This window comes from Rattus norvegicus, chromosome 6 (assembly GCF_021556685.1).
Source record: "Rattus norvegicus strain SHRSP/BbbUtx chromosome 6, alternate assembly SHRSP_T2T, whole genome shotgun sequence".
Taxonomy (NCBI): Eukaryota; Metazoa; Chordata; class Mammalia; order Rodentia; family Muridae; genus Rattus; species Rattus norvegicus.
Genome location: NC_141539.1, coordinates 18,946,802 through 19,018,890, shown reverse-complemented (window position 1 = coordinate 19,018,890; position 72,089 = coordinate 18,946,802).

The following is a 72,089-nucleotide window of genomic DNA, read 5'->3' as shown; positions in this document are numbered from 1 at the left end:
AGGTAAGGTTTCTCAGTTGAAGCCACAGATTGTTGGTTCAGCTAATCTATCAAGTCAGTTTTTCCTTGGGACCTCCTCTCTCTGTCTTCTCAGTGCTGAGAGGACAGATGGGATACTATGCCTGCCCAGCACATGTTTGTTCTGGGGTTTGAACTCTGTTCCTCATGACTGGATTGCAAGTCCAGTTACTCACTGGACCATCCTCTTGGGCCATCCCTCTTCTTATAATGAATTCATTCCAAGGAGAGTGACTAAACTCTTATGGTAATACATGAGTCAATCTGAGGTTTGGCCTTCAAGGCTTTATGATGCTTCAGACATTTTCCCTTGGTTGTTCTTTTGCCTCAGTTGAAGATCTGGATTTTAACCCATGTAAACATTATCATAGACATTATCATTGACCATGAGACATTATCATAGTACCTAAACGCAGTCAAGTTTTGTTGTCAAGAATTGGCATATCCATGTGCTCTATTCTTATGTGCTGTTAGCTGCTGCTTCTGCAGTTACCTTAATAACATCTGTCTCCTTTTTCATATCAAGAAAGATTATAGACTAATTCAGCATTTGATCAGTTTCAGTGACACATACCACCTTCTGAGAGTGTTTAATGAATTGTTTTCTGTTTTGCTTTGCTAACCATGCACTCTCTACTTGGAGATTGTTTTGTTTATCCTATGGAAAAGAATATATTCAAGTAATTATTCAGGAGACGAGATTCCCTGGTTCAATTGTTGATTAGTGTTCTGGCTTTTAGTACTCAGAACAAATGAGCTCATTTATATTCTCCACGTAAGTACTAAGAATTTTTGTAGGAAAACTCTGTTCTCCACTCAAACTCAGAAAAGGCAGCGATAATTTTCAATGGTTGCAGTTTTACTGATTCTGATTTTCAACACACACCTCACAGAGATTAAAACAATTTCATGGTAACTTCAACAGGCTTCCTCCTAGTTCTCAGGTTGGCTGATGTCTTCAGATATTTAAGTTTTCCTCTGTGAATTTCAGTTTTTCCTCCAGTTACTGTCTCTGGGTGTTTCTTTTAAGTTTATTAAATTTTACCTATACTGAAAAGCACAATTTTTCTTCAGCATTCCTGCCTGTATTCTACCAAGATATTATACAGAAGATAACATTTGAAAGAAATTTTCCTTAGGCTATTTAAAGTTAATATTCATAGTAGAGAAAAATTATACTTATTCATTACCCTTGAGTATTTTAATGCCCAAATTAATTATAAAATTGAGTATTCTTTGAATACCACACAATTATATTGATAATTGTATTAGTTTGTTTTCTTTAAATCATGTGTGTGCTTGTGCACACATGTATGTGTGTATGCATGCATGCATGTGTGCATGTGTGCATATGTGGGTGTGTGTGTGTGCAGGTGTGTGTGTATGTATTCATGCAGATACATTTGTGCTGTGGGGGGGGTTCAGAGAACAGCTAGCAAGGTCAGTTCACTCCTGTGAGATGCATGCTTGAACTTAACTTCATCCAGCCAGCATATTGCAGCCTCTATGCACTAAAGCAATCTCGCCTGCCCTCAGCATAATTATGTCTCTTCATCAACACACCTTATACATTTTCAATTCTATTAACATTAGAGCATTCTTATTTTTAGCTGTTAGCAAATTATTACTTAATATGAATACCATTTAAATTTCTCCTTGGTTAGTCACCAGCTTTAATTTTAGTGGTAACTCAGTTTTTTAATAACATTCTCCTATTATCAAAATAAATATATAAATACATAATTTATTATTTTAATCAATATACTATCTGTAATATATTCATAGTATAAAATGATGAGTCTCATTCATATTTCTGTATCATATACCTTGATTTATAAACTTTATTGTCATTTCTCTACATACTCTCTCTGGCCTACTTATTTCCAAATAATTACTACTTGGCCTTCATGTTCTGTTTTCTTTCACAGTCCAGATTCTGATTTTTAGAAAACATGCAATACTATATTTTAGACCTGGCATCCATATTCCCACAAGCGGTGTGATGATGTTATTGTTCTTAATGGCTTAAGAAATAGTATATGGCTTATCGCTTATCTGAGTGTGTGCGTGTGTGCGTGCGTGTGTGCGTGCGTGCGTGTGTGTGTGTGTGTGTGTGTGTGTGTGTGTGTGTGTGTGTGTGAGATGTCTGTTTGGGCAGAGATAGAATAGACATGGATGAACAGGCATTTCTATGTTGCAATGAGTAGACATCTATCAAATATATATGCAAAAGTGGTAAAACTAGACTATAGGGCTGTTCTATTTTCTGATCTTGAGGAAATTTCATATTAATTTCCAGTGTTGTATTAACATGCATCCCCAGCATCATTGCATCTATGTTCTATTGTAATTTAATCCTAACTGGCATCCGTTCTTTGATCACAGTCATGCTGACTAAATAGCATTTAAATATCAGATTATTTTTCTTCATGTTTCTCAAATCTCTAGGAATTTTTAACTTTATTTTAATAATCATTGGTCATTTGTTATTAAGAGTTGTTTGTTAGGTGCACTTACCCAATATATATTTTAGTATTCATTTTTGAATCTTTATATTTTTGGATGCTAATCCTTTCTGTACTGGATATCTATAATATTTTCCTGCTATCCTGCAGGAATTTCCTTACTTTGAGATCCCATCCTCACATGACAATGAGAGCTCTTTTCATTGCTCCTTAGTTACTTCTGTCTTTATTATTTTTGGCCGTGTCCTATTTTTCAGAGTTTGCCTTCTGATTCACTGGCATTCTTTTTATTATCATCAATTAAAATGTTGATGCTCTATATTTATCTTGTTTCTGATAGAAATATGTGACTTGCCTTCTGATTATTTTAAAATGTTTGTAATTTTTGATTGCTCCTTATAATTCCTCAAAAAATTATCATAAAGGCCCTTTCACTTTATCTTGAATTTGTTTTCTAAATGCCTGTTTGCTAGCATCTTTTCAGGTTTTATGATTTATCATCTGAATTCTATTTGTTTATTTTGTTCATAGATGTTATCATTTCTTTTCAGTATTTCCTTTGTGTTAAGAGATGATCATTTGGTAACATAGCTAAATACTTGACCCAGTGAAATGTAGCCTTGAGCCCAAATTTAGGCCTTTGTATTTCATCTTTATTATGTTCCCCCAAAATCTATTTACAGTGACCCACAAATAAGAATAAGGAACCCTGTCTCCAGTTGGTCCTGATTGGTAAAAAGAAATGCTGACAGCCAATGGCTGAATAAGGTGGTGCTTTTAGGATTCCTGGGCAAGGAACTGAGGAGGAAGAAGGAGGAAGGAGATGCACTATGTGCAGCCACAGGTGGTACAACGACTGAATCTAGGGCAACAAAGATAAAAATAGAGATTTTAGTAAGTAGTAACTTGGTAATATTGGAGGAAGGTATATTAGCCATTTAGAGGTTAAAAAATGACCCAGATATTGAACTGTTTAGGACATATATAAGTATAATGTGAGTGTTCACTTAAGAACCCAGATCATTGGGGCAGGTAATGAGGAACATGTCACCACCGCCAAGATCAAATTGAGTAGATTAATTAGATACTAATACAGATGGTACCCAATGTAGAGCAAGATCTCACTCTTAAAAAAGAATAGGAGATTCTCAAATGAAATACACATGCCATGCCTTTAAGATTAGAAGGCGGGCAGAATCAGTTTTGTAGCAAACTGTGTAGTTTTTGCCTAAGCCATGTGGATTTGGGAGAGCTAAATTGGTGGGCATAATTCTGGATTTCATGATGCAAGCTGGGATATGGATGTGTCCCCCAAGCCCACTCAAACAAAGCTGGCTAGCAGGCTCAGGCTCCAGCTTGAGCCTTTCTCAAAGGCATCTATGATGCCACAGAGAGCTTGAACTCAGAGGTCCTGGGAACCACTACTGTACAAGGAGACAAGCTGCTCAGAAGGCAGAGAGTGAGGCTACATGTCTCCTACAATCTAATAAAAAGAATAGAAATAATGGAAACTCAAGAACATGAATTCTTGAACATGGTCTCTTTGAACATGGATTCAATGGATATTTGGGGATTGCTTAGCCTGAAATATGACATATTGGTAGCTGAGAATAGGCTTAAACAGTAGGAATTTTATTAAAGTTAAATAGGAAAGTATATTATTTCAATTGATATACAGAGAAAAGTGATATTATTAAATATATCCATAGAGATAGTGATCTCCATAAAAGGGAAGGATGAATGAAACTTACTTGTTTTTAAGTATACATGGATTAATAAATTTAGTACTTTGATCTCAAATGTAGGAACATAGTCAGGGAATAGGGAGAGTACCCTTTCTCAATGGATAATAGAAATTTAGGCCTTTGATCTCATGTAAGAAAGAGCTCTGTTTCAAACACATAAAAATAAATTTAGGCCCTTGACTTCAAAAAAGAGTTGGGACAAGAGATGGAGAAGGAGCCCTTTCTGGACTGATAATAATTGTTTAAGGTTGTTTTAATTGCTTTGAATTATTTTGATTATTAAAATGCAGGTGGCTATAAGTTTGGTGGTTGTGCTATTACAAATTCTCTGTGAGAGAGATCAAATAGAGCAGGCCTAAAGAAAAGGAATGCTAATTTGAATCAATCTTTACTTTTGATGATTTTGGGTTGCTGAAAAAAAGACATGATATTTTAGGAGAGAGACTCTATATGTTAACAAGAAAGTATAAAAGGCTTTAGACCCATTCCAAAGTGATATAGATCAGATATGATAGGGGATGAGTCCATGAAGATATTGGCTACAGACAAGAAAGAAAAATATCAAGAAGACCAAATAGGACAGGTAACATGATATGCTGGTCCCTTTTCCTTGGAAAAGCCCTGAAACTGGCTTAGACATAACAAAGTCCCTAGCCAAAACTTCAACTAAAATTAGTCAATAAATCTCATTGGTTACAGATTCATTCAGATTTATCATTCCACCCTTCACATATCACATAGATTTATTACAAATGGTTATTGATAAAATTAACTCATAAAAAATGGCAGTTGGCTTTCACCTGCTCAAACAAGGAGCAAAAATTCATCCTTAATTGATCTGTACACTGTTCACAATACTCAATCCTTATAAAACTAAAATTTTGGTTATAATAGTTATATATGACAAAATATAACACCAAGATAGAGCTCTGACAAGATTCATCCTCACAGACACAAAAAAAATTTACTGTCCTAGCTCCCTGCCTGATTTTGCCTCACCTGATGCTATTTCCAGAGACATGCTTCCAAAACAGCTTTAAGAATAACAGCTGAGTCCTGATGAACTTGGTTTATCCAGCCTTTCAGACAGATTCAGTCAAAACTTCAGTCAAGGCCTGAACTTTCTTAGCATACAGAGACTGGATAACAAATGCTAAAACTAGCTTTCTTAAGTCTAACCAATTTTTCCAATTTCCCTACCCCTTCCCAGCCCTTAAAATATTCATTGTCCCTATTTAACAAGAAGTTATGGAGAGTCATCATCCTGATTCTTTGAGTTTGGGTATCTGACTATGGTTATTTTATAAATTATATATAGGTTCTCATTTTAAGGGATAACTTGGAAAGTGCCATAATTTTATACAACGAGGAAACTAAATAGAGAGCTCAGAGTTGGGGGTTTCTGTCTTTGCTTTCTCCTCTATCCTTTCTTTCTTAGGTAAAGGGAAGGGGATTGAAAAAAGCAGCATAGAGTAATATTAAAAATAGTTAGGTCTATGAAATAGATTAATAAATTAACTCTTATACAAAACATTTTATAGCTATAATATTACATTGGTAGAAATCTCTAAATTTTGATGCAGAATTAAACTTTTATGTTCTTATATTGGTACAGAATTTATATATTGAGACAGGTTTAATGTCATTTGGTATGAATTTTTTATATTGATACAAACTTAAAATTAATTTTCTTACTCTTAGATAATGTGCCTATACAACTCACTCAAGAGTTGGCTTAGACCCATTCCTTATAATAACTGTTATTATAAACACTTTAGGATGGTTAATTAATGCAATTAATTAAAGGTCAGTTTATAAACTCCTGGTGATATTAGATTCTGATTTAATTATAATAAAATATTCTCAATATTATTCAAACAGTAAATAGCTAAGAGTAGTCATGGTTTAACAGTTCAGATATACTAAATATAGACAAGTTTTCAAAAACATCAGAAATATAACATTCACAAAATACAACATTTAAAATAATTTCATTATTAATAGATCTTCTAATTAGATTTGTCTGCTCTTGACAGTACCCCCTTCCCACTTCAAATAAGATATTAACCATCCATAAAGATTTGCTCCAATTGTGATACAGTAGCTACTGGGCAAGAATCACTCTAATTCGTCTACATATAACACATACTGTCCTGTTAAAGACATACAATATGTGCTACTCAACAGCTTAGCTCTGCCAAGCTGGATAAGCTACTCCTTCATAATCTCTGCTTCACTTAAGGTCTTGTCAGATGGTTCTGGGCCAGAAGACTCCAATGTTATTAGAAATATAGGAGACTGTCCAAACAAACAGCTATGTCTAAGAACTGTTTAAGTTTTAGATGCTATGTTTCTGTGCTTCATACTTATACAAGTACCATTTAATTAATTTCCATATCTGTTCAGGCTTAAAAACCAGTTATAGTCTCGTAATCAAACTTAAGTTATTCAACGTTAAGAACGATGATCTAGACTTGAAAAGATGGCTTTCAGACTGTAATACAAGTTAAAATCAAACATCATTCAGGTATAAAATTGTATACTCTTTAAGTTAGGATAGATGATAGAGTAATATATCTAAATTAACAAAACTGATAGACTGGACATTAATAGTATATATCATACCTTATAGTTCTTATAACTGTTATAACTATGTTCAATGTATATTTGAGAGAAAAGGCCTTTTTAATGGACAAAAGGGAAAAATGTAGCTGCCTGTATTCTCATGCTAATTATGTTCTCCAAAAATATGTTTGAAGTGTCCCACACATAAGACTAAGGGACCCTGTCCCTAGTTGGTTCTTACTGGTAAACAGATAAGCCAACAGCAAATGGCTGGGCTGGGTAGACAGTACTTTTAGGATACCTGGGCAAGGGACAGAGGAGGAAGAAGGAAATCTGCCATGTAGCGAATAGGAATAGAAAGAAACCATGCCTGAGATGGTGCAGGACAGAGAACAGAAAGGAGCCATGAAAGATGTCCCCAAGAGGATCCCCTGACCAGGTCTAGGACAACAAAAATCAAATATAGATTTTAGTAGGTGATAACTTGGTAATATCAGAAGGAGGTAGATTAGTGACGTAGAGGCTTTGAGCTATTTAAGGTCCAACAAGCAGTGGAAAGAGTCAGATGCAGGTACTTACACCCAGCCAAAGGACAGAAGAAAGGGACCCCTAGGGTTGAATTAGGGAAAAGCCGGAAGAAGCTGAGGAGGAGGGTGACCCTACAGAAAGACCAGCAGTCTCAACCAACCTGCACCCCAGGAATCTTTCAGACACTGAGCTACCAACCAGTCAGCATACACTTGCTGGTCTGAGGCCCCAACACATACACAGCAGAGGACTGCCTGGTCAGGCCTCAGTGAGAGAAGAAGCACCTAGCCTTTGAGATACTTGAATCTCCAGGGAGTGGGGAGGTTTGGTAGGGGTGGAGTTGGAGGCATGGGGACATCCTCTTGGAGACAGGGGAAGAAGAATGGGATGAGGAAGAGTGAGAGGGTAGACCAGGAGGGGAACAATAACTAGACTGTAAAAAACAATTAAAAATAATTAAAAAACCATTAAATAAAAAAAAGGCATAAAAATATAAAGTCTGTGTCTATGTGTCTTTCATTTGAGAACCCAGAATGCTGGGGTGAGCAATGAGGACTGGGCTGCCACTGTCAAGATCAAATTGAGTAGATTAATTAGACACTACTACATAACCCCTTCTTTCCTTAAATGTCTTACGTTATGTTATTTTATTGTAAGAAAAGGAAAATTAACAGTGATGCTTTGTCCATTCTTTCTTGAACCTGTATTTTGTCCTCCTTTTTATTATTTCCTTAGGATCACAGCATTTTCTATATTTATATGTCAAATTAACAATTGCAAACCTTAGCAAAGATTATACTCTTCTGCTTTATCAAGTTTCACAGCAACATTGTCTTTTGTTGTTGTTGTTGCTGTTGTTGTTGTTGTTCTGTGCATCACTGTTCTTAAGTGAAGACTATGTGCTGCGGTCAAACTGTGCAGGACCCAGAAAATTATTCTGTGCAACCTCTTGCTCCTTGATTTGGAAAACATGCTTTAATTTTTCTAATGCCAACCTTACGAAATACAAATCACATGTATTCAAGAGTTGTGCTGAAAAGTCCTGTGCAGTGTTCCACGTGGCAGTTTGTGAAACACTAGATGATCAACAATTTCTAATTAGTCCTTTGACCTTGAAATACAAGTTAATCTGGGGAGCACTGACAGTGTGCTATGGTACTGTTTTCCAGAGATATGAATCATCGGCTTCTGTCAGTATTGAAACAAACACATAGGTAACCCAGCACTCACAGGCCTCCACCCTACTTTTTTGAATATGTGCTTAAAATCCCTTGTTTGATGCATGACTGGATCTTTGAGACTCAAATTTCTATTTCATCTCCACCTCTCCTTTTATGAATTTAGAAAGATAATTGCAATAATTCTTCCCTAAAAATAAGAAAATACTTGGCCTTTATACTGTCATTTGGTGTCCCAAGATAAAATACTACCTAGAGACGTCCCTCCTACTAAGTTTATGTGTGTGTCTGTATGAGAGAGAGAGAGAGAGAGAGAGAGAGAGAGAGAGAGAGAGAGAGCAAGAGAATAGTTAATATGAAAAACAAAAACATTTTAGTTTGTGAGGGATGACATAAAAAAACCATATACTTTAATTCCTGATAAATTTATTTTTCATTTTGATTAGGATTAAAGTAAACTATTGAAAAAGCAATGCTAGTATAACTGTATGCTGACAGGCTCAGTGAGGAGATAGCTTTCCACACTACGAGCTGCTCTCTGACCTCACTTCTCAGCAAGACATGACGCAAAGGTTAAAAACTTGATAACAACATCTTCATAGATTGCACTCATATTTGTTTTACAAATTAATCTCAGAATTAGAGATTAATACCTACTGCCATCTCTCAAAGGCTGAACATAAAACTGAATTGGTTTCAGAGAATCCTGACTTCATAAAACATGACAAGGTATCCTAGCTCTCAGCAAATTCCACAGCAAAACTCATAAGGGGGTTGGAGTGATGAGGAAAGAGCAATTATGGCAAAATTGTTTGAGGAGGTAACTGGAAAGCCTGGATAAAATGTTGGCTGTGCCTTTATTTGAAAATGCCAAACTGTGCTAACAATGTCTGGAAAATAAGATTAACATCTTTCTTGAGAGAGAAAGAGAGAGAGAGAGAGAGAGAGAGAGGCTAATTAAACACTGATCTAGAAGTACCATGCTGAGCATTTTAAGTGATGTGTTCTGAAAAGATTCTTCAACACAATACCCTCCAATAAGTATAATGCTCTAATAACTGTTGTGGAAATGTTTTTAAGTGCACATGTATTTTTTGCTCTGGAAAAAAAGATCCATCTGCATCTTCAGTGGGATTTCATGGTAACTCCTTTAAGGTTATTTATTAAAATGATTAGCTTAAGTATAGTGTTCTTTAAGGTAAATCAGAGAAAGGATATTATGCTAAGGAATAACAGAAGATAATAACAAGCAACAAAGGAAGAATACAAGGAGAAACAAGGGTTAGAGAAAGACACTGGTTAAACAGAAGCCATTCAGGGAATGGGTGGTGTATCCTCTCCATTTGGCTGGAGCTAAAGTGCTTTCTCGTTATGCGATCCCTAGATAATCATTCTCAAAGATGTGAGAATGCTTCCTGTCATTGTTTGACCTTTACAGTCTCTTAATGAAGAACTTACCACAGTGCTCCTTAGCCTCAGTCCTTTCGGTGTGACTGTGTTCTGCCTGGAGGAGACTGATCTGTGTGAGGAGAGATAATGCAGGAAGTTAGCAGACCTGTTTGTTTTCCATTCCTGGTGAGTCAATGACCTTTCTGGTTCTCTATTTGATCATACTGAAAGTTCAGGGGCAATATTAGCTCTGAGCACTGGTCTTAAGAACTGCATTGCCTCCCAGCACTCCTCCCTGTGCAAAGGTGAATGCTGTGTCCACGCTGTTTGTTTAGTTTTGCTTTGCTGTCTTTCTTCACTCATTATCATCCAGTCATTTCTTACTATCATCCCATGGCAAAATGCAAATAATCAATGTACAACACGAGAAGCCCTTCATAAAGTTTATTAAATCTCAACAAGAAACATAATATTCTGCTAACACCTCTACTATATCAGCGTGAAAATGCATGGTTTCACTTGAAATAATTTTCCTAGAACTTCTTCTTCCACTATCAGTTACTAGCCTATGACATTGTCCAAACTGCTTAGGGAAAAATATGCAAATATTTTGTTCGTACATAAATTAGAGAGACTAATATGATTCAAGCTAAACTATGTTCTCTTCTCTAGTGTGGGGGAGGGGCTGTGCTGGAGGTGTGGCTTGGTCATCCAAAGCACTGTCTGCTCTTCCAGACGTCAATTTCCAGCAACCACATGGTGGGTCACAGCCACCTATACTGGGATTTGATGCCTTTTTCTGGCCTGCAGGTGTACATGTAGACAGCACACAAATATACTTAATTGAAAAATAAAAGAAAACACCACCAATTTGGAAAAAAATGTTTTAATAACCCAATGAGTAAAAGCACAAAGAACTGAAAGAGAAATCCGAACAATATCCTGTACAAAGTTCTAAAAATAAAGATGTCTATTTTAAGTTACTTTATGCCTGCTACAGTAATCTCAGTAAAACATTTTGCTGTTTGCTCTTTTGTAAGTAAACTCGGTGGCTTTAATGTTCAGATAGGAAAAAAAATAGAAATAATGGAATCAAACTGTGAAAATGAAAGTTAGAGAAAGGATTGCACCCATCAGTTATTAAGTCAATTATGACTTGAAATGCTAAGATATCATGAATTCAAATGGCTTTTATTACATTCTGTCTAGCAACCGACTTCTCCATTGATACCCTTGTCCGAGCTGCTGTCATCCTGGACTGATGTCTATATGTGACTTTTATCTCCTTAGCTTCCACCCTTGCTTTGCTTGACCCAATCATAAAACAAACTGAAACAATTGCATATGCATGATGGCTTGTGCCTTTCTTTGGTCCAATCATTCAGTGGATTCACATTTATCAAACATGAGAAGCCAACGTGCTTTAATTTCCATATTTTCTGGATTCTTATCAACTCATTAACAAGTTGGACAGATCTTAATCCACTCAGTTAAGCTCCAGCTTTACTGAATTCTTTGTTATTCCTCCCAAATGCCAGATACTGAGACAAGAAAGATTACTCAGTGGTTAAGAGCACTGGCTGCTCTTCCAGGGAATCTGAGTTCAATTCCCAGCACCCATACAGCATTTTATAACTCTCTGTAATTCTAATCCCAGATATGATCTTCTCTTCTCTTCTGGACTCCACAGGCATATATGATACATGGGCATACATGCAGGAATGCTAGATTTAGAGAATTTTGGTCTGGTTTGCCTTTTACCTGAAACCCATCTCCCTGGAAAGTTTAGTCACCTTCTTCCTCTGCAAGTTTTCCCAAAACATCACTCTGACAATAAGACTCTCTGAAGCTCTCATTACTCTCTCACACCACTATATTTTGTGCTTCTTCACAATAATTACCATGAGAATAATAATGAAGGTCACTATCAAAATTTAATGTCAACTTGTGCGTGTATCTGAATACCAGTATATGTAGGTAGTCAGTATATATTTGATCAATTAATAAATGTATTTCTATTTGCAATATTACAGATTCTAATAATTAGAGTATTTTCAATTAACAAATCAGAAAACATATAAGTAGCTATCATAATCTGGCAAAGGAAGCTTTCATAAGCTATTTATGGGAGTATAAAATGGCACAAACTGCAGGGTTGAGAGAAAATGGTATTATCTGCTAAAATAAATGGCATCTGTTTTTTGGTTTAACAAGTCCCTTATGATTTGCATATATATTAAATGACCTATCTTCAAATTATTCACTTTTTGTTATTGTTAAAATAGGGATAGGGAAAATCGATTAATATTAACAAAGAACTTATTGAATCAGTTATGGGACATTAACTCAATAGGAAGCTATTCAGTGAACAAGACAATGAGTACCCTTCTGTGAGAGGTTTAGAAAGCTTTACTAAGAATTGTGATCTATTTATGGAGACAATAGCAAAGTAACGTGTGCATTCATCCATCAACTGTGTAATAAAGAGAAATCAAGCAACTATGCACTCATATTTCCTTAGCTAGTCATAAAGAACCTCTAGAAGGATGCAGATGAAATAAATTAGTTTTTGTAGGGTAGAGGTAGTAGGAGAAGGAAAGAAGGAAACACAACTGAGAAAGACAGAGCTTTTCACATACTTAAAAATTTTTGACCCATGAAAAGGTGACCTGTTTAAACATTGAATAAACGGAATTAAAAAATCTGTCATGTACTTAATAAAAGTGTCCACAGGAAAGGTAAAACTGTAGTGACTGTTATTTTCAATAACATTGTGAGGAGGAAGTTACACAACTGAGCATGTTTTCTACAGAACTCAGAAACTTGTTGACTTTTGAAAATAGATTACAGCAAATCAGTATGTAAATGGATGAAGTAAGCCATATGGAAAACCACCCACTGAAGTAATTATTTCATAGAAATGGGTGGTCCTCAATGAATGATGAGGGTGTAGGCTCCATCAAAATCTGGCTATATTAGCATGTTGAAACTGTGAGTAAGACAATGCTATTAATAAGTTAAAAGGAAAAGCAATCCACTGAAGGTGATAATTAAAAAACATGTGCAAGAGTCAGGAAGAGAAGCTTCAAACTCATTCATCAATATTTTATATATGTATATATGTATCTATATTATTTTTATTAGCATATAGCTAAAATTCATTAGCATAAATCCAGGTCCATATGGTTCTATTGAACACGCAGGCAAATACCATAAACTTGCAAACCTCAAGATTAGATTAAATTTTACTGTACCATTAAAATATTTGGATTATTCTTTGTCTTTCACTTCAAAAATATATGTAGATATTTATTCAGAGTGCAACAGAGTAGGAAGAAATAGGAAAGTTAGTTAATTCCTAGTATATCTCAAGGGTTTTTTTTTTAAATTTTTTATTAGATATATTTCTTTACTTACACTTCAAACGTTATTGCCCTTCCAGGTTTCCTGTCCAAAAGCCCCCATTTCCTCCCCTCCCCCTCCGCCATACGGGTATTCCCCCTATATATCCACCTTATTGCCCCCCCCATATTCCGCTGCACTTGGGGTCCAACCTTGGCAGGACCAAGGGCTTCCCCTTCCACTGCTGCCCCAACAAGGCAATTCTCTGCTACATATGCAGTTGGAGCCCTGGGTCAGGCCATGTGTAGTCTTTCAGTAGTGGTTTAGTCCCTGGAAGCTCTGGTTGGTTGGTATTGTTGTTTTTATGGGGTGCAAGCTCCTTCACCTCTTTTAATACTTCTGATAATTCCCCATTCTCAGTTCGGTGGTTTGCTGCTAGCATTGACCTCTGTATTGGACATGCTCTGGATGTGTCTCTCAGGACAGATCTATATCCAGTTCCTTTCAGCATGCAGTTTTTAGCTTCATCAAACTTACCTAGTTTTGGTGGCTATATATATATATATATATATATATATATATATATATATATATATATATATATATATGGGCCACATGTGGGTCAGGCTCTGAGTGGCCATTCCTTGAGTCGTTGCTCTAAACTTTGCTTCCATATCCCCTCCTATGGATATTTTTCCCCTTTAAAGAAGGAATGGGAGCATCTGCATTTTGGTCATCCTTCTTCTTGAGCTTCCTGTGGTCTGTGGATTGCACCTTCGGTAATTCGAGCTTTTTGGCTAATATCCACTTACCAATGAGTGCATACAGAGTGTTTTTCTGTGATTGTGTAACCTCACTCAGGATGGTATTTTCTAGTTCATTCCATTTGCCTATGAATTTCATGAAGTCATTGTTTTTGATAGCTGAGTAGTACTCCATTGTGTAGATATACCACATTTTTTGAATCCATTCCTGTGCTGAAGGGCATCCGGGTTCTTTCCAGCTTCTGGGTATTATAAATAAAGCTTCTATGAACATAGAGGAGCATGTGTCTTTGTTGTATGTTGGAGCATCCTTTGGGTATTCTCAACATCCTTGGTCATCAGGGAAATGCAAATCAAAACAACCCTGAGATTCCACCTCACACCAGTCAGAATGGCTAAGATAAAAACCCAGGTGACTGCAGATGCTGGCGACGATGTGGAGAAAGAGGAATACTCCTCCATTGTTGGTGGGATTGCAAACTGGAAATAGGTTGGGAGGTTCCTCAGAAAATTGGACATTTTACTACCTGAGGATCCAGCTATCTCAAGGTTTTTAATGTTACTAGGATGGGATGAAATGGTATTAAATGGAGTCAAAATTAAGTTATTTGATTATGTAGGTCCTGTAGGTATTGAAGACATAATCATCAATAACATTATAGAACAAATTCTGTTCTGCTGCATTATTACAACGAAGCCATAAGATACAGTGTTAACAAAGCACCCAATAGCTGCACCAGTACAGAAGCTGAAGCAGTTAAATCTCCTGGTCAGTATCTATCTAAAGGAGAGTCAGTAAGATTCTGCATGCATTTTACACTAAGAACCACTTAAGAAAAAAGATACTTCGGTAGGAAAAAAACAGCACCTTGTACAGCATCACAGATTTTAGCTCATGGTGGTTATAGTGACCTTAAGTTACTTCTAGGTACAGAATAAAGTTAAAGAAAATCTACAAGAAGAAAACTCAAGAAGAAAACTTCAATCCCCAATTTATACAGATGATTTTGTTTGGAGGTTTCCACCTTTTTCCCCTTAAATATTTTATTTTGAATATTGCTGATAGTGGAAGGTTTTATTTGTCTCATTTGCTGAATTTTTTTAATAAATTGAGTGTTTATTCAATAATAGGGTAAGGAATAGAATAAATCACTATCTTGATTCATGCTCTGCCTTTCACATCTACTTATAAGGATTTGAGACTCTTCCCTTTATCTAATCACCCATTACCTAGGCTATGCCTTTTTCCCCTGCCTCTAACCCACTTGGTATAACTTGACCTCACAGACAAAATTAGAAACGCTTTGCAGGACTATTTGGATGGTCTTTATAAAATTAAAAGAAAGTGGTTATTAAAAGCTACTCAAATGAGAAATGCTTGAAACAACACCAATTAGTTGTTTGAATGTTCTGCCCTGAAAATGCATGCATACAAGTGACCTATACATACTGAGCAGGACTTATTAATATACTTAGGTATGTACATACATACACATACAATGAATATAACAGCAATTAACAACTGAAAGAGAGCAAGGAGGGGTATATGACACAATTTGGTGGAAGAACAGAGAAGGGAAATGTCATTGTACTTATTTTTATTAATTAACTTTTTTCATCCCATTCACAGCTTCCTTCCTCTCTCTCCTCTCCTCCCATTCTCCCTCTCTTGCTTCAGCTCCACCCTCCCTTTCTCCTCAGAGAAGTGTAGGCATCCTTTGGATATCAATCTGCCTAGGCATATCAAGTTGCAGAGGGTGTAGGCACATGTTCTCCTATTGAGCTCTGACAAGACTCAGTAGGGGAAAAGAGTCTAAATGGAGTTGATGGTGTAACAGACAGCCTCTGATCCAATTGTCCCACATGAAGATCAAGCTGAACATTAGTTACATATGTGTAGGGGGCCTGGATATATCCCATTGCATGTTCTTTGGTTGGTGGTTCAGTCTCTATGAGTCCCTATGGGCTTAGGTTAGTTGATTCTGAATATTTTCTTATGGTGTCCTTGACCCCTTTGCCTCTTTCTATCCTGCCCCCACTCAACCACAAGACTTCCTGAGCTCTGCCTAATGTTTGGCTGTGGGTCTCTATATGTTTTCCCAGCTGCTGGGAAAAGCCACTCAGAAGACAGTTATACTAGGTTCCTATCTGCACATATAAGAGACTATCATCAACAATATTAGGGGTGGGCTCTCTCATGGCATGGATATTTTCAAAAATTAAAGAACTATTAAAATTGTGACTGTCACTGTGCCAAGCCCCTTACTGACATTTCTATGATAAGTCATTGTGTTTTTATTTAGTGACAAATTCTACCCCTTCAGTTTCTGCACCAATATTACTAATGGGTGCCTTGTTAGCATTCTATCCCATAGCTACTAGTGGAGGAAGAGAGAATATGCTGTTATACTTGCTTACCTTATTTATATTTTAAATGGCTGTGGGACCTGTGTCATCAAATAACCCAATAATCTTAGTGACCTCCTGTGACAGGTTGCTCACCATTTTCTCATATGTAGAGAGAAAAATTATATGCAACCACTAGGTTGCTTGGTATTATATAGTTAGTGAGAGCCAATGTCACATTGAGAACTCCAATTTTTAGAATACAAGGCATCTATTGTCTCCAGGACATATGCCAGAATGATGCTTTTCCTTCCTGTGCTAACTCTCCATGCACAGCCCCATTCCTGTTCTTATGATGTGAGCATTCTGCATGATCCAGGATTCTCAATTAGTAAGCATTGACTAGAGATCATTCCTTGCTTGGTGTCTCACTTTACAGCATCAGATCCAGGCTTACTCTTCTGACCCATTAGCTTGCATTCTCCTGGAAAAAAATTGTGCCAGCACTGGTATATAGCAATGTTATGAATGGGTGCTCTTGGTGGCAGAATAGCAGATCAAGCAGAACTTTAAGTGTGATGCGGTTTTCAACAAAGGTTTTGCCTCTTTCACAATCCACTCTAGATCTTAAATGGATTTTCAGAATTGTTTTAAATTCAAACCAGTGAATGAGTAATTATGTTCATGCGCATTCACAGTCATCGGAAAAGAGGAACTGAGATGAACTGCAAGATGACAATGTACTAATTGAGGTACCTTCCTGAACTCATTTCTTGGCCAGAACTCAGCTGCCAGTTGTAGTTCACCATTGTATTTGGTGGCTGTGGAGAAGTGGCTTTGTGGTACAGAGAAGCCACTGATGATGGTGCAAGAGAACCTAACTATATTTGATCAATAATCATACATCTTCACTGTATGATTATTTCTGGGATCTGTCTCGAATTGGTTGGTTTCTATGTCAGGGTCCATAGTCATCAACATTATATCTCAAATGAGACATATTCTATGAGTTGGTGTTATAGTTCTGGAAGGAAATCTATAAGGCAGCTGCATAGAATGTCCACATTCTTTGGACTGTTCACAGTAATTCTTCCAGTCACTGAATTATTTAACATAATGAATTAGGTATTCGGCAATTTATTAGAACTCCCTAATAATGCCATAAAACTATCATCATTGAACTCTATTATGTCTTATTAAAGATTGGACATATTTCCCAAGTGCCATGGATCGACATTTCACTTTTAACTATGTGACTTGTACCTTGGCCTTTTCTTTCTGACACAAAGGGGCTTACTTAAGCCACAGAAAGAAAACAGTTAGACATGTTGGTGTCAGGCATGTATAATTTGAAAGTTTTGCATCCAAAACTCACTGCTCTCTGTGATATTTTAAAAATTAATATATTCTTAAAACAGACTGAAAAAATGACAAAATTCTACAATACTTATTAGATAAAACCTTCACAATGTAGGCAATGTTCTTATACTGATTCAGATGAGTAGAATCCATTTCATGGGTTAGGGTTTAACCATAAATGTCTCTCTCTTCCCTTTATCATAATTACATTTAGTTTCCTTCTGGATTTGTCTTAATTGTAAAATCTGACTTGCCCCTCTCAAATGTACAAGTTGGCAGAATATTTCGGACACGACTCCTGACATTTCAGAGAGTGTTTTTAGTAAGTTTGGCTTTATCATCACTGATGGGAGAGGTGCAGAGAGGGTGTGGTTGAGAATGGGGAAGAAGGGTGATTCATGTTGTGTACTGTAAATAGCTGTGCAGAATGTGACCATAAGGCATAGTGCAAATGTTGATGCATTGTTTTAAACATATTTTTGGCTTTAATAATTAGGTCTTTGGAGTAGAAAATTGCCAGGGAGGAAAGCCAGATTGCAGGGGCTGAAGGACAAAGCCGGTGAGGAGAAGATGGTAGCAGCTGGCAGAGTTTGCTCATGGGTGAACATGCTCTTCTCTGGTCAAAAATAAAGAATTAAGGCAAAGAGAACCCTCAGCAAGAAAGAAATCATGCTTGGGATTGAAAAAACCTAGCCAAATAAGGGATACTGAAGTCATGGATCTTGAAGGAAAAACTACAACTATGAATTTACTAAACCAGCTTCTAAATATTTGTCCTTATATCTACAGTTAAATGCAGTCCTCACCTGTTATCAAAAAATATCTCTTTGCAAGTGACTGTCTAATACAAGCACAACACAACTCCTTTACCTAAGACTCAGGAAGGAGTAAGAGCTATCTAATATATTCACAACACAATGCCTTTACCTAAGACTCAGGAAGGAGTAAGGACAACTACTCATTGCAGAATTAAGGGAAGAGCCAGAGAAACAGGGAGTTGGCTCTGAGACTATGGCTCCTAGAAATTTCAGTAGTCATACTCATGTATTCTCACCAGCATAGACGGATAAACATAACCTGAACAAAGATAACCCCAGTGGACATGCTCACATGGACGTGGGGAAGCTCACAAGGATTGAACTCTAGTCCAAGAGCTATAAACAAGTAAGGAGACCAAAGAGTAGAAGACTGCAATGGAGAGAAGTCCATCAATCACTTACCCAACGCCAAATGGTCAGACTTGAAGACATACATACAGGTAACATTATGGAGACAGAGCAGAGCAGATTTGTTTGTTTGCTTGCTTATCATTTAGGGTGTGTGTGTGTGTGTGTGTGTGTGTGTGTGTGTGTGTGTGTGTTTGCGTGTGTGTGTGTGTGTGTGCGCACACGCACACACAAATAAAAGATGCCATGCATTTTTAAGAGAGTAAGGGTTGGGGACATACCTGAGATGGTTGGTAGGAAGGAAAGAGAATGGAATATATAATCTCAATTTTTTCTTAAATGTATTTTTAAAATGCCATTTAAGTTTTTGGTACTAAAGAGGAAATTATATCACTTGGGAACTCATTCTGTCTCTTTAAAGTTAGCTCTTTGTTTTTAATATCCTCCTTCCCAAAGACTTTCTGTAGCCATTGGGAACAGAAGGGACAGTGTGAGTTTCCTTCTATGTTATTACAAATCTTTCTTTCATCAGGTTTCAGGGCTTTCTACCTATATCCTGTCAGGATATAAAGCGAGCCGTGGAGTGCTGTTCCTGCCCTTGGATGATAATTTTGAGCAGCCTCTATAGCCCTACTCCTCTCCTTCATGAATCATTTTCAGAGTTTACAAATCTTCAAAAATTATCAAACCTCCATATATATGAATATACTCACTAGACTCTTTTATTTAAGCAACTGACTTATTTAGATTATATATATATATATATATATATATATATATATTTCAGAATTATATCTTTTCTCTCCCCCCACATTTTTTTCTTCCAAAGAGCAGGCCATGTGTTTCATGGCTTTTAGAGAAAAAAATCAATTTCTACACTGAGTTAAAAAGCCAATTTTATGTAGCAATAAATAACCATATGTATTTAGGCCTATTCTGAGAATTGGTAATTTCTTTCAGCTATTAATTTCATAACGATGTAATTATTGAATTATTTATTTTATAAGAGGTGGTGCTCTATTTTAATTTGATAGGACATCATCTTCCTTTTAACAAGGCTTCCCAGAATTTCTGTGGTATTGTTCTAGGAATAACAGCAAAGGATGCTGAAAATGATCTCTTTATACTCTATTTTATTTATTCATTTATTTATTTATATCCCCAAAATTGCCACTCTCCTGGTCTCCCCTCTCAGAGGCAGAGTTTCTCCCATCTCCTCTCCATTTTGCCTCTGAGAGGGCAGCCCTACACCCACCCGACCCCAGCTCTGTTATACTTTATCCTGGTACATCAACCTCTGCAGAATTAGGCACATCCTCTCACACTAAGGCCAGACATGGCAGCCCTTTGCTACATGTATTCTGGGGGTTCTAGGACCAGCCTGTGTATGCTCTCTGGTTGAAGGCTCAGTGTCTAGGAGTTCATAAGGGTTTAGATTAACTGACACTGTTGGTCTTCCTGTGGTGTTGCCATCTCCTTTAGGACCTTCAATCCCTTCTCCTACTCTTCCACAGGGTCCCTGATCTCCATCGAATGTGTGTCCGTGTTTATCTGCATCTGTCTCAGTCAGCTGGTAGGTCGAGCCTTTCAGAGGCTTGCTATGCTAGGCTCTTATTTGCAAGCACAACACAGCATTATTAATAGCATGAGGATTGGTGCCTCTCCCTTTTCCCTTCTATTAGTTTCAGTGTATATTGGTTTATGTGGAGGTACTTGATCCACTTGGATTTGATATTTCCAAAAGGAGATTAGAATGGATTGATTTACATTCTTCTATATGTTGACCCCTAGTTGAACCAGTGCATTTTGTTGAAAACGCTGTCTTTTTTCCTACTGGATGGTTTTAGCTCCTTTGTCAAAGATCTAATGACCATAGGTATATGGGTTCATATCTGGGTCTTCAATTCTATTACATTGATCTACATGTCTGTCTCTGTACCAATACCATACAGTTTTTTTTATCACTATTGCTTTGCAATATAGCTGGGGATTAGGGACGGTGATGCCCCCAGAATTTATTTTATTGTTGAGAATTATTTTCAACATCCTGGGTTTTTGTTATTCCAAATGAACCTGCAAATTGTTCTTTCTACCTCTATGAAGAATGAAGAATGGTTTTGCATTGGATGACCAGTTTTACTATTGCAATCCTGCCAATCCCTGAGCATGGGAAATATTTCCATCTTACAAGATCTTCTTCAGTTTCTTTCTCCAGAGACTTTAAGAAGTGTATGATGTGGCTCATTTTGATTTGGATTTCTCTGATGAGCAAGGATGCTGAACATTTCTTTATGTGCTTCTTAGTCATTCAAGATTCTTTTGTTGAGAATTCTCTTTAGTTCTGCGCCTCATTTTCAAGCTGGGTTATTTTATAATCTAACTTCTTGAATTCTTTATGTGTTTTGGGTATTAGCCTTCTGTTGGACACAGTGTTAGTGGTGATTAACATAAAAATGGCCATTGTACCAAAAGAAATTAACAGATTCAATGCCATTGCCATCAAAATTCCAAGACAAACCTTAACAGATCTTGAGAAAACATTTCTCAACTATATGGAAAAAAGAAACAAACCAGGAGAGCTAAAGGGTCTTGAGCAGTAAAAGAAATTCTGGAGGTGTCACCATCCCTGACTTAGTGCTGTGCTACAGAACAATAATAATAAAACTTGCATGATATTCATATAGAAACAGCCACACTGAGCAATGGAATCAAATTGAAGTCTTAGAAATAAACCCACACACCTACTGACACTTGATTTTTGACAAAAAAACAATACCGTACAGTGGAACACGGAGAGCATCTTCACTCAGTGGTGCTGGTCCACGTGGATCTCTGCATGTAAAAAAAGCAAATAGATCCATATTTATATGTGTCCATATTTACACAAAATTTAAGTCCAAATGCAACAAAAACTTCAACATAAAACTAGACACATTGAATTAAAAAAAAAGTACATGTTAAACAGCCTGAATACATTGGCACAGGAGAAAATTTACTGAACAGAGCATCAATGGCTCAAACACTAAGGTCAAGATTTAATAAACTGGACCTCAGGAAACTGAAAATCTTCTGTAAGGCAAAGGACACAGTCAATAGGACAAAATGGCAGCAAACAGACTGGGAATACTCTTCATTAATCCTACATTCAACAGAGGACTAATAGCCTAATTATTTATTTACACCCTGCTCATTGACCCCTCCAAATCACCCCTTGCCACAAACCTTCCCCCATAAACCCTCTTCTCTGATCATGTGGGACCCCTCCCCCAGATATCATCCCTCCATGGCACAGCAATTCACTCTGGATCTAGGTATATCCTCTCTCACTGAGGCCAGACAACGTAGCCCAGCTACCACAACATATCCCACATATAGGCAACACCTTTTGGGATAGCCTCTATTCCAGTTTTTTGGGAAACATGTGAAGATCAAACTGCACATCTGCTACTTATGTGCAAAGAGGCCTAAGTCTGGCCTGTGTACATTCTTTGCTTGGTGGTTCAATCTCTGAAAGCCCCAAGGGTCCAGGTTAGTTGACTCTGTTGATCTTTATGTGGAGTTCCTATCCCTTTCATTGCTTTCAATCTTTCCCCATTCTTTCCTAAGAGTCCCCAAAGTCCATCCAGCTTTGCTGTGGGTGTCCAGATGTGTTTGAGTCAGCTGCTGAATGGATCTTCTCAGAGGTCCTCCATGCTAGGCTCCTGTCTACAAGCAAAACAGAGTATCATTAACAGTGTCAGACATTGGTTCTTGCCCATGGGAAGGGCCTCAAGTTGGCCCAGTTATTGATTGGTCATTAACTCAGTCTTTGCTCCATCCCCTGTGCCTACATTTCTTGTAGATAGGACAAATTTTGGGTTAAATGTTTTGTGGGTACATTGGTGTTGCTTTGGCTCCACTAGAGTTCCTTCCTGGACACTGGAGGTAGCTACTTCAAGTTCTATCTCCCCAATGTTATGAGTCATATCTAAGGCCATCCCTATTGATTGTTGGGCACCTCCTTTATCCTATGTCTCTGTCATGTACTGGATGTACCTCCCAATTTCCTCATCACTGTCACTTGCAGATTTCCATCCATTTTTATGCTCATCTGACCATCCCTTCTTTCAATACCCAGACCTGATACTGAACCCCATTTTCCCTTCACCATCTCCTCTCCCACCCACTTTCCTCCTTCCATCTACTCTTAGGACTATCTTATTCTCCTGTCTAAGTGAAGGAAGAATATTTAAGCATCCTTTCTTGTATGTTTCTTCTTGTTTAGGCTCTTAGGGCCTCAGGATTGTAGCATGGGTATCCTGTATTTTATGGCTAATATCCACTTATAAGTGAGTGAGTAAATACTAGGCATGAACTTTTGGGACTGGGTTAACTCACTCACAATATTTTCAAGTTCCATCCACACTTGCCTAAAAAATTCATGATGTCTTTGTTTCTAATAGCTGGATAGTATCCCATTGTGTATATACCACATTTTCTTTATCCATTCTTCAGTTGAGGGACATCTAGATTGTTTCCAATTTCAGGCTATCACAAATGAAGCTTCTATGAACATTGTTGAGCAAGTGTCCTTGTGGAATGATCAAGCATCCTTGAGGTATATGCCCAGGAGTGCTGTAACTGGGTCTTGAGGTAGAACTATTCTAAGTTTTCTGAGAAAGAACCAAATTGATTTGCAAAGTGCTTGTACAAGCTTTACCTCCAACAATGAAGGAGAAGTGTTGTTCCACTTGTTCCATATCCTTGTCAACATGTGTTATCCCTTGAGTTTTTGATCTTCCATATTCCAAGGGACTAAGATGGTACCTCAGAATTGTTTTGATTTGCATTTCCCTGATGGTTAACAACTTTGAACATTTTTAATGTTTTTCTCAGCCACTTGAGTGTCCCCTGTTGAGAATTCTCTGTTTAGCTCTGCATCTCATTTTTCAATTGGGTTATTTGGGTTGTTTGTGTCTAACTTCTTGGTAGGCTTAAATATTTCAAAACCTACTTTTAATAAGGGTCCTTAAATGCTTTAACTCCCTTCTTTTCTAGGCTACCGCCCACTCAAGGTAATGGAAAGGAAAAGTTAATAGAGTAAAGGAGGATGCAGACATGTTTATAAACATGTCGTTGGGGGAAATCCAATTTTGTTGTCAGGACATCAGCAATTCAGTTCATAGGATTCAGTAGAGCAGCAGCGGCTCAATCTACTCACAAATACCATTTACAAATGTTTATTGCTGAATAACAGGTTGATTCAGAAGTAATATTGAGGCTCTGATAATTGACTGAACCAACTGAAGCAGTGAGAAGTGTCTGGAACACCAACAGACATTTTTGGGTGTTTTACTCTCTATGAAATCATGACCAATGATGACCAGAAAAGAATGTTAAGGCATATCATTATCACCCATTATTGTCTACTGTCTTTTGGGTTATATTTATTTTTTCCAAATATCCTGTGTTCTCTCAGGCATCTGCTCTAGCAAAGCATCACATGCTCTTTGTCCAGGCTGTTTCCAGAGAAAATCCATGATCTGTTCTTAGCAAAACCTTCTCCCATGTGTCTCCTTCAGCAAACATCTTCTCATAAAGCAGATTCCACAAAACCATCACATGATAGAAGAGTCTCCGAAGAAATAAGACATTTCCACTTCACTTCTACAGTTCTTTATAAAATTTGGATATTAGCTCTCTGTCTGATGTAGGGTTGGTGAAGATCCTTTCCCAATATGTAGACTGCCATTCTGTTCTATTAAGAGTGTCCTTTGCCTTATAGAATATTTTCAGTTTCACAAGATCCTATTTAATCAATTACTGATCTTAGAGCCTGAGCTATTGGTATTCTGTTCAGAGTTGTCTCTTCCCAATGCATTCCAGGCTATTTCTCACTTCCTCTTCTATGAGATTTAATGTATATGGTTTTATGTTGATGTCCTTGATCTACTTTGGCTTGAGTTTTGTGCAGAATAATAAATATAAATCTATTTTCATTCTTCTTCATGTAGATAGACATCCAGTTAGACCAGCACCGTTTGTTGAATATGCTTTCTTTTCTCCATTGAATGGATATGGCTTCTTTATCAAAACAAAATTGTCCATGTGGGTTTTTATCTGGGTCTTCAAATAGATTCTGTTGATCAATGTGTCTATCTCTGTAACAATACCATGCATTTTAAATTATTTTCTATTGGATATTTTATTTAATTACATTTCAAATGTTATCCCCTTTCCTGGTTCCCTCTCTGGAAAGCCCCTATCCCATCCTCACTCATCCTGCTTCTATGAGGGTGCTCCCCACCCCCTGACCCACTCCTGCCTCCTCACCCTGGCATTCCTCTATCATTGTTTTTCTGCAGTGCATCATGAGGTCAGGGCTGGTGATTTTTCTAGAAGTTCCTTTATTATTAAGGATTGTTTTAGCCAGCCTAATTTTGTTTTGTTTTGTTTTTCTATATGAAGTTCAGAATTGCTCTTTCAAAGACTATACAAAATTGTATTAGAATTTTGATGGGGATTGACTCTGTAGATTTTTTAGGTAAGATTGCCATTTTCACTGTTAAACCTACATATCCCATAAGCATGGGAAATCTTTCTATCTTCTGATATCTTCTTCAGTTTTTTCATCAGAAACTCTTGTTATACAAATCTTTTACTTGCTTTGGTGGAGTTATACAAATATATTTTATATTATTTGCCATTATTACAAATGGTGTTATTTTCCTATTTTTCCTGGCTGTATATAGTTTTTATAGAGATGGTTTCTTAGAGTTAATTTTGTATCCAGCCAATTTGTTCAAAGTGGTCTTTTTTCAGCTGTAAAAGTCCTCTGATCGAAATTTTGGTGTCACTTATTTATGGTATCATATCATCTTCAAAACCAATATTTTGACTTCTTCCTTTACAATTTTGTATCCCTTGATTGCCTTTAGTCGTCTTATTCTTCTGGCTAGAACTTTGAGTACTATATTGAATAGATGGAGAAAGTAGTCAGCTTTGTCTTGTCCCTGATTTTATTGGACTTGCTTTAAATTTCTCTCTATTTAGTTTGATGTTGGGTATTGCCTTGGTGTATATTGCTTTGATTATGTTTAGTTATGTGCTTGCATCCCTGATTGCTCTAATGCTTTTAACATGATGGGTTGTTGGATTTGTCAAAGGCTATTTTGGCATCTAATGAGATGATCATGTGATTTTTTTTTCTTTCAATATGTTTATATGGTGTATTATATTGATGAATTTTTATATATTGAACCAACACTGCATTTCTGTGATGAAGCTAATTTGATGATGGTGGATGGTAATTTTGATGTGTTCCTGGATTACTTTGCGTGGGGGGGGGAGATTTTATTGACTATCTTTGCATCAATGTTTGTAACGGAATGTTTACTAGTCTGAAGTTCTCTTTCTTGAGTCTTTTGTGGTTTTGGTATCAAGGTGAATCAGGCTTCATAGGATGAGTTTGGCAGTGTTTCTTCTGTTTTCATTTTGTAGAATAGTTTAAGAGAACCAGTAGTAGTAGCTCTTCTTTGAAAGTCTGGTATAATTCTGCTTTAAAATCTCCTAGGCCTTTTAAATTTTTAAATAATATTTATTTATTTATTTATTTATTTATTTATTTATTTATTTGAGTTGGGAGTCTTCTGATGATTGCTTGTATTTCTATAGGAGTTATAGAGGTGTTTAAATAATTATCTGATCTTGATTTACCTTGGTAACTGGTATCTGTCTGAAAAAGTGTTTATTTTCTTAAGATTGTCTTTTGTATTGGGTCATTTTATTTACATTTCAAATGTTATCCCTTTTCCTTGTTTCTTGTCCATAAACCCCCTCCCCAACCCCTTTTCCCCACCTGTGAGGGTGTTTCCATACCCACTCATCCACCTACCTCTTCCTGCCTCCCTGCCCTGACATTCCCCTACACTGGGGGATCCAGCCTTGACAGGACCAAGGGCTCCCCTCCCATTGGTGTCCAACAAAGCCATCCTCTGCTACATATGCAGCTGGAGTCATTAGTCTGTCCATGTGTACTCTTTGGATGGTGGTTTATTCCCTGGGAGCCCTGGTTGGCTGATATTGTTTTTATGGGGTTGCAAACCCCTTCAGCTCCTTCAATCCTTTCTCTAACTCCTCCAAGGAGGACCCCATTCTCAGTTCAATGGTTGGATGTGAGCGTCTGTCTCTATATTTGTCATGCTCTGGGGAAAGCCTCTTAGGAGATAGCTATATTAGGCTCCTGTCATCATTCACTTTTTGGCATAAGCAATATTGTCTGGGTTTGGTAGCTGTATGTTATATGGGCTGGGTCCCCAGGTGGGGCAGTCTCTGGATGGCCTTTCCTTGAGTCTCTGCTCCAAACTTTGTCTGCACCTCCTCTTATGAATATTTTTGTTCTCCCTTCTAAGAAGGACTGAAGAGTCCGCATTTCGGTTGTCCTTTTGCTTGAGCTTCATGTGGTCTGTATATTGTATCTTGGCTAATTCAAGTCGAATTTTGTGGAGCAAGTAAGAATGAACAATTATTTGAATATTCTTTGTGTCTATGGTTATATCTCTGTAGATTGCTGTCTATATGCAAGTGAAATATAAGCTTAGAGTCTGTGATTGGGCAATGGAAAAGGAAAGTGGGGCTAAGAGTTTCAGAGAGAGAGAGAGAGACAGAGAGAGAGAGAGAGAGAGAGAGAGAGAGAGAGAGAGAGAGAGAGAGAGAGAGAGAGAGGGAACAAGAGACAGTGAGAAGACAAGGACAGAGAAAGATGGAGGAATAGGACGATCCGGATCTGCATGGCTTGAAATAGCCACAGATAGCTATGAATATCGTAGATGAACAATATAAAATAATATAGAATAATTTGTCCATTCTAGGTGGGCAGCTTGTATCAATATCATTTGGCTCTGAGTTCATTGTATGGGAGTTTTGTGGGTTGAGAATTTACTGTTATAAATCTGACTGATAATTTACAAGTCAGTGGAGTTTTGATTATTCTATTATGGGTTCTTGTGATTTGGGACTGCTAGCCACAGAGGGCAGAAGTTTCAGAAGATAGGAATGGTTTTTAGACAAGTGAATCCAGAGAAGGGCAGACCCATGGGGATAGCCATAGGGGTGGGGAGACCTCCACGGCCTGAGAGTAGTGGGCAATAGCAGCCATTGATTTTTAATTATTACACGCAACATGTCTCCCTTTCATTTCTGATTTATTTATTTATTTGGATACTTTCTCTCTGTTTTTTGTTTGTTTGTTTTGTTGTTAGTTTGGCTAAGGGTATGTCTATATTGTTGATTTTCTTAAAGAACCAGCTCTTGGTTTCATTGATTCTTTGTATTGTTTTCCTTATTTCTAACTGATTGATTTCAGCCTTGATTTTTTTTAATTATGCCTTGCCTTCTACTCCTCTTTGTTGTGCTTTCTTTTATGTTGTGTGATTTTGTTATTGTTGCTGTTATTTGTCTCTTTGTTTTTCTTTCAGGTGTACATTGAAATTACTGGTACAAAATATTTCTCCTTTCTTTTGGAGTTATTTAGTGCTATGAACTTTACTCATAGCACTGCTTTCATTGAAACATGCAATTTTGTGTATGTTGTGCCTTCGTTTTCATTGAATTCTAGAAAGTCTTTAATTTCCTTCTTTCTTTCTGCCTGGAGATCATTGAGTATAGAATTGTTCAATTTCCATGAACGTGTAGACTTTCCTGTGTTTCTGTTTTTGAATTTCAGCATTAATCTATGGTGCTCTGATAATATACAGAGTATTATTTCAATGTTCTCATATCTGTTGAAGCTTGCTTTGTGACTGTTTGGTCAATTTTGGAAGAATATCCATGAAGTGCTGAGAAGAAGTTATTCTCTTTTGTGTTTGGGTAAAATATTCTATAGATATCTGTTAAGTCTATTTAATTCATAATGTATGCAAGTTTCACTATTTCTCTTTATACTTTTTGTCTGGATGACCTGTCAATTGGTGAGAGTTGGCTGTTGAAATCTCCTACTACATGATTAAAGCTTTCACCATGTTTCTTTTACAAATGTAGGTGCCCTTGTGTTGGGAGCAGAATAGAGATATCATCTTTATAGATTTTTCCTTTGATAAGTATAAAGTATCCTTTTCTGATTCTTTTGATTAATGTGGGTTGAAAGTGTTTTTATTAGACATTAGAATGGCTACTGAAGTTTGCTTCTTAGATCTGTTTGCCTGTAAAAAAAATTCAAGCCCGTTACTCTGAAGTAATATCTATCCCTATTGTTGAGGTGTATTTCTTGGGTGCATCAGAATGATGGATGATGCTTAGCCTATGTTTTATAGAGGAATTGAGTCCACTGATGTTGAGAGATAGCAATGACCATTGATAGTTACCATTCATGTTACTTTGATGGTGGTGGCAGTCGTGGTAATGGTGGTGGTGGTGGTGGTGATCCTGGTGGTGGTGGTGATGGTGGTGTGTGTGTGTGTGTGTGTGTGTGTACATGTGTGTATGTTTGTGTTTCCCTCAATTTTGCTGTTAGATAATTACTTTTTTCTGTGTTTCTTGGATGTTATTCTTCTTGGGTTGGAGTTTCCTATTTTTGTAGGACTCAGTTTGTGGATAGATAATGTTTGAATTTGGATGTGTCTGATTGAGAGTGTTGCTGGGTATAGTAGCCTCAGTTGGCATCTGTCATTTTTTAGAGGTTGGAAGAGATCTATTTAGAATCTTTTAGCTTTCAGAGTCTCTGTTGAGAAGTCAGTAAAATTCTGATATGTACCTCTTTTCATGTTATCTAGCCTTTTTCCCTTGCTACTTTTAATACTCTTTCTTTGTTCTATAGATTTTCTGTTTTGATTATTTATGTGACAAGGGGATTTCCTTTTATGGTCCAGTCTAACTGATATTCTCTAAGCTTCCTGTATGTTTATAGGTATCTTTCTTTAAGTAGGGAAAGTTTTCTTTTATGATTTTGTTGAAAATATTTTTTGGGCCTTAGAGCTAGAACAGCTCATCTTCTTCTATTCCTACTTTCTTATGGTAGTTCTTTTCATGATTCTTTCCCTAATTTCCTGGATGTTTTGTGTTAGGAAATTTTTTAGCTTTAATATTTTCTTTAACTAATGTATCAATATCTTCTATTTTATCTTCCATGCCTATTATGTTGGTGATGTTTACATCTGTTGTTCCTGTTCTCTTCCTCAGGCTATTTATCTACAGGATTCTCTCAGTTTTTGTTTTATTTATTGCCTCTATTTCCATTTTCAGGTCTTGCACAATTTGTTTATTTCCTTTATCTATTTAATTGTATTTTCCTGTGTAATTATAAAAGATTTATTTTTCTTCCTCTTTAAAGATTTCTACATGTTTGGTTGAGTTTTCCCTACATTTCTTTAAGGGATTCATCCAATTCCTCTTTAAAGTCCTTTATCATCCCCATACGATTGTATTTAAGGTCATTTTCTTGTGCTTCTGCTGTGTTAGAATATCCAGGGCTTCCTAAAGTATGGTAGCTGTGCTCTCAGCATGTCAAATTCCAGTGGCTTTTATTGATTGTTTTCTTTAGAGGGCCTTTAGCCATGTGGAAGGCTTTAGTTACTGGATGTTCAAGCTGTAGTTCGTGCCGGGAGGGGGATTAACCTCAATGGTCCTGGTCTATCAGGCCTCTGATGGGTATTCTATATGTTCCAGGTCAGCAGGTCTCTATGATTCAGGAGTCATAGGTCTGATGAAAGTAGGCTGAGAGGTGGCAGGAGAATCTGGGTTTTCAGGGGATAGTAGACTGGTCAGAGCAGCTTGTTTTGCCCCAGAATACTCAGGAAGCAGGGAAGACGGGGTGGGAGGGGATATGCTTAACCATATGGTTCAGGATATGCAAGTCTGATAGAGGTGGAAGGAGAGGAGGCAGGAGAACAGAGGTCCTGGGAGAGCAGCCTTCTCATCTCTGTTTAAATTTTTACCAGATCTTCTCCTGACCATACACATGTCAAACAGGGAACAAATATCTTTGGAAATTGTTGGGGCAAAGGAATTAGGTAATAAACAACATTGAGATTTTAATCGCTATTTGAGAAAACATAGAACTAAATAATATAATATCTGATGCTATAACATTAATTGTGCTTACACATGTATTATGTAATATATATGTACATACATATATATATATATAGGTGTACAAATATATACACACACACATATATATAATACAAACCTGAGGATTGCTTAAAAATATTTAAAAATAGTCATATAAATCTTACTTATTTGGTAAGATCTTAGAGACAACACTATAAGGATAAATAGGTATATAAATCAAGGTCACAAAGAAGACAATATAATTAGTAACATTATTTGAAGAAAATGTAAGTTATGATCTTCACAGTTACTTGAAAGATATATCTAGATGTCCTAGAAGTTCAAAGAGCTCAGGAAGCATAGCATGAGGATGATCCTAGTGAGGCATTTCACTGTCAAACAGCTGCAATTCACAAGAGTTTGAAATTCAAGAAAGGAATAGAGTTTTAGTGAAATATATAAATAGATATATTGGCAATGCTGAAGTGCTATAAAATGTCTCAGTTAATTCTTTGTTCATTTGTTTGTTTATTTTCTGTATTATCAGGTTTCTATCAAGGTTCTAGAAGTTAATCTTCAGAAAACTTTAATGTAGCATTTAGTAGGAATAAAAGAACTGAGAACCAGCTATCAAAAACAATGACTTTATGAAATTCATAGGCAAATGGAGGGAACTTGAAAATATCATCCTGAGTGAGGTAACCCAATTACAGAAAAACACACATGGTATGCACTCATTGATAAGTGGCTATTAGCCCAAATGCTTGAATTACCCTAGATGCCTAGAACAAATGAAACTCAAGACGGATGATCAAAATGTGAATGCTTCACTCCTTCTTTAAAAGGGGAACAAGAATACCTTTGGCAGGGAATAGGGAGGCAAAGATTAAAACAGAGGCAGAAAGAACATCCATTCAGAGCCTGCCCCACATGTGGCCCATACATATACAGCCACCCAATTAGACAAGATGGATGAAGCAAAGAAGTGCAGGCCGACAGGAACCGGATGTAGATCTCTCCTGAGCGACACAGCCAGAATACAGCAAATACAGAGGCGAATGCCAGCAGCAAACCACTGAACTGAGAACGGGACCCCCGTTGAAGGAATCAGAGAAAGGACTGGAAGAGCTTGAAGGGGTTCAAGACCCCATATGACCAACAATGCCAAGCAACCAGAGCTTCCAGGGACTAAGCCACTACCTAAAGACTATACATGGACTGACCCTGGACTCTAACCTCATAGGTAGCAATGAATAGCCTAGTAAGAGCACCAGTGGAAGGGGAAGCACTTGGTCCTGCCAAGACTGAACCTCTAGTGAACGTGATTGTTGGGAGGAGGGCGGTAATGGAGGGAGAATGGGGAGGGGAACACACATATCGAAGGGGAGGGGGAGGGGGTTAGGGCGATGTTGGCCCGGAAACCGGGAAAGGGAATAACATTCGAAATGTAAATAAGAAATACTCAAGTTAATAAAGAAAAAAAGGAGAAAAAAAAGAACTGAGAACTATTTTCCCCAAGGTTTTCTAAGTAGATGGAGGTATTTGAAACATGGTATAATCTGTAACTGTCTCTATTCACATGATGTGTGGGGAAGTTAAGACAGAAGGGTTGAGAAAAACAGCAATGGTTTAGAAGTACCTGATACCAAAGTTTAGCCTGGATCAGATATTCCAGTTGACTCCCATTATTGCACCTGTTTCCCAAGTTGTTATTTAGAGTTTATGACCCTTAAAGAAAAGAATGAGACAATTTAGGATTTGTGAGTTTAGTCTCAGAAAATAAGAGACAAAGCGGTTTCCAAGGTAACACTATTCAAATAACAAGTGAAGTTTGATACATATCTGAAAGATATATTTTGTTTTAAAATTACACACATATTTCATACATTTGGTTTGGGGTCAAGGACTCAGATGCTGTAAGATAAAATGAATTATAAAATCTCACATTTTTATAGCACATAAAGTTTGAGCTTTTGAGTCTTATCATTCTGCATTCATTTTGAATGGCTATTAAAAAATCTGTGGTAGTGCCAGTTTATACATATTGTCATATCAAGGAAAATTTCATTGAGAAATTGTCTAGTAATGATTACATATTAAAAATGAGAAATGATATGCTTACATGCTTTTGTGAACTTTTTATTTTTCAATCCTTGTAATGTTTTGTAATTGTTATGTTCATGAATTATGTTCAAACCTCTAGTGAACTCAAATATTTAAATTTATTTAATTTAAACAGACATTAAATTTTCACTGAGACTTTTTTTTTGTCAATTTCTTTACTTCATGGTTTGTTATTCATGGAATCTGAGGAAAGGTGATGGATAGATTATCCAGTTTGTCCTGACATTTATACTTTTGCTTCTAAAGCTTTCAAATTAACATTAAATAAGTGAAACACAAAAATAAATAATATAGATTGATTGCTGTTTTATAAGCCATTTTTCTAATTATTTTAATGTTTCCCATAATAATAGATAACATTTTTGAATTCCTGTTCCTTTTCTCAAAGACTGATAAACTTATGAAGTTTAGATTTGATACAGAACTTAAATAAATCCTTCCCTACACCTATATCAGGACTTATTACCTAGATGTTGACTTTCTTTTCTATAATCAGAAATATTAATTTGTAAATGATCTTTTTCAATAATTTTAGCCATGGTATGAATCTTTTTTCACTGTGTATATGTCACCCAACATGGAGATTTAAGTGACCACAACCTGTAGTCAGGCAAGAGTTCCAGTGGAGGGAGGGGTATATCTACATATACACAAAACCTTCAGTGCAAAATTTGTCTTGCTTACAAGACACACATGAATAAAAATGGAGCAGAGTTTGATGAAATGTTCAACCAATGACTCGCTCAACCTGAGACCAATTGGATGGGAGAGGCCCAACCCCTGGCACTATTAATGACACTCTTCTATGCTGGAAGACAGAACCATAGCATAACTGTCTCCCTAGATGCTTTATCCAGAATATGGTGGGAACAGATGCAGAGAACCACAGCCAAACAGCAGGTAGAGCTTGGGATGTCATATGGAAGAGTTTAGGAGAGGAATGAACAAGCCATAGGGATTAACAAACATCAAGAAGATCTACAGAGCCAATTAACCTGGGTCCATGGGGGCCCACAGAGACTGAACCACCGACAAAAGAGGATTTGGGGGCTGGACTTAGGCCCCCTACTCATTTATAGTAGATATGCAGCTTTGTCCCATAACAATTTGACCAGGGCTCTCTCTGACTCAGTTGTCCACCATTGGATCCCTTCTCCTCACTGGATTACATGGTCAGGCCTCAGTGGGAGAGGATGCACTGAGTCCTGCTGTGACTTGATGTCCCAAGGCAGAGTGGTACACAAAAGGGAATCTTCCCTTTCTCTGAGGAAGAAAGGATATAATAGATAAGATTGGATGGGGTGGGACCCCGATGAGTGGGATTACAACCTGGATATAAAGAAAATAAATAAATTGATTAATGAAGAATAAAGAAACACTAAACATTATAGCATTTCAAATATGGAAGGGCTCTAGGGCTGAAGAATTAAGTATATTTATGGGTTAAAAATTGCCGTACTAACATGAATCTACTTTTACTTAATGTTCCCATATGGAGAGAAGATTTGTGATCTATAATTATGGTTTAAAGTTCAACAATCTCTTCTATTAGTTTCAGTGTATCTGGTTTGATGTGGACATCCTTGATCCACTTGGACTTGAGCTTTGTACAAGGTAATAAGAATGGCTTGATTTGCATTCTTCTACATGCAGACCTTTAGTTGAACTAGCACCATTTGTTGAACATGCTGTCTTTTTTTCCACTGTATGGATTTAGCTCCTTTCTCAAAGATCAAGTGACTATAGATGTGTGGGTTCATTTCTGAGTCTTCAATTCTATTCCATAGGTCTACCTTACTGTCTCTGTACCAATACCATGCATTTTTTTATTACAATTGCTCTGTTATACAGCTTGAGGTCAGGGATGGTGATGGCCTCAGAAGTTCTTTTATTGTTGAGAAGAGTTTTCACTCTCCTGGGTTTTTTGTTATGCCAAATGAATTTGCAAATTGTTCTTTATAGCTCTATGAAGAATTGAGTTAGAATTTTGATGGGTATTGTATTGAATCTGCAGATGGCTTTTGGCAAGATGGCTACTTTTACTATAGCAATCCTGCCAATCCATGAGCATAGGTAACCTTTCTATCTTCTGAGATCTTCTTTGATTTCTTTCTTCAGAGACTTGAAGTTCTTGTCATACAGATCTTTCACATGCTTGGTTGGATTCACACCAAGATATTTTCTATTATTTCTGACCTTTGTGAAAGGTGTTATTTCTTCTTAGTCTGTTTATCCTTTGAGTAGAGGAAGGTTACTGATTTGTTTGAGTTCGTTTTATATCAGGCCATTTTGCTGAAGTTGTTTATCAGGTTTAGGAGTTCTCTGGTAGAATTTTTAGGGTCATTTAATTATACTATCATATCATCTGAAAATAGTGATATATTGACTTCTTTTTAAATCTGTATCCTTTTGACCTCCTTTTATTGTCTAATTGCTTTGGGTAGGATTTTGAGTACTATATTGAATAGGTAGGGAAAGAGTGGGCAGCCTCATTTAGTCCATGATTTTAGTGAGATTGCTTCAAGTTTTCCACCATTTATATAACAAGAACACATGCTCCACTATGTTCATAGCAGCCTTATTTATAATAGCCAGAAGATGGAAAGACCCCAGATGTCCCTCAACAGAGGAATGGATACAGAAAACGTCATATTTTTACATAATGGAATACTACTTAGCTATTAATAGCAATGACTTCATGAAATTCTTAGGCAAATAGATGGAACTAGAAAATACCATTTGGAGTGAGGTAATACAGTCACAAAAGAATACACATGATATTCACTCACTCAAAATCTCAGAATACCCAAGATAAAATTCATAGACCATATGAAGCTCAATAAGAAGGGAGACCAAAATGAGGATGATTCATTTCTGCTTAGAAGGCAGGACAAAATACAGGAGGTAGAGGGTAGGAGGGACTTGAGAGAAGGAGGAGGAGGAGGAGAAGGAGGAGGAGGAGGAGGAGGAGGAGGAGGAAGAGGAGAAGGAGAAGGAGGAAAGAGGGATAGGATCAGTAGGATCAGGTATGGAGGAAGAGGGGGTGATATGCGGAGGGTCAGGAATTTGAGCAGAGGTGTGTAGGAATGGAGGATGGGGAATTTGTGGTAGCCACCAGCAAGTGCCAGATGCCAGGAAAGCAAGGGGATCCTAGGACCCAACAGGAATGAGATTAGCTGAGATGCCCAAAAACGGGAAGGGAGAACCTGTAGAGTTCATATCCAGAGGTTGGGCAGGGTCCCTAGTTGGGTGATGGGACCACCCAATCATCTTCAAATTTTTAGCCCAGAATTGCTCCTATCTAAACAAAATACTGGGACAAAGTGTGGAGCAGAGACTGAAGGAATGGCAATCCAGAGACTGCCCTACCTGATGATACACCCTATATACAGACACCAAACCCAGACACTGTTGCAGATGCCAAAAAGCGCTGACTGGCAGGAGCATGATATAGCTGTCTACTGAGAGGCTCTGCCAGAGCCTAACAAATACAGAGATGGAGACTCACAGACAACCATTTGACTGAGCATAGGGACAACAATGGAAGAGTAGAAGAAAGGCCTGAAGGAGCTGTAGGGGTTTGCAACCACATAGGAAGAACAACAACATAACCCAACAGATCCCCCAGAGTTCCTAGGAACTAAACCACCAACCAAAGTGTATACATGGTGGGACCCATGGCTTCAGCTGCACATGTAGCAGAGGATGGCATTCTTTGTCTTCAATAGGAGGAAAGGCCCTTGATATTTTGAAGGTTGAATGCCCCAGGTAGGAATGCCAGGACAGTGAGGAGGGAGTGGGTGGTTGGGTGGTGAAGCACCCAAGTAGAAGCAAGGGGAGGTGTTGGGATAGAGGGTTTTTGGAGGGGAAACCAGGAAAGGGAATAATATTTGAAATGTTAAGAAATAAAATATCCATTAGAAAAGGTAGTTAACCATTCAATGCAGAGTCAGAACATTTTCCATACCAAAAAAAATGATTGAATTTGGATATAACTTTTGGCTCAAGAATAATCTGAACTTTTGATTTTATACTAAAATTATTATGAAAAATTTTATACTAAGAAAAAAATAACAATAAACAAAAAAACCTTGCAAACTGAGGAGTCTTGCTAATGGTTGGAGAATCTTAGTAAGAAAGCTGCAGTTTTCCTTTCAGATAAAAAGAAGTTAAGATGACATATTTAGTTGTCCCCTCCTTCATGGTCAGTGCTGATCTCCTGGAAGATGACGTCAGGAGGAACAGTGGGAATGAGAACTATGACCATGCGACTGCAGAATCAAACCAGCCGAATACTTCCCATGAGGTCCTAGTCCTTCCTCTCTGCTTTCACTGCTCATCTGTCACTGAGAAGGTCATAGGCAAAGAGGGACTCAAAGTTGACAATCTTCCCCAATGGCTCTTTACATTCAAAAGAATTCAACATGGGATCAAAACAAAGGTGTGCTACTTTTAAACTTCTCTGAAATATTCAAATAAATGCTGGTACCCAAATCTGCTTTTCTTTGAAAGTCTTTCCCTGCCTTTCTCTCTCCCTCTCTTGCACCCTCTTTCTCACTTTTGAGTTCTGAAGCATGAATCTTTAAGTGGTGATGTTAAAGCAGCACCCGCCCACCCCCACCAAGAAGTGAGCACTGTGAGAATACATTTTGAAATCGAAAACAATACCTTTCAGAATCTCTGTTGTTGGTGGAGCTCTGAGAACCCTCAGTGATATGAACAAGTTTTTCCCTGCTGCCTTTCAGGATGCCTGAGGACTGCGTGGGCAAAAGAGGAAGTTCTCATGTTCCCCATCACTCACCTTGCCTTAAGAAGCTGGCACACTTTAGATGAAGCCTTTATTTCAAATTTGTTCTGAGGAAACTGTGCTAATGTCTTAAAAAGGCAACAAAACTGAAAATTCTTTTTGTTTCCTAAAGTTTAAAGAATGATAACATGAAAACTATTGACCCAACCTTACACGTACTTGTCCTTACAAGTACTATATTTAGTGTCATGTATTCTCTGGAATATGTGTGGGTTGAAATGTAAGTTTTCTTATTGTTCTTGTCCACACTACCACAAGAGGTATCTTCTCAGACTTGGCTACCCATGCATACAGATGGATAAGTTTGGTTTTTTTTTTTTTTTGGATATATTGTTTTTTTTTCTTTTAATTTAATTTAATTTTTTTTACAATCCAATTTTTCTTCCCATCCCAGTCCCACTCTTTGACTGTTTCACATCCCACACCTCCTCCTCTGTCTCCATGGGTTCCACATCCCAACCCCCAAAGTTCCCCTAACTTCCCCATTCCTCAGGGCTTCCAGTCCTTCCAGATTCCTTCCTGAGGAATCTTTAGGATTAGATTTATCTTCTATGACTGAACCTAGCTCCAGCAATCCTTGGCTGTATATGTTTTGGGGGTCTCATATCAGATGGTATATGTTGCTGCTGGTCTTTCTACAGGGTCACACCCCTCCTCAGCTTCTTCCAGCTTTTCCCTAATTCAACCACAGGGTTCACCAGCTTCCGTCCATTGGTTGGGTATATATATATATCTGTGTCTGACTCTTTCAGAAGCTTGTTAGGTCTTTCGGAGGGCAGTCATGATAGACCTCTTTTTGTGAGCACTCAGAAATAGTGTCAAGCCTTGGGGCCTCTCCTCGAACTAGATCCCAATTTGATCCTATTGCTTGACCTCCTTTTCCTCAGGCTTTTTTCCCCATTTTTTCCCCTACAGTTCTTTCAGACAGGAACAGTTATGGGTCAAAGTATTTGACTGTGGTACGGCAAACCCATCCCTCACTTGATGCCCTGTCTTTCTGCTGGGGCTAGGCTCTACAAGTTCCCTCTCCCAACCATAGGGCTTTCTATCTAAGATCCCTCTCTTGAGTTTGGGGAATCTCTCACCTCCTAGGTCTCTGATACATTCTGGAAGGTCTCCCACTTTCTCCCTTCAGAGGCTGCCTGTTTCCATTCTTTCTGCTGGCCCTCAGGGCACCCGGCCACATTTCACTGCTCCCAATAACTGATCATATTCCCCTCTTCCCCTCCCTGTCCCCTATTCCACCCAAAACCCCTTTCCTCCTCCCTCCTGTGATTGTTTTCTGCTCCCTTCCAAGTGGGATTGAGGTGTCTTCACTTGGGCCCTTTGACTTGTTAACCTTTCTGAGTTCTGCGGATTGTATCCTTGGTATTCTATACTATTTTTGGTTAATATCCACTTACTAGTGAGAACATACCATGCTTGTCTTTTTGGGTCTGAGTTACCTCACACAGGACAATATTTTCTAGTTCTATCCATTTGCCTGCACAGTTCAAGATATCCTCATTCTTAATAGGTGAGTAGTACTCCATTTTATAAATGAAACACATTTTTTAAATCCATTCTTCTTTTGCAGGACATCTGGGTTGTTTCAGATTCTGGTTATCACAAACAAGGACACTATGAACATAATGGAACACATGCCCTTGTGGCATGGTGGGGCATCTTTTGGGTATATGCCCAAGAGTACCTGGATCCTCAGGTACATCTAACCTTATTAAAATATTAAATATACAGGATAGAATGAGTCTAAGAGAAGCATCTGTAACTCCAATGTTTTAGTTTTGATTATGTAATATAAATATGTAAAGGCTCTTTTTGTCTCAATTTTGGGCTGATAATAACAAAGAAATACCTGCAGGAGGTAGACAATCCTTAGGTGTCTTTAGGTGAAGACTATGATCTGTTTAAATACAAAACACAGTAGATTTGAATATTGAATCCTTGAACACCAAAACACAAACTTGTGAACAAGGTGAATGAGACAATAGAAAACTGGCCAACCAAAGAGGGAGTCATCAGCTAGGTGAAGGTTACTCTAAGAAAGGAGAGGTGTGCCCAGGATGAGTCCAGGAGGGCTCTCCATCAGAGGTGGCTTAGTAAAGTGTTACAGTTCAAATACAATTTGTTTGCTTGGCAGGATATTCAAATCTCTTCAAATGTGAAGAGCACAACTGAATGCCATCCAGAACTTTAATTTTTAAATTCACTTGATCTGTGAAGAAAGTTGGGATATTCGGAAGCTAAGTTTTGTTGTCTCTGGCATCTGTTCTTCTCTCAAGTAATAACTTTGAAGTAACCATAACTCTGTGATAGGCAGGATCTGCCCGAGGAAAGTCAGGATTGTCTTTTAGAATTGAATTTAGGAAACAAGAGAGAAGTTTCATCTCTAAAGCAAAATATGAAAATAAACTCTTGTTTTATTTTTCACAGTAAATCCAACTTTCCTTCTCTATCTGGGGATTTTCAATATCCTAATAGCTGTTGATGTTTAGCTTCATGTCTGAAATTTTTGCAGTAACAATGTAGATACCTTCATATACATAACATATACATATACATATACATGTACATGAACATGTACATATGTATACAGGTACACATGCATGAGTGCATCTATGGATCGTATTAAAATAAAATGGCATCAACCTTTTCAAAATTAGAAATTATATGCATGGTACAATATGTACCCGATTTTTATAAACCAAATAAATGATCTTCCGGGATACTAAAGATGAGCTTTTTCATTTGTCTATTTAAAGGATTCAAATACATTGAACTGCCTGAGGATCCAGCTATACCTCTCTTGGGCATATACCCAAAAGATGCCTCAACATATAAAAGAGACATGTGCTCCACTATGTTCATCACAGCCTTATTTATAATAGCCAGAAAATGGAAAGAACCCAGATGCCCTTCAACAGAGGAATGGATACAGAAAATGTGGTACATCTACACAATGGAATATTACTCAGCTATCAAAAACAACGAGTTTATGAAATTCGTAGGCAAATGGTTGGAACTGGAAAATATCATCCTGAGTGAGCTAACCCAATCACAGAAAGACATACATGGTATGCACTCATTGATAAGTGGCTATTAGCCCAAATGCTTGAATTACCCTAGATCCCTAGAACAAACGAAACTCAAGACGGATGATCAAAATGTGAATGCTTCACTCCTTCTTTAAATGAGGAAAAAGAATACCCTTGGCAGGGAAGGGAGAGGCAAAGATTAAAACAGAGACAGAAGGAACACCCATTCAGAGCCTGCCCCACATGTGGCCCATACATATACAGCCACCCAATTAGACAAGATGGATGAAGCAAAGAAGTGCAGACCGACAGGAGCCAGATGTAGATCGCTCCTGAGAGACACAGCCAGAATACAGCAAATACAGAGGCGAATGCCAGCAGCAAACCACTGAACTGAGAATAGGTCCCCTGTTGAAGGAATCAGAGAAAGAACTGGAAGAGCTTGAAGGGGCTCGAGACCCCATATATACAACAATGCCAAGCAACCAGAGCTTCCAGGGACTAAGCCACTACCTAAAGACTATACATGGACTGACCCTGGACTCTGACCTCATAGGTAGCAATGAATATCCTAGTAAGAGCACCAGTGGAAGGGGAAGCCCTTGGTCCTGCCAAGACTGAACCCCCAGTGAACTAGTCTATGGGGGGAGGGCGGCAATGGGGGGAGGGTTGGGAGGGGAACACCCATAAGGAAGGGGAGGGGGGAGGGGGATGTTTGCCCGGAAACCAGGAAAGGGAATAACACTCGAAATGTATATAAGAAATACTCAAGTTAATAAAAAAAAAAGTAAAAAAAAAAGAAATGTAAATAAGAAATATCCAATTTAATAAAAATGGAAAAAATATTCACCCAGCAAAAAAAAAAAAAAAATAAAGGATTCAACTAGGCATTCTTTCGTATAATTTTTTGGATAAAATTTTCCTTTCTTTTCACACTGGATTCTTTAGAGTTCCTGAGTTCTCTGGAACACATTCACTCATAAACATGTGCTTCATTTGGCATCCCATTGTGAAAATCATCATAGTCTGCCCATGTTATTCATGTCACCACAGTGTTGAAGGACAGACTGGCATCCCATGCACACTTACTGCCCAGGCAGAAGCCAAAACATACTGTTAAATTGACACTGGTAAAATTATTTTCCTGAGGTAGCCTGCAGTGCCATAGAGTGATGCATTTCCCACTAGAATTGGCGAGTTCATGCTTCCAAAAGTGTCTTTTTCTGAAAGATTTATTTGTGTTAGTTTTGTTTTATTTTTGTTATTGATGGATATGAGGAAGAAATAAATAGAAAGAAAAATATTTTATAATAAAATTCCAGGAACTTATCAGTCCTTTATAAGTATAGCCCTTAGGCATATAATTTTTTCTCTAAAGAAAGTTTCAAAATGTAATGTTTATGCTATCTTTTGGCATCGAAAATGGCCTCTGAACTAATGAAAAGAAAGCTCTCAGTGATGCATAAATTGCACCTAATTCATCAATTTCTTTCATGACCCACTTTATGGTAAGAAAACTGAAATTAAAGCCTCAAGTGCCAGAGGGGAATAAGAGACTTTGTGGCTATGGAAACTAACAGTTCTTCATAATAGTCATTTAGTGGTGTCTTTGAAAAACCAGTACATTTTCATCCACAAGGAAAATTTAAATATGGAGGCAAAGTCTTCTGCTTTTCATGGAGATAGTTTGTTTAATACTGTCAAACCATCAGGTACACCAACATTGTTACTTAGAATAAATTGTGTTTGCAACATGTCAATGTCTAAAGATGATTTGCTTCCTAAGTGAAACTTATATTCTATTTGGATACTAAGGGGAAAGGAGATGGAGGAAGAGGAGGGGGAGGAGGGGGGAGGAGGAGGGGGAAGAGGATGAAGAGGAGGTGTGAGGAAGAGGAGGAAGAAGAGGAGAAGGAGAAGGAGGAGAAGGAAGAAAGGAAAAGACAAAAAGCTTTCTAATATCAACTCTCCTATTAACTATCAATCATTTTATCCATAAAAGACACAGGTATGCTTGTCTTTGTCACATGACTATAGGCTTAGATGTTTCACAACATATTTTAATAAGGTTTTCAAATGCTTTGACATCCCTCCCCTTCTTGCCCACCAAAGGTAGAGAAGAATTGGACAAGGAAATGTATACCTGTTTAGAAGTAGTTCTTTGAGACAATTCCAATCTCCTTTTGTCACAATACCAGCAATCCACTCCAGTAATGTCCGTATACCAAATACTATCCAGCAGGGGTGACACAATTCAGCAGGAACAGCTAGGTCTCTACCAAATTGGGAATGACCAAAACCATCTGGGGTGCCAGGAGATTACTGCCACCCCTCTCTCAATGAAGTGAAGATCAACAAAGATGTGAGACCAACAAAGTGTTGCAAGGCTAGCATGCAAGCACACTGTCACTGTCTGATTAGTCCTATTTATATTCTCTTCAAGCATCACTTGTCTTCTCATGGGTCTTGTCCCAGAAAAATGCCATGCAAGACTGCATCACCTGACATAACCAGAAACTTCTACTTCCTATGACTTTGTCAAAAGAAGTGAATGTGCCTATGTTGTTGTTGACAAGACTAAGTTACCTAATCTTCTCTCTCTCTCTCTCTCTCTCTCTCTCTCTCTCTGTGTGTGTGTGTGTGTGTGTGTGTGTGTGTGTGTGTAAACATGAAGGCAGTGATCAACATGAAGTGTCTCTTTCAACTTTTTCCCATCTTATTTATTTAGACACAGTCTTTCACGGTCTCACTGAATTTGAATTTGATTGGCTGGGCTGGTTGGCCAGTAAATTTCAGACCTCTACTCTGCTGTGCTTTTCAAATGTGTTGTGTTGTGTTGTGTGTGTTGTGTGTGTGTGTGTGTATGTGTGTATGTGTGTGTGTGTGTGTGTGTGTGTGTGTGTGTGTAGTAGCAAACTTCAGTCCTCCTGATTGTGCTGAATGTTCTTTACCAACCGAACCAAATCTCCATGACCCACTTTGATTTAATGGCTTCACAAGAGTTGATTACTGCTTGTTATTTTGCCAAAAATAGTACTGTCTGCAACCATGCTCAAACTACAGGTAACAGCAGGTAAATAAAGGAGATTGTCTTGTTAAAGTTCATTCAGGCAGAACAAGAAACTTAGAGAGGTAAAATAGGTTGTCAATTTAATGTAAAAGATCCTCTGCAATCAAGTTACCTTGTCTCATGCTTGCTCCATATTAACATCATCATGTCTGTCTTGTTAGCAATTTCTCACAGTGTTTTGCCTTGCCTAAGGCTAGACTAATGTTTGATAACTATATAAATGTAAGCAAATCTATTAGGGATTCATCCTCCTGGGTAAATACAAAGGCCATTGAAAATGGCATAGAAACCACAATTTGTAAATACAGTGAACATAGTGAAAACAGTCAACTGGCATTAAGACAAATACAGAGAAGGCTAAGAGACAATATTCTTTAATTTGCCACCAGAAATGGATATTTTGAGGCTTAAGAGGGGAGAAAATATCTGTGCATATTCTTGGTAAAATCCATTCGAAAAATATTTGCTGTAACTTATTTCTGATTTGCATCCTTCCAAGTATCAAATTTTAAAAAAATAAGCATTTTAAAAAAGATGTTCAGACTTTGTTTTCTCTCCATTTAGATTTTAAGCACAGATTCTGTGAATCTCCATTTCAAAACATATGTATAGTCATGATGTTTTGCTGCTGCTTTAATTCAAAGGAATCCTTTCCATACTCCTGAATGGAACTCCAAGTTCAATCTAATGTACTACCAATACCTGGTTGCATCCTAGTGCATTAACAGCCTATGGGAACAAGAATGTAACACTGTAAACAAGTTCAAATTATTCCAGTAGTTTCCTAGCACACCATATTTAAAACATGCATCCTCATCTATCATTGTAAGACCTTCCTGCTCTGATGTTTGCCATCTCCTAAATTTTTCCCCCATTAATCACCACTTGAAAAATGTGATCTACACTGACCACTGTCATGTGCTCAAATAATCCAAGAATGTTCCCACTTGCCACATTGGTTCTCATTCCAGGCAATGTTCAAATCTCTCTCATATGTTTGAAAATCGTGTTCTCATTATTGTTGAAGGCAGTGATCTTTTTCTTCTTCCACATATCTTTATTGTGTCTACTTATTTCCTCTAGGAAGTTATTGTTTCTAGGGCTAAGATTCTTTTCTACTTGTGCTGGCCTTCTATTCCACTCCTACTACCAATTTCTGCCTTAGGCTTACTATCACTGTGATAAAACAACAGGAGTAAAAGTGAATTGGGAGAGAATAGGTTATTTGGCTTATCTTTCCATATTATTGTTCATCACCAGAGGAAGTCAGGACATGTAGTCAAACAACCAGGAACATGGAGGCAGGAGCTGATACAGAGTTCATGTAGGAGAGCTGCTTGTTGGCTCTGCACTCATGGCTTTATTAGCCTGCTATATAATGACACCTAGGACCACCAGCCTAGGGATAAAACAAATAATAAGATAGGCTCTCCCACATCATCACTAATTAAGATAATGTCCTACAGGTTTTTCTATAGCCCATTTTTATCATTTTTTAAATGACTCTCTCATGAATCAAGTTCACATAAAACTAAAGAGCACGCCGCTGTTCTTACTGAAGAATCTAGAAAAAACTAAAATACTACCTTGTATATAGTTACATTCTCAGTTGGCTGTGTTGAATAATGACAACCTGATACAGGATACACATGCTTAGTGGCTTAGCTGATTTCTGTAACAAGTATGATAATACATGTAACTTAAACAAGAAATATGTTCTAAAACCCAGAAATTTCTCAATCAGAATATAGGTAGATTTTTTTTGAATTATAAGTAGCTTCATCATGTAGAAGAGAAAGATCATATTCATTGACTAATCTTATTTAATGGATTCAATCAATCCCAGTCCAATGAAGGGCAATCCCACATTCACATGTGATTGCTTCCCAAACAATTCATTGCCAAATATCATCCATCAAAGACATAAGCATCAACAAACCAGTGTGAAGAAGGAATGCAAACATCCAATCCATAGAGAGCAGGGAGTTCGTTTTGTTTTGTTTTAGTGTGGTGTGTGTATGTGTGTGCGTGTGTGCGTGTGTGCGTGTGTGTGTGTGCCTGTATGTGTGCCTGTGTGTGTGTGCGCCTGTGTGTGCCTGTGTGTGCCTGTGTGTGTGTGCAGGCCTGTGTGTGCCTGTGTGTGTGTGTGTGTGTGTGTGTGTGTTCGAGCACGTGTATGTGTGTACGAATGTGTGTAATTTTAGGAATTAAAAATATCTTTAAATACAAAAGGGAAAATTTATCAACACTTGTTAGTTGGTAATGCAGTCTTGAACTCTTTGTCTAGTAGGCATAAAAGAGACATAAAATATAGTTTCTATTCCTTTGGTTGTAATTGATCAGCAAGCAAACCTGATTTGTATTGATCAACACAAAACTGAAGCTCTTTATGACCTCATGGTCATAACAATTGACATTGTTAACAAATATGACTATCAATAAAAATCACCTAGAGAATTCATGAAAAACAGATTGTAGAGCCTGCTTACTCTAATAAAGCTGTTAGGAGTCAAGAAAAAATGCTGAGCTTCAAGTTCCTATTATGATCTTGTTGCTATAGGAACTCTGCACTATTCTCTCATTGAAACTTGTCTCAAACCTGGTTTCACATTCTATCAACTGATTTATTTTTACTTACAAATATAAAGATGTACAAAGACATAGAAATTCATAGAGTCACATGCAGTTAGTGCTGGATGTGGCAAGGTCATTTCGATTATATTATCTATTCACTGAATAATGGTTCCAGAGTTCACATTTTTATATTAAGTCATTAGATCTTAAAAAGATTATCTAAATTGGGAAGTACTTTTTCAATGAGCCAAGGCATCATATGGAAAGATCAATCTTGCTTTCTTCTAGTGTAATTTTTAGACTTTGAGGAAGTAAGGCATAAAGGCACATTTCTATTGTAATCTGTAGTCACCCTTTAAAGGCAACATTCTGAGAACATCAGTGAAATACTATCTAGATTAAGGTAGACACTAAACATTTGATATCAGAAGAGCGTACTAATACTGTAAGTGGCAGCATTTTTATGAGTTAGGATTCTGAATAGGATGAAAGCGTGTTGTTTGGAAGCATTCTTTTTTACATGATCCTTGATGCAGATACATGCCATGAGCTGCTTCAAGCCTCTGCTGATGGCTGAAGTAACTTCTCCATAATGGTGAGCTATAACCTCAATCTGTTAGCCAAATTTAACCTACCCTCCCATAAATTGCTTTAGTCAGACTATTCTATCTCAGCAAATGAAAAAAAGTAACTAAGATATAATGTAAAGTCATTCTCTTCAGTTCCTATCAATATGTCAATTTAGATAGACAAGACAGGAAAGATATCTGTGGTTAATTCGGGAATATTCATACTGGGATTCACTACCATCTTGAATGATATTATTTTATTTTATTTTCCAGAAAAATAATTCCAACACATATTAAGAAGAACACACCAGGATTGCACATCTTCTGGATCTTATTTATAATCTCATTTTCTTTCTTAGAATAAAATTGTGATGGATACATCTGGGTCCCACAGAGATTTCAGTTAACAGTAAGAGTTTCTGGCATAAACCTTCACCTGAGGTCATAGGTTCCTTAGGATCACCCCTTGGGATGAATTTAGAAGATCATTTCTGCCTACAACATAAACCCCTGTAAGGATGAGTCTTCAACAAGGCACAGATTCGGCTTACTTCATATACAGAAGAGTCATGGTTCATATATTACCTCAAACCACCAAAGAAACTTTCTAAACACTATGTGCAGCATTATAAGTCCCTGGCATATCCTTTCCACAGGACAAGTTTCCTCATAGTGCAGTTTGTGATACTTGACTAATCAGGACATTTCAATCCTCTTTCTTAAGAATGTATGAATCACAAAATCAGAGAGAGAGAGAGAGAGAGAGAGAGAGAGAGAGAGAGAGAGAGAGAGAGAGAGAGAGAGATTGGGTTTTGGCCTGGAACTTTCTACCCTAAACATCCTGAAGAAAGAGATAATGTTTTATTCATTTGTTGCTCACATCCACTCTCCCAGTCTAGCACACCATGTGGAGAGCATAGGCTGAATATTGAATTAAAATGTTTTTCTCTGATTCCTCCTATTTCTATTTTCACAAATACTTTTTTCCTTGTGGCTGCTGCTTCTCATGGATGATAAATAGAATAAACGTGTCAGTCCTGAGCCTGGAAATCATCCAGATAACATAAAACAGATATTCTCTTTCTTTCCTCTTAGCACTGTTGCTGTCAGAGTAAAGACAACTGCTTCATTTGACTATGTTCACCTTTTAGGGAGCCACAGTACTCAATACCTCACTACTTGCTCTCAGATCAGATGCACTGGAGCTGATGCCAACAGACACTCAGAGGCAATGTATCAAAAGAGTGTTTCAGGGAATGGGAGACGCTTTTGAAATTTTGTGTGAAATTTTGTCTAAGTGTAGTGAACACATTTCACTAGAGGAACAGCATTTCCTAATGAGAGAGCGTCTGTAATTGCTCCAAGAATAAGAATTGAGGGCAGATTATGGCTCACCAGGCAAAGGTGCTGGCCCTCATGCCTTGTAAGATGAATTTCATGTGAGAGACACATATGAGGGAAGGAGAGAAACTGATTTGATAATTCATAACCTTCATAAGAACGCATACATACATACATACATACATACATACATACATACACACCACAAAATGAATGAATGCAATGAATTGAATATTTTGTTGCAGGATCATCTAGTCTAGCAAAAAAGAGCTGGTATTGTCCTTGTTAAATAGTCAAAAAACTACTTTTATTTAATACAGAGCAAGATGTCGGCCATCTAGCAGGTATTGCGGAGTTAATGCAGTATTTATCTGTAAATAAAACCACTGAGTCTTTTGTCATATTACAAACAGTCATGCATAAATGCACACTCTAACAAGCTGATTTAAACTGCTACCTTCATATATTATTTAAAGTGGATTTCATATTTTACTGTTACACCTGTCAAAATTCATCATGTTAACTTGAGCCCATCAGAGTCATGGACATTTTCACATATTTTGTTTGTTACGTTAATTAACCTTTCAGGTTTCCAGTTGCATATAAAGTTGATAACCATGACTTCTTTTTCATTTCTCTAAGCTGTGTATTAAAATACCGACAAGTCAATACCAGCTCATAAGAGACATCACTTCATCACTATGAAGCCCTGCATCTCCAGTCTTTAGGGATTTATTAGTCAAATGTGCTGTCATGTTATAAGATATATTTCTTGCCAATGTTTTAGACATACTGTATAAAGCATTTATGAAATTGGGGTTCTCTTGTCAACAGTATGCAATTTGCTAGCTTTCTCACCTAAGGCAATAAATTTTGTCTGTACTGCATAACAAGTATAGTTGATATAATAATGTGAATTTTATATATTTTATTTGAATTCAGACACTAGGTTTTCTCTTTTAAATTTCAATTGGTAATTATCAAACATCTTCAATTAAAGACAACTAGTATAAAGAGATCATCAATGCAAGGCAATATATTAATCCATAATATAAGTAATATCATTTATGAACTAATCACATCAAAAGTAAAAAAAATGTTTATTAAGTGACCTTTTCAGTCAGGAAAATGACAAAGAAGTGAATATATATGTAAACCTGACTTAAATATTATATTCTACACATTTATCAGAAATACAAGGTGTGACATTAAAAAATGAAACTGCATTATCAGACCCTTTGGGTCTGAGGAATCTTACAGGATCCCAAGAGCTTCCTGCTTCCCAATGGAATCCCGCAGGGTCCCCAAAAACCAAAACCATGAAACACTGAGCCACCAATCTCTTGCCAGTTGTGTCTGCCTGTGGCACAGCCAGCAGAGATGAGTTGTGCCCAGTCTCCTGAATTCCACTATTTGGCTCTGGGCTTGCCCTACCATCTCAAGGAGCCTTGGGGAAAACAGACCTTTCTGCTTCCCCTTGGAAGCCTGTGTGAGGCACACAAAACAACCAGCCTAGAACACTGTCCCACCAATCCCATTCCAGATGTGTACACATGAGAAACAGTCAACAGATTTGCATCCCCTGACCTCCGTTTTCTAGCCCATGACTCCCACTGACTTCCAGAGGAATCTTGCTGTCATCAGGATCCTCTAGCCATAAGAACAACATCAACAAGACCAAGGGCAATGTTGACAACCTCAGACTCCAGCTACCCTGCTAAGTGGGCACTGGATATTCAATGAATTTTATATCTAATCTTATAAAGATGATAGAGCCCTTTAAAGAGGAAATGAATAAATGCCTTAACGACATATAGAAAAATATATTCAAACAAGTAGAAACCTTAAAAGAGGAAGCAAATAAGTATAAGAAATACAAGAAGCTGATCAAACACCTGGATATGAATAAAGGTATCCAAGAATTGAAAATGGAAATAGAAGCAATAAAGAAAACACAGAGACAATCCTTGAAAATGAAAACCTAGGAAACAGAACAGGAACTACAGACATAAGCATCATCAACAGAATATAAGAGATGGAAGGGAGAATTACAGGAATAGAAAATACAATAGAAGAAATTAATACATAGGTCAGAGAAAATGCAAAACCTTAAAAGTTCATGACACAAAACAAGGAAATTTGGGATGCTATGAAAGATCAAACCTAAGGATAGTAGGAATAAATGAAGAAAAACACTCCAAGTTAAAAGGCCCAAAAAACATCTCCAAGAAAATCATAGAAAAAAATTTCCTTGACCTAAAGAAAAAGATGGCTATAAACCTACAAGGAGCTTATAGAAAACCAAATAGATCAGACCAGAAAAGACAATGTTCACACAACATAATAATCAAGACCCCCAAATCTGTAGAACAAAGAAAGAATATTAAAAGTGACAAGGGAAAAAGGGCAAGTAAAGTATGACAGTAGACTTAACAGAATTTCACTTTAAGGAACAAAGACTCTAAAAGCTAGAAGGGCCTGGACAAATGTCTTACAGATCCTAAAAGACTACAAATGTTAGCAAAGACTACTATGCCTAGCAAAATTTTTAATTACCATAGATAAAGAAACCAATATATCACAAGAAAAACCAAATTTAAACAATATCTTTCCACTAATAAAGCCCTACAGGGGATACTAAAAAAATCTCTAATACAAGGAGGGTATTTTCCCTGAGAAAACATAAGAAACACACACACACACACACACACACACACACACACACACACACACCCTACCATCACTACCAAGATCAAAATAATAACAATAACAATCATTGGTCATCAATATCTCTCAATATCAATGGACTCCATTCCCCAACAAACTGGCACAAACTGGCACAGGTTAAAAGAATGAATGCATATATTGCTCAGCATTGCTGGGAGCTTTCCCCAAAGTCTTAAAAACAAACAAACAAACAAACAAATAAGCAAATCAACAAAAACACCACTTCAATTGCTTTTTTGAAATAAATTTTGAAAGTGAAAAGTATCCTTAGAAAAATTGTTTATATAAACAATACTACATACTAAAAAAGCAACTCGTGGCACCTGTCTAACTATACTGCACTGCTATTATCATTATGACTATGTATTATTGCTATTTTCAGTCTTAGGGATGTGAGGGGAAAATGTTTTGCCAGTGTGAGCATCCTTTCATTCATTGCCTGATGATACTAGGGAAGTTGTATTCTTATTTTGTTTGTTTTCTTCATCCTCATATCTCTAGTATCAAGGAGTATGTTTGGCATATCACATGGATTCAATGTACATTTAATAAATTATTGAAACTGTCAAAATATACCTTATCTAGCTATCATGATGGCATCAAATAAAATAAACTATTGTACAGCTTTAATATAAAATGTTATCACTTTGTGAAGTATTAATGTCCATCTGTATCTTATTGGCATGGGGTGGCATTTATAACGACTTCAGCAAAAAAAAAAGAATGAATGAATGAATGAATGAATGAATTAGAACACAGTGTGATTCCAATTTTGCAAATAAAAATTGTAAAAATGTTCCTAAAAATGAAAGAAAAAAAATACCAGATGTATAAACAGAATCGATCATTCTGCTGTGTACAAGGAACACATCTCAGTAAACATGGCCATTACCTCAGGGTAAAGAGATAGAAAATGATTCCCAAAGAAATGGACCCAAGAAACAAGCAGGGCTAGCTATTCTAGTATATATTAATATGAACATTCAACTAAAACTAATCAAAAGATATAGGAAAGGACACTTTCTATTAATGAAAGAAAGAAATCCACACAGAGGACTTTTCAAATCAGAACAGTTATGCCCCAAATGCAAGGGCAACCACATCTATAAAATAAATATTACTAAAGCTTAAATCAGAGATCACACTCCACACCTTAATAGTGGGAGACCAACACTTAACTTTCTCTGATAGACAGGTTATCAAGACAGAAACTAAAGAGACAAATGAGGAGACTAACAGATGTAGTGATTCTAATGGACCTAACAGATATCTATAGAACACTTTACCCAAATACAAAACAATGTGCCTTCTTCTCAGCAATTCTGGAAGCTTCTACAAAATTGATCATATAATCAGTCACAAAGTCAGCTTCATCAGATACAAGAAAATTGAATTAACCCTTTGCTTCTTATCAGATTACCATGGATTAAAGCTGGACTTCAACAACAACAGAAATAACAAAATGTCTACCTACCCATGGAAACTGAACAAGTCTCTACATACTGATAACTGTTTCAGAGAAGAAATAAAGATATTAAAGACTTTCTAGAATTCAATGAAAATGAACACACAGCATATCCAAATTATGGGACACAATGAAATCACTGCTTAGATCATAACACTAAGTACATCATAATGAAATTGGAGAGCTTTCAAACTAACAATTTAATAGTACATCTGGATGCTCTAGAAAAAAATAAAAAAAGCAAACACACTCAAGAAGAACAAATAGCAGAAAATAATCAAACTCAGAGCTGAAATCAATCAATTAAAAACAAAGAGAACAATAGAAGCAGATACTAAAGAAATGGCTGACCAATGACTGGCCCAAATTGGTGGGGATTAAATCATGAATGAAGCACTATGTTGTGCTTTCAGACATGAGTCTAGCATGGCTGTTGTCTAAGAGGATTTACCAGCAGCTGACTGAGATAGATGCAGACACTTAGAGCCAACCATTGGAATGAGTTTGGGGACCCCTATGGAAGACTTAGGGGAAGGATTGAAGGAACTGAAGGAAATGGCAACCCCATAGGAAGATCAAAACTGTCAACTTATTTGGACCTCTGGACCTCCCAGAGACTAAGGCCACCAACCAGAGAGCATACTCAGGCTAGTCCAAGGTCCCAACACGTATGTAGCTGAGGACTGCCTTGTCTGGCCTCAGAGGTAGAGGATATACCTAATCCTGTAGAGACTTGATGCTCCAAACAGGAGGAATCCTTGGAGGTGACACTCTTTCAGAGGTGAAGGGAAGGGAAGGTGGGGTAAAAAAATCTCTGAGAGGGGGAAGAGGGAGGCAGAACTTGGGATGCTGATAAATAAAAAAATAATAATTTTAAAAAAGAATCAATGAAGCTGGGTCTTTGAGAAAATCAACAAGATAGACCAACCCATAGGCAAACTATACAAAAAGCAGAGAGACCATGCCCAAATTACCAAAATCAGAAATGAAAAGGGAGATATAACAATAGATTCTAAGTAAATCCAAAGAATCATTAGTTCTTACTCAATAGCCTATACTCCAGAAAACTGGAAAATCTAAATGAAATGTCTGATTTCCTAGTCAAAAATCAATTTCCAAAATTAAATCAAGATCAGATAAAGTACCTAAATACTCCTATAGCCAATAATGAACTAGAAGCAGTCATTGAAATTTTCCTAATCTAAAAAAGCCCATGGTCAACTGATTTCAGTGCAGAATCTTTACAAACTCTCAAAGAAGATCTAGTAGAAAATTACTCAAGGTATTGCATAAAATAAAAGAGAAGGAACATTGACAAACTCATCTTATGAAGCCACAGTTACCCTGATACCTAAACCACACAGTGACATAACAAAGAAAGAAAATTTCAGACCAAATTCTATTATGAACATTGATGCAAAAATACTCAATAAAATACAAACCAAATCCAAGAGCACAACAAAGATATCATCCACCATGAAGACTTTATCCCAGTGAAGCAAGGGTAGTTAGTTCAATGAATGAAAATCCATCAATGTGATCTACCATATAAAATATTAAAAGAAAAACCCACAGATCATGTCATTAGATATTGAAAAAAACCTTTGACAAAATCCAATACCACTTCATGTTGAAATTCTTGGAGAGATTAAGGATGCAAAGCACATGCCTAAACACACTAAAGCACAGTATACAGCAAGTCAACAGCCAACATCAAATTAAATGGAGAGACACTTAAAGGGATTTCACTGAAATCAGGAACAAGACAAGGCTGTCTACTCTCTCTCTATCTCTTCAGTTTAATACTTGAAGTTCTATCTAGAGCAACAAAATAACACATGGAAATCAAATGGATACAAATGGGAAAGGAAGAAGTCAAAGCATTGCAATTAACAGATTATATGATAGTATACAGAAGTGACCCAAAAATTCTGCCAGAGAACTCCTACCGCTGATAAATACCTTCAGTAAAATGGATGGATAAAATATTAACCAAAAATAAAAAAATCAATAGATTTTATACAAAAGATAATGAGACGGAGAAAGATATTATGAAAACAACACCCTTCACAATAGACACACATAATATAAAGTACCTTGATGTAACTCTAACCAAGAAAATGAAAGACCTTCAAATCTTTGCCAAGAACTTCAAATCTCTGAAGCAAGAAATTGAAGAAGCTATCAGAGGAAGGAAAGATCTCCCATGTATGTAAAAAAATGCAAATATGTCCATATTTACTACCCTGCACAAAACTCAAGTCTAAGTGGATCAAAGAGCTCAAGAGAAAACCAGACACTAAGTCAGATAGACAGAAAGTGGGCAATAATCTTGAACTCATTGGTACAGGAGATGACTTCTGGAAAGGAACACCAAGGGCTCAGTCACTAAGATCACTAATTACTAAGTGAGACCTCATGAAACAGAAAAGATTCTCTAAGTCAAAGGACACTGTCAATAGAACAAAACAACAGCAATACAGTGTGGGGAAATGTCTTCACCAACTCTATATCTGACAGAGAGATAAGATCCAACAATCCAAATAACCCAATTAAAATGGGGTACAGGAAGTGGTTTGTCAAAGATTGTTAGAGCCAAAAGTCTTATCGTTCTCACTAATATGAAATGTACTGTAGCTAAAAGGAATTAGAATAAATACCCTTGGGAAATATCAAATGGAGTACGGAGCTACATAAGGAATTATTACTGTAACAATCTCTAATGCCAAAGAAACTCTTAAAGAAATGTTCAATGTCTTTAGTCATCTGGAAAATGCAAATCAAAACAACTCTAAGATGCCATCTTACGCCCATCAGAATGGCTAAGATCAAAATTTTAAGGGACAGCACATGCTGGTAAAGATATGGAGCAATGGGAACATTCCTCCATTGCTGGTGTGAGTACAAACTTGTTGAACCACTTGGGAAATGAATTTGGTAGTTACTAAGAATATTGGGAATAGTTCTACCTCAAGACTCAACTATACCACTCCTGATAATATACCCAAAGGTTGTTCCACAATGTCACAAGGACACCTGCTCAACTACGTTCATAGTAGCTTTATTTGTGATAGCCAGAAACTGGGAATAGTCTATATGTCCCTCAACTGAAGAATGGATACAGAAAGCATGGGTCATTTACACAATGAAATCCTACTCAGCTCTTAAAAACAAGGAAAACATGAATTATGCAGGCAAATGGATAAAACTAGAAAATATCATCCTGAGTGAGGTATCCCAGACCCAAGAAGACAGGCATGGTATGTACTCACTTTTAACTGAATATTAAGCACAGGATAAATACACTAAAATTCACAAACCCAGCAAAGTTAAATAACCAGGAGGGCCCAAGGGAGGATGCTTGAATCTCTCTCAGAAGGAGAAAAATAATAAATATTGAAAGTGGAGGGAGGGATCTGGGTGAGAGGGGGGAATGTGTAGAGTACTAGGTGGAAGAGCATCAGGAGGAGGGAGAGTAGAGGAGAGAATAGAAATCAGCTGGAGTAGGAGCAATCTCTAGGACATGCTAGAGACCTAGGATAGTTTGACACCCAAGGTGCCTATGGGGCTACTCTAGCTGAGATTCTTAGAATCAGAGGATATTAATCTGGAAGTAGTCTCTTCCTACTGCCAGATGGGACTCTGAAGGGAGGGATAAAGGTATCAAGCCGTCCAAAAAACTTTCAATCCAGAAGTTATCTTGCCTACAAGATGTGCAGGGACAAAGATAAAGCAGAGATGGAGGGAATGGACCACCAAAGACTGCCCAGATTAAGACACATCCCATGGCCCAAAAGCAGTCGCCGACACTATTAATGATATTTGGTTATGCTTGTAGAGAAAAGCCTAGAACAACTGTCCTCTGGGATGCTCCATCCAACAGTGAATGGAAAGAGATGCAGAGACTCAGTGCCAAACATTAGATGGAGGTCAGAGAGTCTTACAGAAGAGCTGGGAGAAGGACTGAGGGACATAAGGAGGGCAGGAACTCCACAGGAAGACCAACAGAGTCGACAGAATAACGTGAACACTTGGGGGCTCCCAGAGACTAAACCACTAACCAAGAGCGAGGACATGCTGGACCTGGGCTCCCTGCACATATATAGCAGATGAGCAGTTTGGTCTTCATGGTCCCCAAAAACTGGAGCGGGGGCTGTCCAAGTATCCATTGTCTGCCTGTGGACCTCATTCCCCTAAATGGGCTGTCTTGTCTGGCTTCAGTGGGAGAGGATGAGCTTAGTCCTGCAGAGACTTAAGGATAAAGAGAGGGAGGCTCACCCTTCTCAGAGGAGAAAGGGAAGGGAAGAGGGTAAATATCTTCATGAAGGATCACTGGTAAGAGAGCAGATTCTGACTTTGGAATGTAAAGTGAATAAATAAATAAATCATAAATAAAAGTGAATATCCAATGGGAAAAATAAAATGTTTACATGTTTAAGTACCATTTAAACATAGACCTTTAAAAATAACTTTGGTGGAATGGTAGATTGTTACTAATGAAGATGAACTATTGCTATATTCTCAGCATGACTAAGTATCATATTAATAAACTGACTTAAAACGATCACTTAAAAATACATACTCTTTGATTATGAACTTTGAAGACAACCAATCATCACAAAAGTTAGGGAGGATGATGTATAACATGGCAATTTGAAGTATTTTTTGAGATTCGGCAGGAGGGAAAGAAGTTTCTTGTATGTTAATCTGGATTGATCAACACATAGATGAAATGTTTTATAAAAATACATGTTAATTAAATAAGGGCATTTGAAAATCTCAATCAATTATTTTTAATAATATTAAAATGTAGGTATTTGGACATAAATTTTCAAGTTTTACTCCTGCATGTGGATGTAAATACGATTTTTCCCTGTATTTGATTTTTGGTTTTGAAATTTTTAGGTACTAGCATTATTTAGTTATTTGGTTTATCAAGATATTTAAGATTCTAAATATCATCTGGGTCTAATTTTCAATTCCACTTTTAAAAAGCAATTTTCAAAAATTATTATTTTTTAACTAGTTTAGCCATTTTTTAAATATTTTCTTCATTTGATTTTTACTATAATTCAAAATGTATTTCCAGTTAAGATAATAGTAAATTCAATGAAGTTTCTGAATTAAGATTTTGAAAATAGATCCTTCAAATTATTTCAAAGTTATATGTTAGATCATATTAATAAATATAGAAGATTATTGGCTGGGCTTTAGATTTGGGGTAGATATTGATATTTTGATTAATTGAGAAAATGGTGGGTCTTAAGTTAGATCAGACATTGGTTAGCCACTTCCACCCCAACAAGTTCTGCTATATCATTGTCCCAGCACATCCTGCAGGCAGGACAGGATGTAGGTCAAATGTTTTGTGCCTGAGTTCTTAGCTATGTTTCTCTTTCAGTAGTGTACAGAATATCTTCCTGCACCAAAGAGATTAAAACGTGAGGGTTAAGGCTCCCATGTAGGCACCAGCTCTGTATCTCTACATTCAATGATTTCTGAAGATGTCCTAGGCATCAGGACTGTCAGCTTGATGACTGTTCTAGCATCAGCCTGATGCCCTTCAAAAGAAGGATGGATAAAGAAAATGCAATCCATTTACACAATAGAGTATTACTTGGCTGTTAAAAATGACATCATAAAATTTGCGGACAATTGGATTAAACTAGAAAACAATTATCCTGGGTGAGGTAACCCAGACTCAGATATATATATATATATATATATATATACATATATATATATATATATATATATATATATATATGGTTTGTATTTATTCATAAGTAGGTAGTAGCTAGTAAATAAATAATAATGGAGATACAGTCTACAGACTCAAGAGAGGTTAGGTAAAGGACTCTAGAGGGAACACATGGTTCTCTCTGGAAGGTGAAATAGAATAGATTTTACTGGCAGAACGCAGCATTTGGGAACAAGAGCAGGAGGTACTCGTGTGGAAGAGAAAGCATAGGAAGAGACTGATGGATTTGAGACCATTTCCAGGTACTGTGGACATCTAATTTAGTGGGGAAATTCCTGGGAATTATGAGGGTGATCCTAGTGGAATTCCTCATAACACAGGGGCCATGGCGTGTGAACTGGCCATCTCTTGTAGCCAGGCAAGGTGGTAAGACTGAGTTGCATTTGGTTGAATTGTTAGCCAGTGAGTCCCATGGAGAACTCCAAACAGCCTGAGCACTAATTTCCAAATTTCATCCAAAATTTCAGTATCTGCAATGAACTCTCGAGCTTTGTTTATTTATGTTACTTCTAAAACAAAAAAAGGTGAGATTTCTAAAATAATTTGCATTCAAACAAAAAAAGTTTCAAAAACTCTGTATAGGATCCTGTTCCATAATGAATCATAAGCTCAGATTTATGAGACCAATAGTCCTATTATATTACTTACTGGAAATGGATTATTTTGACATTTTTCTTTAACTTCTCAATGTTTATAATTTTTTTCTTAATTTCTTTTTAACTGATATAATCTTACATACAGCATGAAAATTCAGTATGTTATAATTGATATTTTAATATTTCAATATAAAATTAAATACATTTATAAATACCTATTCATGATTTTTCTGTGACTGGAAAAGGTCTTTTGAGAATTTCACTCATTAGTAATGTGTTTATCTCACGTCCACTCCACTTTCTTCCCCTTCAACTCCTCCCGTGTGTCCTTGAAGTCTTCTCAAGGACTTCATAACCTCTCTTAATTATTACTGTCACAGGTCCAGGCACACGTGCATACACATGTGTGTAAATTAACACAAGCTGCTGAACCTCCTTGATGTTGCCAATATGTATGTGTTTAAGGATAATGACTTGGGATTGGGAAATCTATCAGGGAGAACTGAGTCTCCCTTTCTCAGTAGCCACAAACTGCATGGCATTGTGCCTTACAGGGTGTGAGGTATGTAAGAGTTCCTATCATATATAATACATTAGCTCTTCCTGGTCCTCTTACAATCTTTCTACATTCTCTTCCACTTGAGCCTTAGGTGTAAGGTCCTGCTCTAGATGTAACAATAGTGCTTGTCAAAGAAAGATACAAATGAACACAGTAAAAGACAGATTTCCCAAGTTATGGATGATAGAATCAATACTATGAAAATCCCCGACATGGTGGGATTAATTCCCCAGAAGTAAGAAGTGAAATAAAATGACATAAATTAAAATAAATGTCTTCTCCTGAGTTGCTCCTCTCGGGTATATTGTCACAGTCATAAGAGAAGAAATTAGTACTATTCTCCAAGAAAGACTAGAAATCTGTTATCATTAAATTTTTCTCAAGAGATAATGTCCCCTACACTTTAAAAATGAGTGTTCCCCAGCAGACCAAGAGAAAGGAGGCATGAGAAAGTGGGGCATCTCTGGGAGGAGATGCTCAAAGGTGCTCTACATAGAACCTGAACAGCCCAATGAAATGAGGAGAAAATTATTTTAATGAGTTAGGCATTGTGTACAATAGCCATGAGGAAAAAGATGTGAGCAAAATGATGTTGTAAATAAAGTCATAAAAAAAGAAATATATTTAGGGAGATTGAAAACAATTATTCTGATCATTCATACTGTATGTGTGTATCCACTTTTGAAAAGTTCCCTAAATATGCAATTTCTTTCTTGTGAGTATAAAACAAAATAAAATGCTATAATCATCTTTCAAGAAATTGTATGTTAAAAGATCACACTTGATATGCACTCATTGATAAGTGGATATTAGCCAAAAAGCTCGCCTTTCCCAAAATGAAATCCACAGACTACAGGAAGCTCAAGAAGAAGGATGTCCAAAATGCGGATGCACCCACTCCTTCTTAAAAGGGGAAACAATATCCATAGGAGGGGATATGGGAAGCAAAATTTAGAGCAGAGACACAAGGAATGGCCATTCAAAGCCTGACCCACATGTGGCCCATATATATATATATATATATATATATATATATATATATATATATATATATATATATATATATATACAGTCACCAAAACTAGATAACATTGATGAAGCTAAAAAATGCATGCTGAAAGGGACCAGATATAGATCTGTCCTGAGAGACACATCCAGAGCATGTCCAATACAGAGGTCAGTGCTAGCAGCAAACTCCTGAACTGAGAACAGGACCCACTTGAGGGAAATTAGAGGAAGTATTGAAAGAGTTGAAGGAGCTTGAAACCCCATAAAAACAACAATGCCAACCAACCAGAGCTTCCAGGGACTAAACCACTACCAAAAGAGTACACATGGACTAACCCAGGGCTCCAATTGCATATGTAGCAGAGAATAGCCTTGTTGGGGCACTAGTGGAAGGGGAAGCCCTTGGTCCTGCCAAGATTGGACCCCCAGTGCAGGGGAATATGTGGGGGCAATAAGGGAGATGTAGAGGAGGAATACCTGTATGAGGGAGGGGAAAGGAGGGAATGGGGGCTTATGGACAGGAAACTGGGAAGGGGAATAACATTTGAAATGTAAATAAAGAAATATATCTAATAAAAAATAAAAAAAACAATAATAGAATCTTCATTGCAAATTATGTTGCAAGTGTTTTAATTAGATAAATCATTCATATCATAACAGATTGTTCTATGATATAGTATTTACTTTAAAATAATGTTTCCTCTCATATTAAACAATATTTTAAATGCTGTCTTGTTCTTTTTTATAAAGATGTTCACCATGTGATATCTGGAATCACACAAGTATCATTCACACATAAATGTATATACGTATGAACACATACACTATACATACATATATGTATTTAAAATTGAAAGTATACTTTACTGACTTGAGTCTAACATTACCAATATTAATTTTAATAGTTTATTAGAACATTTTTACACTTCCAGATATTCATGAAATTTGCAAATACTTTATGATTTTCTCAAAAACTTGGAAGAACAATTGTTTTTAAAAAACAGTCTCTAATAACTTTTTCAGAGTATTTCAGGACTCGTAATATTTCTTTTACAACAGAATTGAAAAGGATTTGGTTTAATAGTGTAACATTCATACCAGTTATAGGAAAAATATTTAAAATAATACAAAATAAGGATAAAATGAAAAAGTACAGATTTGTATTTTTTCTTTTAGCAAATCAAAATTCATTTTTCAAAAGTATGCCTCTAATTCAATATTATTGGCAAAGACTTGTTTTTTCTTGAGGTTGAAATGTCAAAATGAGCCTTCCTTTAAATTGGCCCATTTTTCAGTCTGAAGGCTTTCTCCTGAGTGAATGGTTATGATTACATATTCAATCGATACAAGAATAATCTAGTATTGAGAGAAAAAGAAATAAGAAACAAAAAGGCATTTGATAACAAGTCATTTGCTATATTGTTTTTAATCAAAATAACTAGCCAGTAAATGGCTGGAAAGTGTACAGTGGACAATATGCTCAATGGGGACTTAAATCTCAGGCTGTGATCTGAAAGAAGAGCTCAAGTTTTGGACAAGCAACAGAAATAGCATCGCCAAGAACAACATTTTGTACCTAATCAACGTTAACCTTCTGCAAATTGCAAAGTTCTACTTCTGGGAAAATTTTGTAATTTTAATATAGGGCCCTTACTTAATCTGAATGATAAGTTGTTTATCAAGATCAGCTGAAGAAGTTGCTTCAGCACAAAATGTGCAGTGCTGATTAAAGAAAAGACATAATTTCAAAACAACCTTATGCTATTAAAAAGTCAACGCTATTAGGGGAATTACTGCACACAAGCTGTAGAACATTTCCATGAAGGAGAGTGTCCATCAATCACATGTAAGTTACATACATATCATCTTTATTTACCATTCCATTTTCAGTAATGTTCCAATTAAAATGAGTGATTTTGATATGAAACTTTTGATTTTATAGGTTTTTTCAAAATGCAACTTTTGATAGACTGTGTATTTTATGCACCATTCATACTTCTTATCAATGTATATTATCAAAACTTTAAATAACATTTTCAATTTACCTAGTTTGCCCTGGTTATATGATTATATAAGAATCAAAGCAGGAAAGAAACAACTTGAAACAAAGGTGTTTGGCTAACACGGGCAATTTAGAGATTGTGCAACACAGAGAGATACAGCAGTGTAAGACAAAGACTGGGTAATTTGTAGTGGAAACGACAATAGGAAAAGCATTGCAATGAGCACCTAAGAACATCAAGTGTTTAAAAAAAACACTAGATTCACTCATTTTATTTTATGTGATTCTTTTGTCTGCATATATATGTGTGCACCACGAGTGATTGCTGCTGTCAGCAACAATCAGAAGACGGCATCACAACCCCTTACAATTAAGAACTTTGGGTTGTGAACCACCCACCACCTGGATGTTGGAAACTGGATCTGGGCTCTTTGTAGAGCAATCTGTGCTCTTAGCTGCAAAGTCATCTTGCTAGCCTCTAATCAATTTTTTTAAATTTACATTAATTAATTTATATATTTATTCAACTTACTGCTGATTACAGCACACCTCCCTCTTCTCCTCCCAGTCCCACCCTCTCACCATCCTTTTCCCATTCCCCTCAACTTCTCCTCAGAGACCTCCATGCCAACACACCCGGGCACACTGAGTCTCCTCAGGCCTAAGTGCATCCTCTCCCACCTTGGTCAGACAAGGCATTCTAGAAAGAGGATAGGCAGGAAAGAGTCCAATTCAGACACAACCTCTGCTCTTGTCCTATTGGGGGACCCATTTGATCACCAGGCTGCACACCTACTGCATATCGATAGGGGCTTAGGTCCAGTCCAAGCATGTTCTTTGATTGGTGGCTCAGTTTCTGTGAGGCCCCATGGGCCCCAATTATTTGTCTCTTATAGGTCTTTTGTGGGTGTGCTTGACCCCTCCAGCTGCCTCAGTCCTTCCTCCTGACATTTTCCCAAGACTGAAGCTCAGCCTAATGTTTGGCTGTGGGTCTCTGCATTTGTTACCATCAGTTGCTAGATAGTCACAGAAGACGGTTATGCTAGATTTCTGTCTGCAAGCATAGCAGAGTATCACTGATAGTGTCAAGGGTTGGCTCTCTCCTATGGGGTGGGTCCAAGGTTCAGCCAGTCATCGGTTGGCCATCCTTCAATCTCTGCTCCATTTTTATCCTTGCACATATAGTAGGCAGGGAAAATTTTGGGTCTAAGGTTTTGCTGGTGGGTAAATGTCCCCCTCCCTCTACTGGAAGTCCTGAGTGCTTACAAGAGAAAGCTAGTTTAGGTTCTATATTCCCAGCTGCTAAGAATCTCACCTAGAGTTACCCACATATGCTCCCAGGAACTTCCCCCATCCCAGGTACTGGCTTGTTCCAGAGATGCCCCCTCCAGAATTTCTCTTATCTCTCCCAGACACCACCCTACTCTCCTACCTGATCCCCACCGTTCATTCCCCACCGCCTGTCCAACCCAGTTCCCTCCCTTCCTCCACCCTGATTTCTGTTTTTATTTATCTTTCTGTGTGATAGTCACATATCGTCTCTTCACCCCTCCTTGCTATTTATCTTCTTTTTGTCTGTAGATTATAGCATGGGTATCCTGTATTTTATGGTACTTATCAGGGAGTACATACTGTTCATGTCCCTTTGGGACTGGGTTACTCAGGATATTTTCAAGTTCCATCCCTTTGCCTGTAAATTTCATGACATACTTGTGTTTAATAGTTGAGTAGGATTCTGTTGTATAGATGTGCACTTTATTTATCCATTCTTTAGTTGAGGGACATCTGGGCTGTTTCCAGTTTCTGGCTATTACTAATAAAGCTGCTAGGAACATAATTGAGCACATGTCATGTCTTTCTGGTATAGTGGAACATCTTTTGAATATATGCCCAGGACTGATATAGCAGAGTCTTGAGGTAGAACTATTTCCAGTTTTCTGAGAAACTGTCAGATTTATTTCCAGAGTGACTGTACTTCCTTTTGCTCCACATCCTCTCTAGTATGTGCTGTTCTCAAACTTTTGATCTTAGTCATTCAATGAATAAAAGATGAAATTTCAGACTCATTTTGATGTGCACTTCCCTGATGACTAGGGACAATGAACATTTCTTTTTTAATTTCTTTTTATTTATTTAATTAATGTATTTATTCACTTTACTTCCTAATATCAGTACGCCTCTCCACCCTGTACCCCCTCATGCAAGTCTTCCCCCATCCACCTTTCCCTTCTCTTTTGAGAAAATAATGATACTTACCTATATAAAGAAAAACTCAAATATAACCCTATATCTTAAACTAAGAAAGAAAATGATTATGTAAGGCCAAACCAAACACTATAGAAAGGTTGAGAACAGACACAAATTAAATAGAAAATAGAAAAGTCAGTATAGTTTGAAGTTGATTTTTAAAATATAAAAGTTTGGGTGTTAGAAAGACAAGAAAAATAAGAGGAATAAATCCAAGTGAATAGAAAATGAAGGAGAACACAAAACTTACTACAGAAACGTAAGTTTAGGGTTTAATATTCTCTGAATTTTCCAATTTCTTCTAAATAGAACCAAATATTTAGGAATTAAAGTAATGCAAAATGAGAAAAATATCAGGATAATAGTTTTTATTATATTTCTGGTAGTATGTACGGTAAAGATTACAGGAGAAAGGCTGCCACAGCAAGATTAATACTGGTTTTAATATTTTATATAGATGATATAGAGAAAGCGATGCTGTTGAAAACACAATGGGATGTGGTCTGGGTAGAAATCATGAGATAATTGCATTCTGGGAGAAAAATCATTGTTCGTTTAGAATACCATCTGGGAGCATAGTTAATGCCTGTGAAAACCAATGTTTACACAATGCCCCCCTCATTTTTGTGATGCCCAATTTTTAGAGAATAGAGGTTCATGATAGATGTTTTCTCCTTCCTTCTAGTATTTGCATTGAAAGAGGAGAGTGAATGAAAATTTAATTTTCTCAATTTTTAATAGAGTTACAGTATTTTAGGTAATCCCGGAATTACAAATTCTTAAAGTCCATGAGCTGATTATAAGATGAAAATTGAAATTATGAGAAAGAAAATATTAGTTTTTATAATTTTTGTCTGGAATATCATTTCAGTTTGGGTTTTAAATCGTAAGCACCACAAACTTCTTATCTCTCATTAGGGTTAGACATGTTAGATCTTTACAAAATGTTGAGTTTTTGCGAATAAGAACGGAGCTTTCCCAGCACAATTCTAATTCCATGTAGCTAAACTTTAATTTTAATTAAAAAATAATCTTAACAAAGGACATGTTGGAATCATCTGTGATTTTACCAAACAAAATGGCCTCTAAATTGGTTTAATTATAACATGAATCCGTGTGTGCAGGTAAGAATCTTGTCTGGTCATTCTGCAGTCTATCATCTCTGATTTTTATTGTTGCTTTATTATTTTACCAATATGTGTGCCACTAATGTCCTCTAAGGGTTATGACATGCTCTTCTTGGTTGTGGTTCATTGGCATAATAACTATGTAGAACTTTTGGTTCCTTTCCTTTGTTGGAAGCTTGCATGGCACCTTCTGGAAAGCCAATCTTTCTAAAAATACATGTAAACATATGAAAACAAAAAGAGGTGGAGGAGATGAGAAAGGAATTGGGGGTGGCAGAAGGGTAATGGCTTGTTTAAAACACACATATCATGCTAATAATTTCATACAGTGAACAATGACAAAATTACAAACCGAGAAAAATTCTGGGACCAATACTCACATAATCATCTTTAATTAAATAATGCTATGATTAAAATGTAACTAACACTGAAGAAACCATTCACTTTTATTGTGACTCCTTGTAAAGCAAATTTGTATTTATTAAAATATAATTATTCGGAATATGTTTTTACATATATTTACATTGTCAGTTTCTGCCTTCTATTTCTGGCATAGTGTCAGTTTTAAATGGAACTAATCTTGTATCTATATGCCAGGAGCCAGAATTCAAATACCAGGAAATGAGCTAGATAGAAGTAACTAAAAGTTCAAGCTATAAACAATGCTGTACTATACTATTTAATACATTTAGAACTGTTTCTAATTTCAAAATATGGGACTTCATATTTTTTTTCAGCATGTATCAGTACAAAATTAGGCTTTCTGTTGCAGGTCTTAACATGAATTTTTACCTACTAGAGAATTTGATGTGGAGAGATTATCTAACTTTAAACCTTTGGAGTAAATGACTTTTTCTTGTTACTAATAAAGTCTCAACCCCCCTGTTCTTTGTATTTTAGAGTATAATCCCACACTCAAGTTTCATAATCCTGTTGTGAAGAAACTGTTCCCAAATAGACCCACATTTCTAATTAAAATTAAATTCTTTCTTGTAAATATTCAGTCAAAGCTGTACCTCGTTGTTTTGCTTCAAGACTCCGGATTTATTCACTCAACATCCCAGGTTTCACAAAGTTCTATACTGTTAGATAATTGAGCAAATGCAAGTGATTAAAAAAGAGCTTGATGTTTTAAAAAATATATACTGAAAACTCTTTCACCGTTAAAGAATGTATAGAATTTTGCCACCACATGAAAGCTTTAAAATTTTAATTTGTTTGCTAGTGAGAAAACTGATTAACTTTGGTATAGTGTACAAATGTTCGTTCCCACCTGGTAGCACTAAAAAAGGAACAACTATATTTTAAAATTATTTTAATCATATGTTTTGAAACAATCATGATATTCTCTTTAGCATTGTTTTCTTTTTGGATATTCATTCCTTTCATGGTCATATTTAAGGATTTCTGATAGGATATCTGATATCTTCAGAGGGTAAAAAATATAAGGAGAATTTTTGGGAAAATGGCAGCTGAACTTTATATAAATGGAGTGATTGAGCAGCTTTCTAACCAGAAGCCTTGGGTTTGCAATCCAGGCCTCCCAGCTTCCTAACTGTACCAGCTCCTTTCTGCCTCTGATTTTTACTTTCCTGCTAAAACCCACATAGTGAGGATAATTTCTGTGCCTGTGCAACAGGGCACACCTAGAAAATGAACTGGCTAAAGGTGAAAGGGTTTAGTCAGCATCTGCCTATGATGGGAAGAACATATGGAGGTGCTCTTTTTGTTTCTTTTTTCTTTCCTTTTATTGGATATTTTCTTTATTTACATTTCAAATATGATCCCTTTTCCCAGATTCCCCTCCAGAAACTCACAGTTCCATTCCCCCAACCCCTGCCTCCATGAGGGTGCTCCCCCATTCACCCACAAATGCCCTCCTGCCTCCAAGCCCTGGCATTCCCCTACACTGGGGCATCAAGCCTTCAAAGGATCAAGGGCCTCTCCTCCTATTGATGCCAGACAATACAATCCCCTGCTACATATGCAACTGGAGCCATGGGTTGCTCCATGTATATCCTTTGGTTGGTGCTTTAGTCCCTGGAGTTCTGGGGTATCTGGTTGATTGATATTGTAGTTTTTCAATGGGGTTACAACTCCCTCAGCTACTTCAGTCCTCTGTTTAAATCCTCCGTTCGGGACCACATTCTCAGTCCAGTGGTTGGCTGTGTGCATATGCCTCAGATTTGTCAGGCTGTGGCAGAGCTATATCATGCTTCTGTCAGCATGCTCCTCTTGGCATCCTCAATAGTGACTGGGTTTGATAACTGCATGAGGGATGGATACTTATGTGTGGCAATGTCTGGATGGCCTTTCCTTCAGTCTCTGCTATACCCTTTTCTTTGTCTCCATATTTCTTCCTGTATTTTGTTCTCACTTCTACAAAATACTGGGTATTCCGAGATTTTGGGCTAATATCTACTTACCAGTGACTATATAACATGTGGGTTCTTTTGAGATTGTTACCTCACTCAGGATGATATTTTCTAGTTCCATCCATTTGCCTAAGAATTTCATGTAGTAATTGTTTTTAATAGCTGAGTAGTACTCCATTGTGTAAATGTACCAGATTTTTCTGTTTCTGTTCCTCTGTTGAAGGACATCTGGGTTCTTTCCAGCTTCTAGCTATTAAAAATAAGGCTGCTACTAATATTGTGGAGCATGTGTCCTTGTTGTATGTCGGGGCTTCTTTTGGGTATATGCCCAGGAGAGGTATAGCTAGGTCATCAGATAGTCCTATTTCCAATTTTCTGAAGGAACTGCCAAACTGATTTCCAGAGTGCTTGTACCAGTTTGCAATCACATCAAAACATGGAGGAGTGTTCCTCTTTCTCCACATCCTCACAGCATCTGCTGTCACCTGAGTTTTGAATCTTAGCCATTCTGACTGGTGTGAAGGGGAATGTCAAGGTTGCTTTGATTTGCATTTCCCTGATGACTAAGAATGTTGAGCATTTCTTTAGGTGCTTCTTGGCAATTCTATATTCCTCAATTGAGAATTCTTTGTTTAGCTCTATATCCCATTTTTAATAGGGTTATTTGATTCTCTGGAGTCTAACTTCTTGAGTTCTTTGTATATATGGGATATTAGACCTCTATCAGATGTAGGATTGGTAAAGACCTTTTGTCAAACTATTGGTTGTTGTTTTAAGCTATTGACAGTGTGTCCTTTGTCTTACAGAAGCTTTGCAATTGTATGATATCCCATTTGGCGATTCTTGATCTTCAAGTATAAGCCATTGATATTCTCATCAGGAAAAGTTCCCCTGTGCACATGTGTTCAAGGCACTTCAACACTATCTCTTCTATTAGTGTCACTGTATCTGGTTTTATGTGGAGGTCCTCGATCCACTTGCACTTGAGCTTTGTACAAGGCAATACCAACCACCCAGAGCTCCCAGGGACTAAACCACTACCTAAAGACTACACATGGACAGACCTGTGGCTGCAGCCGCATAGGTAGCAGAGGATGGCCTTGTTGGGCACCAATGGGAGATGAAGCCCTTGGTTTTGCCAAGGCTGGACTCCCCAGTACAAGGGAATGTCTGGTGAGGAGGGAAGGAGGGGCAGTTGGGGAAGGGGAACACCCTCATAGAAGAAGAAGAGGGGCATGGGATAGGGGGCTTATGGCCACAAAACCAGGAAAGAGAATAACATTGGAAATGTAAATAAAAAATATCAATGTCGAAAAAAATCAAAGAATGGATCAATTTCATTCTTCTACATGCTTTTGTCAAGTAGAACCAGCACCATTTCTTGAAAATGCTATCTGTTTTCCACTGGATGATTTTACTTCCTTTATCAAAGATCAAATGACCATAAGTATGTGGGTTCGTTTCTGGGTCTTCAATTCTATTCCATTGATCTACCTGCCTGTCTCTTTACCAATACCATACAGTTTTTTATCACTATTGCTGTGGAATACAGCTTGAGGTCAAGAATGATGATTTTCCCCAGAAGTTGTTTTATTTTTGTGAATAGTTTTTGTTATCCTGGGTTTATTGTTATTCCAAATGAATTTGCAATTTGCTATTTCCAAGTCTATGAAGAATTGGGTTAGTATTTTGACAGGGGTTGCATTGAATCTGTTGATTACTTTTGGCAAAATGGCCATTTTTACCATGTCAATCCTGTCAATCCATGAGCATGGGAGGGCTTTCCATCTTCTGAGATCTTCTTCAATTTCTTTCTTCAGAGACTTGAAGTTTTTGTCATACAGATCTTTCACTTGCTTGGTTAGAGTAACACCAAGGTATTTTGTGTTATTTGTGGCTATTGTGAAGGGTGTCTTTCTATAATTTCTTTCTCATCCTGTTTATCCTGTAAGTAAGTGAAGGCTACTGATTTGTTTGAGTTAATTTTATATCCAGCCACTTTGCTGAAGTTGTTTATCAGGTTAAGTAGTTCTCTGGTAGAACATTTGGGGTCACTTAAGTATACAAGTGTATCATTTGCAAATCATCATATTTTGACTTCTTCCTTTCCAATTTGTATCCTTTTGACCTACTTCTTTTGTCTGACTCCTCTAGTTAGGACTTCACGTACTATATTCAAAAGATAGGAAGAGAGTAGTCAGCCTTGTGTAGTCCCTGATTTTAGTGGGATTGCTTCAAGTTTCTCTCCATTTAGTTTGATGTCGGCTACTGGTTTGCTCTATGATGCTTTTACTATGTTTAGATATGGGCCTTGAATTCCTGATCTTTTACCCTGAAGAGGTGTTAGATTTTGCCAAATGATCTCTCAGCATCTAATGAGATGATCATGTGTGGATTTCTGCATAATTAATCATACCTGCATGGATGAAACCTACTTGATCATGATGGATGATCATTTTTATGTGTTCTTGGATTCAGTTTATGATCATTTTATTGAGTAATTTTTTGTCAATATTCATAAGGAATGTGGTCTGAAGTTCTCTTTTTTTGTTGGGACTTTGTGTGGTTTAGGTATAAGCATAATTGTGGCTTCATAGAAGGAATGAGGTAGTAATCCTTCTGTTTTTATTTTGTGGAATATTTTAGACAGTATTGATATGAGGTCTTCTACGAAGTTCTGATAAAATTCTCTTCTAAACCATCTAGTCATGGAATTTTGGGGGGGGGTACTTTTAATAACTGTTTCCTGTATGTATCAAAATACTGGGTCCTGTGTACATACCCAGTCTTTTAGTCTATATCTTTTCATTGGGGAATTGAGTCTATTGATGTTAAGGGATATTAAATAATAGTGATTGTTGTTTCCTATTATTTTTGTTGTTTGAGGTAGAATTATGTTTGTGTGGCTCTGTTTTTTGGAGTTTATTGCAAAAAAATTACTTTCTTGCTTTTTCTACAGTGTAGCTTCCCTCCCCATTTTGGAGTTTTCCATTTATTATCATTTGTAGGGCTGGATTTGTGGACAGATATTGTGTAAATTTTGTTTTGTCATGGAATATCTTGGTTTCTTTATCTATGTAATTTAGAGTTTTGTTGGATATAATCGCCTATTCTCCTAGGGTCTGTATGACATTTGTTCAGGATCTTCTAGCTTTCATAGTCTCTGTTGAGAAGTCTGTTCTAATTCTGTTAAATCTTCCTTTACTCGACTTTTTTCTCTTACTGCTTTTAATAGTCCTTCTTTGTTTTGTGCCTTACGAATTTTGATTATTACATGATGGGAGGAATTACTTTTTTGGTCCAATTTTTTTGGAGTTATGTAGTCTTCTTGTATGTTTATGGGAATCTCGTTCTTTAGGTTAGGGAAGTTTCTTCTATAATTTTGTTGAAGATATTTGCTGTCCCTTTAAGTAGGGAATCTTCACTCTCTATCCATTACCCTTAGGATTGATCTTATTGTGTCCTGGATTTCCTGCATTTTTTATGTTAGGAGAATTTTGCCTTTTACATTTTTTTTTGTTATTTGTGTCAATGTTTTCTATGGTATCTTCTGCCCCTGATAGTCTCTTTCCTATCTCTTGTATTCTGTTGGTGAGGCTTGTGTCTATGACTCCTGATCTCTTTCCTGGGTTTTCTATCTCCAGGGTTGTTTCCCTTTGTGATTTCTTTATTGTCTCTATTTCCATTTTTAGATCTTGGAAAGACTTGTTCAATTACTTCACCTGTTCATTTTTTTTCTTATAATTCTTTAAGGGATTTTTGTGTTTCCTCTTTAAGGGCTTCTACATTTTTTTTACCTGTGTTGTTCTGTATT